Here is a 72089-nt window from a genome sequence, read left to right as displayed (position 1 = left end):
ATACAAGCCCACAGTTCAGGTAAGGGGTTGAAATGATAACGGATCTCAGTGTCCTGGTGGACATCAGGACGGCCACAAGACACCAGTGTGTCCTGGTGGCCAAGAAGGCTAATGGTATCCTGGGCTGCATTAAAAAGAGCATGGCCAGCAAGTCAAGGGAGGTGATCCTCCCCCTCTTCTCTGCCTTGGTCAGGCCACATTTAGAATACTGTGTCCAGCTCTGGGCTCCTCAGTTTAAAAAAGACAGGGATCTCGTGGAAGTCCTGTGGAAGGCCACAAAGGTGATTAAGGGCCTGGAGCATCTCCCGAATGAGGAAAGGCGGAGTAAGCTGGGTCTATTCAGCCTGGGCAAAAGAAGACTGAGGGGGAATCTGATAAATGTTTATAAATATCTAAAGGGAGGTAGGAGGCAAATGGATGAGGATAGGCTCTTCTCAGTGATGTGTAGCAATAGGACAAGGAGCAATGGCCTAAAACTTGAACTTAGGAAGGGTTCACACTAAAGGCAGCCATCTTCACATAGCCTCAAAGTGAAATTTGGCTGGCAATCCAATATGGCAGTAGATTGGAAAGGAAGCTTTGACCAGACCGTAGATGCTGCACACAGCTCGCTGGAGAATCTCAGAAGCATCAATGGTAGGCAGAAATGCTCCAGTTGTCTCACAGTAAGTTGGACGGTCTGAAAGGGACAATCAAATGTAATTCAGTCATCTTTATTGCTTCTCAGAAGCTGGTATTTAATGCCCGAGTTTAAAGGAATTAGAGAGGAGTCAGTCTTCCTGTTTGGCACAAGCGTTGTATTGAGTTGTTTCAGTCACCATGAAGTTTTACTTAGATACAAGCATTCCCCTACAAAAAAGCATGAAAGTCTGTGACACTGCAATACAAATGATGGTTGAGAACAAATAAAATCAGAAGCCTTTAACCATTCCTTCACTAGCTGGTGATGACTGAAAATCAAAAAGCAGAGCAGTGACAAATTCTATTAGAAAATCATCAGAAAGGAGCTCAGTTCATATTAACACCCTTAGGGTCTTTGCTAATGCACATGTATTTGTAGGTAAGAATAATGTCCAAGCACTCAGTAAATGCTCATGGTGTTAACAATAATGAAATTCAGTTTAAAAAAATGTACTGCGCCTGGATTTGGAGTAAATTTATTCTTCTTGTTTTTACATAATCTTTAAAAGTTTTAAGCCTTGATGTAGTCATGAAACAGATCTAGCTTTATACGGTTTAGGTCAGCGATAATATGCTATAAAATTCAAGCAGATTACAAATAATCTACTATGTGAAAGAAGTTAAGTTTCTCATTTTTCTTCAAGGCTATAGTAAGTAAGCAAAAGTTATGTGACATCTTGTATCTAAATTTCTGAATCACAGTCAATAATCCTATTGTCATGTTAGAAGTAGAATTAAATTTACCAAATTATTAAGAAAAGAAAAAAAATGCATGGTTAGATATACTTAACAGTGGCTAATATAATTAAGACTGTAATAGATTTCATTACAAAAAAATGACAGGAAATAGGGAAGTACAACAAACACTGAACAAAGGGTAATGCATAGATCAGTCTGGAGCTCCCCAGAGATAAGTTACCAAGTCGAGTGAAGATTGGCACATCATGAAATTAGTTCCAAAGTGTTTTCTAGAAGCCTTTGTTTCTCTGCCTTGAAATTGCTTTGCAGTCCTTTCTAGTTGTAAAACTTCAGTCAACCATTCAGAGATCAGAAATATCCTTGTTAAGTGTGCAAGCGTAGACTACTGAAAGTGAGTGGCAAACCAGATAATTTTCAGGATGAAAAACAGCCACAGAAGTGTCTAACAAGCAATTTACTTCCAAACAAAGGTGCTTGTGGGAAAAAGTCTTTGCTGACTACTCTTGTGATTCTTTTTCCATGTTTTCTGGAACATAACTAACTGAGTATAGAAAACAGGAAAGTAGAATGAGACCATCAAGCCTTCACTTAAGACCATGTAATATGTCCAGGCAGGTTGCTCAGGCAGTAGCAGACATGCAGAATATGATAAAAGAGGGCACTGTGATAATGGAAGGAGGGAAGAGAGAAAGGAAAGAAGGGAGGAAAGGGCAGGTGAGCTCCTGATTGTAAGGACGGAACACATAAACATGCCACTGAATCTGAAACTCTTGGTTATTCCAGAATGAAATGTAAAAAGTCCAAACAAGCATTTTGAGCTACAGATAATGAGAAGTTAAGCAGAAGTTAGTTAAATAGAATACAGTAGGAAAGTGGCCTTACTTTTACTATTGGCTTCTTCAACAGCACTCAACGAATTTTGTAATTTTTGCTAAATTTAGAAAAATAACTCTGAAATCATAGAATTTCAGATTTTGAAACATTAACGTAAAAAATGAAAATTGTTAGATTATAGTCAGATAGTACAGAAGAAATTCTAAAAGAGTTCATAACTTCCTTCTTTTGTGCAGGTAATATCCTGAATAACCAAGAAGAGGCCAGGTCAATGTGAAAATCTACTGGAGGAATCTTAGATAGCAATTACAGGGAGATGCTTAGTAACCTTTGTCAAATAACTTCACAGAATCACAGAAAATCCCAAGTTGGAAAGGACCCATAAGGCTCATCCAGTCCAACTCCTGGCTCCACACAGAGCCACCTGAAAATCAGACCATATGTCTGAGGGCATTGTCTATATGCTTTTTGAATTCTGGCAAGCTTGATGCCATGACCACTTCACTGGGGAGCCTGTTCCAGTGCCTGACCACCACTGAAGAACCTTTTCCTGATATCCAATCTGAACCTCCCCTGTCACAGCTTAATGACATTATGAATGTATAAATTTACAAATTTCCACACAGTGGAAGTCTCTTTCTTCCCTATCCCACAGAGAATGGACATTACAATGTATACACAGTGCTTAGATGTATGACATGACAGAGATTTCAGCTATGCTGGGAAAAAGAGGAGCAGTAGGCACATTTGGAGCGTTCAGCTAGAGTCAAGCCAAAACAATATCACAAGCTACACACTGATGGTATTTTCCTGATGGAAGAGAAAACAAAACAAATGCAACAGTTCCTATCACTTTGCTAGCATTGCAAATTTCAACAATCTACAGTATGGATGAAGAGACAACAGGAACACTCTATAGGTAACTTACATAAGATCAATGGCTGTTCTTGCTGTAAATCAAGAAGAATGGATTCCAACCAATACCCAGTGAGGCATGTACTTTTCTACTGAACACTAACTGTAAAAGATTATCTACTAACTGTAAAAAATTATCTACACATATGAGAGGTTAAAAGTTGAGAAATTTTATCTACACTGCAAAGTTATACATATGAGCTATGTATGTAACAAATTGGAAGTCTTGAAGACATACAAGTACAAAGAGGAAGAGCAGCCCTTATTGGATTAAATATGGACTTATTCATTCTTCTCAGAAAAGACAAGAAAGGGAGAAAGAAACTGCTTTGAGAACTAGTTTGAGAACATCTTTGAGATGATAGGGAAGCTAGTCAGCATAGTAAAGAATTGAGATGAAAGTATGCAACCATTATATGATTCTTTGCAACATGAAAAATCCTTTTGCCTTAAAATGGAGGCTTAGAGAAGTTCCTGGATAGGCAAGTCATGCTCAGAATCATACTGGGAGTGACAGAAGTAAGACTGTTAATATATTTGATGAACTTTCAATACTCAAAAGCACTGAAAATGTGAAAAGACAAGTTTTCCATTACCTAAAAAAGCAGAAACATTGGGCCTACAACTGAAGCCAAATATCTTCCATTCTAGATGCCCCAGCAGGATTCTGGCAGGAGCCCCTCAAAGTACAAAGCATGTGTTTACACATGTTCAACAGACACTTGGGAAACACAATTTCTTCAGGCAGTGATTTGGTCTGTTTAGTATTCCAGGTATTTTATTCCAAGTACTGAGGAGAAATAGAAGAACATGACCAGGGTCCTCAGGCATCTTTAGAAACTAGAGTTGACACTGTTGGAATAAAAATTTTAAAAAGTAACAAATATCAATTATTTGCAGTGTAAAAAAGGGTTAGGAGAAATATTAAAGCAGTAAGACGCTAATACATATCTCAGGGTGGTCAAAAAAAAACAACACGAAGCCTGCTCCAACAGACCAGGAAGTCACAGAGAGATTTCTTGGACCAGCGTAGTGTGTAGGAAAGTTTGCAACTAGATTTTTACTTAAAGTTGCCACTGTAGACTGCAGGTGTGCAAATGTGACTGATAAATGAACTTCAGCAACAGAAAAAGACTCAGAGAAAACAGAGAAGGTGATGTTCTTGTGAAACTCATAAAGGAATGGAGGAAGTGGCCACTGACGGATGTCCAAAAGGCATGGACTGCAAACTCAACAGCTAGGAAAGCTGAAGGAGTTAATGAAAGAGGCTGGAGTCCTTGGAAACTATAACAGTAAATGCAAAAACAAGTTGTCCACAGATGCCTCAAGGAGGGTATCAGTAAGGCTTTCCTATAGCAGTGTGGTCAAAGTTGGAGACCAGTGGCTTATATGTCACACACACCAAGAAAAACAGAGTGTCAGCATGTTCAAATACAGAAGGCGGCTTTGGCCCTGGTCCACAAGTGTAAAATTTCACATCTTTATTTATGTGTGGCCAATGTTAGCTGAACTGACCATAAAACACTACCAACATTGCCAAAAGGGACCTGGTAACCTCTCATGTCATACAGTACACACATTTTTTTTTTTTTTAGGTACAAGATAATAATTTGAAGATTATAGGCAAATCTGGGAAATACTCTGGTTTCAGTGATATTTCAGAACATTAAACCAAAGGGCAGTGGAACAAAGTTTGGAGCTTGATCGCATATGTAATATCTGGTTTAAAGTAAAACAAAATGAAAACAAAAACATGGCAGCTCTCAGATTAAATGCAGACTCTTGAGTGCTAAAGCTACAGCTGTGGATACTCTTCAGACTACTTGTTGATAACACTAGGACAGCCCCCATCACATCAGTTTGAGGGTAAGATCTCATTCTGAGGTGAAATTTTGTTTGTGAGTTTGTTGAATCCCAGTGTACTACAGGAAAAAATAATCCATGCTGTCAAAACATATGAAAGATGAGACATTTCCCTTGGTAAAAGAATAATTGCTCTATGGGGAAAAGTAAGCATGTGTTTGTGTCATCTGCATTAACACTATGTACTTGTCCTGCATTACTATGCTAACCAACATAAGATGCACATAGTGTATGCTATTGCAATTTAAGCAGTTGTCAAATCTAATTTTATTTTACATGACATTGCTGGTGCAGTGTGGTCTGATCAATTAATGCCAGTTTGTGGCCACGACTTTAAGCAACTGTGAGTGAATTTTGAATTTGGGCATGAACTACTAATTGCTATTATTCACAGCACAAGAGATGGGTGGGAAATGGTGTAAAAATAAGAAGAATGCTTAGTCAGGCTCTGATCCACATTTAGCTCTGTTAAATTGCACATTGTCAGCATGGCTTGTCACTCTGATGTTTTACCGAGAAGAAAACTAAAACCAGGAATGGCCCAAACTGTTAGAAGATTATGTCAGAGATACTGTAGACTTTTCAAAGTGAAAAAATATGTGATAAGGCAAAAAAAAAAAAAAAAGAAAAGAAAAAAAGATTGGCTTCATGGTGTTGGAAACTGCCTCCACTTTGTGAAAGTGATGTGTTAATCCATGATGATATGAGGTCATCACCTGTGATGGACTGAGTTCTGTGGGAGGATGGTACTCAATTTATCCAGTTCCCAAAGAGATTCAGATAGAGAGCACTGAGCCTGGGGGAAGCTCAGATGGGCAACAACAGCAGCAAAGGCACAGTAGTCCCAAGATTTTTCGTCTCTAAAGCAAGACTTGAGCGTCTCCTGATATCATCGTTATTGTCAACATGATTACACTTGCAGTCATATTCAAGGCACCTTGTAGACTTACCTGACTACTCTTAATCAACTTAGCTAACAGATGGATTATGTTTATAACTATGCATTCTATTAATGATGGAGTTTAGGTCTTCTTCTTGACTTCCATCTGAGAAGGGAGGTCGTGGCATTGAGTGACACAAGGAAAAACTATGCTTTCCATACAGAGAGTCTTGGCTGTGCAGTAAAGAAATACCAGTTGCTGTCATGAACAGCTCAAGGGAATAGACCCAGAATAAAACTCTTGCATATAGCTCCAAGACTAGACAATGAATTAGGGAATTGGATGGAACCACGATGTGGCGGATGGCAATGACCACCAGCTAGATTTTGGAAATGGCTGCTGACATGACCATAGTGACCAACATTTGGGTGATATATGCACAGTGACATCAAGCACTAGGCCCTGGTAAATCCCAAGAAATTTGCTGTTACCAGACCCTTCATTACAGCACAGCAGTCACTGTGTGGCTTTGAAAAGACATCCCAGAGGAATGGAGGTACCTCTGAGGTGTGGTTAATTTCATGGTTCAGTGACATATGAACTGCAGCTTTAGAAAGATCGATAACTCTTTCATCATGAAACTTAGTGTTCTTGAGCCTTTTCAGGCACTAAAATAACTTTCTAAAAGTCTGTCACCCTCTGGCAGCTGCAGCCAAGATCCTTTCTGTATTCTTAGCTTATGTTTTATGTGGAGCTGCAGTGTACTGGAGCCTGGACTCTTGCTAGTGGGACTTGCCTTGATATTGCTTTGTACAAGGACTCCTGTCAACAACCACTCTGCTGATGTCTCACAAGTAGTGGGTTCAGCAGCAGTGAAGGCTGCAAGGAAGTCAACAGCAATATGAACCAGCGGGCTGGATGAGGCACTTGAGAGGTAAATGCTGGCGTGAGAAGCACAGCAGAGTGTGAGCATGAAAGCCGGGGAGAGAGAAGGTCAAAGTCTAGACGTTTGGGAGCAAAGTTTCACTTTGAACAGAGAAAGGGCCCTGGTGGCCTCTAAAATTACCATAAATGTCTGTTTACAGGAAGTGGTTGAACGGAACAGATCAAGTTAGGGCACCCGAGGGCCTTTAAAACTCAGAGAAATCCTGTGTTTATGAGGTAGATGGGAGTTGGTCAGAGCTGGGAATGTTGGAAAATTGTTGGTGAACAGACTGCCTTCAAACAACCAAAGCTCTGGGAAAGCAAGGCTCAGCTGACACATGCATTGCCCAGAGCAGCATCCACACCACAGGGCATATACAGTCCATGGTCAGCTTAATCTTCTTGAAAAAGCAATGGGAAAATATCCCCACAGGGGAAACCTTATATACACTCAAGAGGCTCATTCCTGCTGCAGTCCGTGCTCCCTGAGCTGTTGAGCTTGTTCTCTTGAGTGCCTGAACAGAAGTGATCTAATACTAAAGGTCTTAGCAAGTTGACTGACTCTTTGCTCTCTTTAACAATCATATGGCTAAATGAAACTGAGGAAAATAAAGGGGGGAGGGGAGGAGAAGAAAAGCAAAGCAGAAGAAAAATGGGGCTCCCAATTACTGGCACACACATCTCCACACAGACTAAGCAGCAAGGGTTCACAGTCAGCAAACTGCTCATTAGAGCCAAGGCATTAAGTCATTTCTCTAGGGAAGAATAAAACTGAACTCAGAGTCCAAGACTCTGCCAGAAAATGCAGGGGAGGGGGAGGGGAGGAGAAATCGCTGGGGGAAGAGAGTAAAAAGGAGGCATGAGAGAATAAATACTGAGAAGATAAAGTGAATGGATGGTGGGTAAGTCAGGAGAATGAGGGGTTGAGGGGCAGGGAAGGAAACGATGACAATCAGAAACGAGAACAACTGAGCTGTGGGACAGCGAAGGTGTTACAGTACCCAGTAATTTCTTGGAATGTGTTCTCTCTACACTGTGGAGCAAACAGTTAAGCAGGGAGTCATTTCTTCCCTGATGGATAAAACAGTAAGTGCTTAAGCAGCTTTGTGGCTACGGGGTCTGTCAGCGCTCTGGACCTCGCTTCAGCATTGCCTACTTACTTAGGCCTCCAAAGCCATGTCTCATTGCAACACAGCACCAAAGCTGCACACAGCCTTGATACAAGTGCTGTGGCTACAGCACCTAGGGACACAGATTGCATTTCTGGAAATGCTGGCTCCCTGTTGGTGGCTCAGTGCTCCAGACAGAAATCCTGCAGCACCAAATTCCCTGCTTTGCTTAGGCTATCTTTGTATTTTCAGTAGTTTTTCTATTGAATCATGTGAAGGGATAAGTTAGTAGAGAATTAGGCTTATAGTGCTTTGCCTTTTACTAGATCCTCCTTCTGGCAATCCCAAAGCATTCTTGGGAGGTGAAACAACCTAGCTGGCCAGCTATCATCATGACTGTGTTAAAGTTGGAACTACATGGATAGGTGATGTGTATCGCCCACCATCACCTAGCTATGCAATCAAAATTGGAGCCGTTACAAGACTTCTTGCCTTGCTGCAAGAAAAACTTTTGACCTGGAGTCAATGTGTGCATCAAGTGGGACCTGCAAAGCCCAAGTGGGTGGTGACATTATGTTCCCTGTGTCTCCTGGGGGATGCCCTCTGCACATATCTGAGAGGAATGGCAAACAGTAGATTTGCAGAGGCTGTGAATCAACTCAGAGATGCAGAGGATTTTATTCTTAGGAACCTGGCCAAGGGAAATGTTCTCTTCAAAGGGAACAGGCAGTATTTGATAGGCCTCACAATCCAGGAAGAAGTGTCTTCTTAGACTTTCTAAGCTTTCATCCCTTGAAGATTTTCAAAACACAGCTGGACAAGGCCCTGAGCAATGTGATCAAGCTTTGCCTCCAAGCTGCTGTGTACTCCAGAGAGCTGGCAAACCAGGCTGTGTGAGTGATCTGTGCATTAGGGCAAAGTCAGACAGTTGTGGCTCAGGTCACTGGTAAAGGTAATTTTTACTATCTTGCCTATTCAATGTTACAGCAGGTTAGCTCTGGCTCACATTATGCCAGCTGAGCTTTATTGTAAGTTTGATTGAAAGAACTGGGCATGATAATGCGTTCAGCTGCTTCACCTATGTTTCTCTGTCTGGGCAGCTGTGTCTGGCCGTATCTGTTACTCAAAAGAATTCTAAGAGGTTGTAGTTCCTGGGTGAGTGATTATGAATGGGGAAATCAGAGTTTGGTTAACCACAGTTAGGCTATTTAAAAATAGTTTGTCAGAGATTTCAAAAGGAACATAGTATTTTGCATTGTGCTTAACTTCTGATGAGCTCTGGCAGAGTCTGGGGTCTGAGTTTGCCTGAAGTTTGAACTTTATTCTTATGCTGAAGATGAATCATATTTAATACGTGTCTGGTAGTACAGCAAGACATTAAGCTGGTACAAATGTTTTAAATTAATCTTCTTTGGAAAATAGTGCTAAACAATGGTAATACTAACGAAGTAGTCCTTCTCTTCTGCTAAGAGAAATTTTTAACTTAAAAAAGTTATTAATGTTGCGTAGGATTTTCCATCTTCTGATCAGCCAGTCAATGGTTTTTGCCTGGGGTGGTTGTCAAGCTAACTGGCCTATAATTCACCAAGACACCACATTTACTCTTCAAACATTGGCACATCACTAACATTTTCCAGTTCACTGAAACTTCTCTGTCCTTCCAAGATACATTAAAAGTTACCATTGAATCCAGCAGTGGTGTTGACCCTGTGCTGAGGACCCTGGCCTTACTCCTGACTTACTCCTGTAAACTTCTGAGGAGTTATTATTTGCTCATGTACATTACAATAATTCCCAAACCACTGTAACCCAGACCCTAGGTACCAACCTTAAACACAACACAGGGGCCTCTGCTTTGTGTGTGTGTTCAGCCTTCCAGCTCATGTTGCAACCACCTCATGCGATCTCCATTTTTTCAGTACAAAATCATTACATGTAAGAAGGAAAGCAGGTTGAGGATAGGCAGCAAGACCCACTGAAGTCTCCCATGATTCAAAGAGAGAGAGATGCAATATACAAATCACATATTCTCCTTATCTCCCAAACACGGGATCAGCAGGATTGTTTCTGGAGGCTCTGGCCAGGAAAGCCAAATGACATGGGATCAGAAGAGGATCTTGCCAACCTCATTTTACTTCCAGGTTTAGGAAAGATTTGCAGGCAGAGTTAGGAAAAAAGAAACTAGTCTTCCTGACTCTTCTCCTGCAACAAACTAGAAAGAGAAGCAAATTCTGTACATTTTGTTCACTGGCACAAGCCACCCTTGCTTAGCATGGGCTAGGCTGCTCATCTGGGACCCTGCTAGGAGCTCAGAGACACACAGCACACATGAGGCAATGGAAAAGCAGCAGGCAGGGAGTAGAAATGGCTGAACTTCATTTTTCCAAAGGGAAGATCTTTGGTGCGCCACAGATTACACTGGAAATCAAACCCTACACCCCAGGATCCTGCAGCTGTCCCTCTCCCCTCTAATTTTAATCTGTCAGATTTCAGAGCTATAATTAACTGCAAGGCCTTAGTGATATACTATGTGAATATGTGTGTGTGTGCCCGGGCTCCCTCCCTGTAGTGGGCCTAATCCTCTACAGAAGATTGACAGGTTCACATGGAGAGGAACTTTTTAACTAATTCACTCCTAAACACTCCTTTTGCTCTCTGTCTTCTCTTTGCTGCCCTCTTCCCTCCAGGCTGCAAAGAGCATGGTGGGACCAGGGAGGTGGCAACATCTCATTTCCTGTTGTCCTGCAGCTGTGCTCTATCCCTGGCATCTCTCACTGCTCCCACAGTGCCTGTCAAAGCTGTCTGGGGAAAAAGGGACTCAGGGACAGTGAAGAGCTCTATGTTGAAATTCAGATGCTGAAGCAGAAGGAGGTATAGTTCATTTTTTCATCCTTTCTTTGACTCATTGCTGTCCAAGCTGCACTGTGGACAGCTCTGTCATCTTCTGAACGTGCCACCAGTGAGATGGAGCTCAGCAGTAGTGCATTTGCAAATATTTTTTGTTTTCTTTTTCTAGTTGTGATTAAAAAAACCAAAACTTTGGGGGAGACCTTTGTTGAAGTGTTCTCAGTATTTTGGTGCTTTGGTCCAGATGCATGGCAGTGCCTGCTGGTTTATTGCTGACCTTCACTCAGCACCCTTTTAGTGGGGTCCTTGCACTGAGCAAAGCCCCATCCGTGTCCAAAAACTCCTTTTTGTTAACCATGGTACAGATAAAAGGTGCTTACTGATATGCTCCTTTCTCTAGCTGAGACAGGCCTCTCGGAAACAAGCCTCTCAGTATTTTGGGGTGAGTCAAGTGATGTTGTATTACAGCTTTTTGGATATCAAGAGATCTGACTTGGCAGTGACTTACCAAAAGCTTAAAGTAGGCAAAGAGAAAAATTTCTAAAGACCAGACCACGTTGCTCTTGCTCATGTGAGGAGCTACATCTGAGGCAACACACTAATCTTCCACAGTCCTTATCTCAGCAATTCCATTCAATTCACTTGGTATTAAAGCACCAAGAGCAAAGGGGAGACCATGATTTGTTATAAAAAAGAAAACAGATTTTTTTTATAAAACCTCATTGATTTTCAAATTAAAGTGTCCACAGAAATCATAGGAATTCACAACTACTACTGCATCTTTGTTGCATGAAAGAATAAACAATGCTTATATGGAACTGGCATTGTTGAAGTTGATGTATGTGCTAACAGGAGAGTCTAGTTCATAAGGGAACTCTTTTAGTGGGAAGGAAAGACTTTGGAGAAGTCACTTGTCCAAGTGCATGGCAACACATAGCCACAGAGTCTGACAGCCCTAACCATAGGTTCCTACAGACTGCAAAATCTGCTAGGCATTTCAGTCCAATTTCATTGGTGGAAGAATGAGGCACAGTTGAGTACATCTGTAACAATATTTGAATTTCAGTTGGTTTTATTAGTACTATGCTTAACTGCTGGTGCTGCTGTAGCATGGGTCGTTCTCGATTTATATTTTTTCTTTTTTCTTTTTTGAACAAAAAAAAGCAGCAATTCTTTACTACTTTCAGTTAACAACATATAAGTACATTTTTACTGAATCAGGATGATTACTTGCGTGGGTTGCTTGATTTTAAATTCCACCTTTGTCTACACCAGTATTACATACAATTGGGCCAGTGCCACAGAAAGTAACTGGTGCACTAGCCACCACAGAATGAGATAAAAAGGAGCTGGGGGAGAATTCAGATTTTTTTTTTATTTCTGGCATGATTTGGCATAATGATCCAGAGGATCATTAAGTAAGTACAAAAACTATTGTGCTCCTTTCAAATGAAGGCTGCCTACCGCTGGAAAGTCAGTGGAATTAACTTGATCTCTCTGGCAAGGCAACAAAACATAAGACTTTTTCTGTGTGTGATTGTTTTAATTTAAATGAATCATATGTATGCCTAATCCAATCTAATCTATCTGAGTTCTTGTATCTCATTAATCACGGACTTGTATTAGCACCTTGGACTGTCATCCCCGTCACTGCAGAAGGCTGCTGAGACCACCATCTAATCACAAGCATTCTGTTGACTTGTCACTGGATTTTGTGCAAGCAGCAAAATGCCAAAGAAGCCAAAATCATTCCCCATTACAACATTATTGGAATTAGAAGAATGATACAGACAACAGTCGATGTAAGCTAATGGTCTCAAACAAAAGTGGCCAGTTGAGAAGGGCATTTTGCATTCTAAATATTGGTTTAGATTGCATGTTTTCAAACATTTTTATTAAAAACTGAAAGAAGTCAAATTAATAAAAAACAAGCAGTGAAATAGTCTAGGGCATATAGGGATGTACTATGTTCTATTTCATAGGTAACTGTCTTCCCTTAAAGAGAGCTGAACAGTACAACAGTGTAGAACTTCTCAAAAGGTGAGTTTTTATTAGCCCCAGGTATAAGCTCTGTTATCCCAACTGTTGAACCGAATGGTTCAGGGCACTTTTTTCAGAGAGTTAAATTTGATAAAGCCAGCGTGCATGCCAGGTTCCAACTAAAGCAGGTATAATGACTCCAGTCAACATTAACTCCCTCAGTTGCTGCTGTTATTTTTCACTCTCTGGCCTCAACTGCTTGGGAATATTAAGCTGCCAGTAACTACTACCCAGAGATGGATTCACTTCAGAGGTACATGAAGATCTAGTCATTTTTAGATATGTTTATTTACCCCAAACTCCAAGATAAACTACTTCAGATCTTTCAATTGTGAATCTTTGTATCATGTACCTTTTTCAAAATCTTTGCTTCTCTGTTCAGAGCTGCAACACACGCGATTCTCTCAGGTCCAGTACTGGGAACGTGAGACAGTTGGATCAGTCATTGCAGGTCAGTTGTGAAGAGTTTACAGTCTGAGGAATGTGTGGACAAAGCATCCATTGAATGACTTCAGACAAGAAAGAAGTTGATGGAAATCCCAGACTGTCTGGAGAGAATTGAGAAATAGAAATATTTTTTGGAATTAATTAGTGTGGCTATCTTTAATCACAAAAAGAGCATGAAGGCATGGGTCTGTACAAGGCGAAAAAGCATATAGCACATTACCTTAAACTATGTCTGAGCAGTTGACTGCATTTATAATCTTGATGTGGACCACCAAAAATCAAATTAGGAATATACAAATACAGGAACCACTTAAACCTCACAGAAAATCAAAGCTACTTGTCATTCAGTGTAACACTGTGTTTTGACTTGAAATATTTAAACAATATTCTTACTAAAGCTGGTAGTCAGTGTAGAGTATATACTTTAGAAAGAATTTTCTTAAAATTTATAGGCAGGAGTTTCAGGTCAGTTGGCTATACTGTCTGTGCTGGGATATATTCACTACAAGAACTACAGTTTGGGATGTGCAGGTCACAGGTATATCTTGCAGGTACAGCTATTAAGCTGCATGCTAAAGGTCACTTTCAATTTGACTTTGAAAAGTACTTTCATGAAGTATAGATGTGTACGGCCTCTTAAAACAGGGAAGGGTTAAGCTGTTCCCTTGAACCTACTTCTGATATTCGTACGGGGCTCAAAACGCCAGCTTGCTGATTGATGGGTTCACATGGGGCGACCTTCACGTTAGCAACGCGACTGTGGTTGCTAGGTAAACACAGGCAGATGGATCCAGCTCCAGTGATTTTCAGCAGTGACGGATGGCAAAGGTATTTCTGATCCATATCACACCGTGCAGATCCCATGAAAATGACTTGGCACAGGGCAGAAAGTATTAGATTCGGGTGACAAATAATTACCTGACATCAGCTGAGGTTTCTTTAGAAAGGTTATGCTGCAAATAACTGGCATTTACATAACTTTGTTTTCATAAAGTGGTAGAAAGTCACAAGCATACTGTTTATTTATTTGAAAAAATGTAACCTAGCCAGAGACTGATAAATACAGCTCCTTGGGAATGTGTGTACAAGTTTCCTAGTAATTGTATTGCAACACTTCTTAGGGCTTGGGGTGTTTCTGAAGGGTTTTCATTTGTTTATTTAAAGCATGAATACTTTTATTTGCTGTTATTTTACTTTTCAAGTGGAAAGAATTTGCATTCAGGTGACAGTTACTGAGATTCACTGTGATTTCATGAGCTGTCGCTTTTCAAGGACTTAAATCCAAAGGTTTTGACTTTTATTCTTCCTTCTCTTTTCCTGGGCCCAGCGCTTTGGCAGTAAAAGTAGCATTTTAAATAGGTGTATGCCCAATAGATACTGAACTTCAGTTTTCAAGCGGTATCTTAATTGTGTTGAGAAGGCTATAAATGCTTTATAGCACTCTTTTGTAGATAGGTGTCTCTTACTCACAATAATGCCCTCAAAATGTGTCATGTGAGAGTATGTGTTTTCCTGTGATGAGTTAAAATGACTGTTTGCACCTCCTGTGCTGCGTGCTACCACTTCTGCCAGGATAATCCGGTCTGGTTGTATCTGCTAGGACATCAATAACAAGGCTAGAAGTTGGTATGTGTCATCTCCCCAAGATGGAGTGTCTTGTTTCTGTGTCTGTGTTGTGCTGTAAAGCTTCTGTCACTATTTAAACCTTCTTCACTAGAGATGGCAAAATTTCAGAGTGGCCCAAAGTTCTTCCCTTGTCTTTACAATGAAGTTATTCTCCTGCTTTACAATGCAAAGGAGCACAAATGAGTACAAGTGATGAGTGTAATGTAAGTTTCTGGAACAGCTGAGGGAAAAAGGACTTGGCACAGTGCTCTACTTGTGAGCAAAGAAGCCATGTTTCAATTTCTTCATCCTTCTGGAATGGGTTAATGCCTCTGTAGGCTTTTAATCAGACTTATTTTCTTATTAAAAACTCTACACAAGCTGTTAAGGTTGCACATAGTTCCTGTAATCATGTTTACAGGCTTTTTTTCTTAGATGTTTCTTATAATTTATTATAATTATTAGATATTATATATTATTATAATTTATTATCTCACCTTTTTCCCCTCTATTTCTCTCACGTCATTAGTCCCAAGTTTTTCCTTTCTCATTCCTGCCTTTCTTTCCCTTCTTCCCGTCTTCCTTTCTTCCTTTCTCTCTACTTCTCCCTTCCTTTTTTTTCTCCACTTTCCTTCTTACTGCCCTTCATTCTCTCTTTCTTTTTTATCGTTTTCACCATGGCAGGCTAAAAAAAAGAGTTTCATTCTGAAGGTTACTTCATATGGGGCCATTCTCATCTGCAAAATCCATGCTATGCTGCCAAGAGTGTAAAGTACTTTTGCCCTCTTGCCTAGGGGACAGACAGCACTGTAGAGATGAGGTAAATGACTGTGGTTCTCACTACGTGTCTTTTTCTCTGTTATTATAGGATTTATTAAAACTGGGATCTGGGACCCTGAACATTAATATGGTGTTCTTCAGTGTGTATCAGTAGGTAAGCTGGTCTTTCCAGGACTGGCTGATCCTTTATTTCAGGTCAATCCAGAATACAGTTTTTATTGGTTGGGTCTGAAGTCTTTGACCTCACTCCTGGGTCATGGTCTGATAATAACTTCTGTAGACTTTTGGCTAATGGTGCCAGTGCATAGAGGCTATAAATAATTTAGAAAGGCCTTTAGCTCACCTGAAATTGTCTTCATTTTCTCTCAGCAGACAGCAGACGCGTTCAACTGCAGCACACCAAGACCTCCCACACTGGCTTCCTGCAGACGTCAAAGTTGACAAAAGAATTTCGACATGAAGCTCTGCAGGGAGAAGTGGTGTCACTCTTCCCTGCACAGTAGGACACTTGGAGCAGTGGTGTGCTTTCAAGATGGATGTCATTCTCAGAGAGCTCCCCAGACAGCCAAGATGCACGGCGCCCTTTCTCTAGGCTCACTGGAGGATATTCATAATGGGCGGATGAAGTGTGAGGCTTATTTTTATTAGTTTTATCTATATTGCTAGCATTATTTCTTTTAAAATGGCAAGCTGAAGACTGAGACATATTTATTGAGGCCTGCAGGCTTTAACAATGAATTCTTTAATATAGTCCCAGGGTACTGTGTGCATCCAAGAATAAGCCCTAGTGTTTGGAAAGACCAAATCAAACATAGATTTTATTCTGTTTAAAGCTGTCTTTTGAGAATGAATGATGGTAGCTACCTAGGGCTGTGTTGCGCTCTGGTTTCACAGAGCTGTTTGAAATCTGAAAAATTCAGATGAGTTTCGTTTAGCGTCATCTAGTCCGAATAATCAGAAAAGCAGTGTGATGCTGGAGGGTAGTCATAAGCAAAATGGATCCAGCTGTCAACACAGTGGAGAGACCTCTAATTTTGTGGGCATTAAGCTAAAGGCCAAAGCTGGTGACTGACTCAGCGGTGCACATGGTTGGTTCCCCATGTCTGGGTCTGAAGGAGGGTGTGGTGGCTCTGGGACTCCACTTGGAACCATGGCAGCCAACCCAACAGAGCCAGCGTGGTCTGTGCCAGTGCTGTGCTGTGGAACCAGAGCAGAGTGCAGGTACCTCTCAAGCCTGAGACGTGAGGCTTTGTAGAGTCTCGTGCTGCAGCTATCAAGGCTCTATCATGTGCTGTGCCTCCCACAGAAAACCTAAACTCAGCTTGAGTTTATTGTCATCTGCAATGCTCTGTCACCCTTGACCTGCTCAACAGCTAGTGTGTAGCATACATGGACTGCCCATCTTTCCCCTTTATACTGTGGCCCATGTTCATGTTGGCGGGAGACAGCAGTGTGCCCTGCCTTGGCAACTGCTCTACGTGGCTGTGTCATTTACTGGTCCTTTCCATTGCAGAGAGACTCCATCACTTTCCAGGTAAGAAACAGTATAAAATAAGGCTGTCTATGTAAATAAATGGGCTGTGTATTTGGGGCTTAAAATATCAAGGATTCCACATTGTTAGTAAACAGTAGCATACAAATTATGACACCAAAAATCAAGATGTAAAGGTGACACCATTATTTAGATCAGAGTGGGCCACAACTATCTGGTGCCACAAGCCAGAATGAACCAACAATTACATCCTAGTATCAAAATCCCTGCTTTTAAAACACTGAAGTAATGCTCAGATTCATCAGCGTGTAGAAACATTCCACAAAACTGTTGGAAGATGTGAGTTTTCAGTCAATTCTATGTTTTCTTGTGGCTTTTTCTTTCCAATCAAATGCCAATTAAATAATAGAACTTATGGAAGATAGAAAAGTCCTTGCCTTTCAAAATCAGTGTAGATATATTTCCCCAGGCTGGATGTGGCTCTGGGAAGCCTGGTCTAGTGGTTGGCAACCCTCCCCGCAGGAGGGGGGTTGAAACTAGATGATCATTATGGTCCTTTTCAACCCAGGCCATTCTATGATTCTATGATTCTATGATATTTTCCTTGCTTTTACCATTATATAACATTTTAGGCAAATTCACAGCAAGACTACCTACTCTGTTAAAAACACAATATATTGTAACAAATATCACTTCATACTGTAAAAAAATGAAAGAATTTCAAGAAACTCATCTGACTCACATAAAATTATTTTTGCTCCTTTTAATGAAAATAAACCATTATATTTATACCCTTTGCTTCTATTCAGTTTCCAGGCAACCAGTTGTTAGTAACCTCAAGCTAAATGTTGCTGGGTCAGGTACTGCTTAGTCACTTGGGGTATTTTAGATACTAGTTGTAGGTTCATTCTGTCTTGCTTTAGCAAAACCTTTGTGCTTTAGTAAAAATAATTAGAGCCACATTTCCTAGCAAATCCTAGTTTGACTGTTCTTTTTCTTTTCCCTTGTTGTATCCGTCATTATTTCATACAGCTTTCATGGAGCCTGGAGCCATCAGCCAGAAGCTGTGAGTGGCAGCTGGCTTTTCATGTACCAATGATACTTTTGTCTAAGGTCGATGTTGCTCTAAAGAGTTCCTTGCACTTATTGTTTTTGATTTCTTCACAAATTTAATTGAGAACCACATGATGTGAAGAGGCTTAATGGTTTCAGTGGAGAACTATGTAAATTCTGAACGTGACCATGTATGACTGACTTTCTCCTTTCAGTCATTAGAGGTGGGATACAGCTGACCCATTGTGGGCATCTTCCTCCAAGTTAGATGTCCGAATGCACAGCCTCCCTTTACAGAGTGCTAGTTACCTCACTGTAATGCCGCCATCTAAAATGAGTGAAACAGACCGTGTCCTAAAATAGTTTATTTCCCTCTATGATTGTAAAGAGCTCCCTGGGTGAGGGAAGACATCTGCAATTAGATATGGTGAATCCCACCCTAACAATTTGATTCAACTGCCTTTGAGTTTAGCTCCAGGTGGTGACACTGGGGACTCCAAAAGCATTTGCTGTGGAAGATATGGCAGAGTAGGCAAAGAGGCAGGTGTGGGACACTCAGACAGAGGTAAAGAAATATCACTGAATTTTCTGCCAGGAAAGACTACTGCAGCAGGCTAGCAGTGTTGTGAACATCTGTGGCTCTGAGACAGCTGACTCAATGAGATAGCCTCCCCTAAGCAGGCAGATGGGGGCTGAGACCTAAATCATGACCATGCTGGGAATAACATGGGTGCTGCTGGAGATAGAACAAAAATACAAACTAATTTTATCACCCTGACAGATTTTATCCAGTGAGTTTCCTTAAAACCACAGTCTCCTTTCAACAACTCGACTTTCCAGCTGGGAGATACAAAGGCTTGAGCCTTTCTGTCTCCCAGGGATTTCCCTTGTGCTGTATTTGATCTTTTCTTCACTCACTTCCTCAAAACTCCAAACAATCACATTAGTGGCTATCCATATGACATATTTTAATTCAGCTTGCAACCACTTCACGGTATGGTTAGCACTAATCATGGCCTGTGCTTGCCACAACAGAGTGGGTTCTCAGAAGTCCAAGTGGCCACTTGACATGCTATCTGCCGTGCGCATGCTTGCAATATTGCTCCAAACATGGTTAATAGTTGGCTAATAAGGGAGGAAATCCACAACAGTTTGTTTCTCCTATTGGTCTCAGAAGGCACGTGACTACCTTCCAATTAATGAATCTATATCCTGTCCTTTTTTCAAGGTACAAGCAGACTTTCCAATGTAGCCAATGAATTAACCCCTTCTGGTCTGTCTTCTTCACTATACAGCAGGAAATACCAGAATGCTTTGCTCCTCTCTGGAGCAGCTAAGGAAACAGAAATGCAATTGCTTGTCCATTGCTCTCAAATCACCAGAGCCAGCTCTTCATTCTGCTTCCCAGAATGACCTGGCCCTCTGGTTCAGCAGTCATGTTCATGTCATGAAAAATGGTGTGGTTCAAGTATGGCACTCTTATCTCTTAAATAGCTTCTATGGCTATGATGATGAATGCTTTCATTCAGCCCTGCTCGTTCCACCCCTGAACAGAGACTGACAGTGAAAATAAAGGAGGAGTTAGCAGCTGCAGTGGCAATTTGATTTCTCAAACAGAGATTTCCACGTAACTTCGGAAAGGCTGAGATTCTCTAGGAGGCAGCATTCAATCACTGCTATGAGGAGCAGGAGCAGGAGTTATGTAGATGGTTTCTTAAGTCTCTTTTAATGTGCTCTGATCCCTGATAACTTCCTTCTCCCTTTAGCAGGAGGACATGACAGCACAGAGAAGAAAATTTCCATTGTTGAATTTCCCCAGAAAAGAGAATTTTACAGACTTTAAAATATTGCTTCTCCTTGAGCAACAATTTCTTATAAAGCTGGATGCTTTTAAACAGCTAAATAAAAAATTGTCTTTTGCTTCCTCCTCATCTTAGGAATAGACTGAATAAATTATGTCGATCAAGAAGACTGTCTTGCCTGTTAGAATTGATGCGTTCTTCAGAACTCTTCCTTGAATAGTAAGTGTCTGATAATGTGTAGCTGTTATTAAAAAGCAATGCTATCTGCTGGCCTAAGGGAGATGTTTAAAAAATGAAAAGAGAGTCAGATGTATGTAGCTCAGAGCTGGGTTTCCTGTGTGGTACACTGACATTTACATTTCAGCTACATTCAGCACTTCTTGTAAACTCCCTTTTCCTGGGCGTGGCTGGTTTTCCTTTCTTTTTATCTACCAGGCTGCAATGGAAAGAAGGGAACTGTTTGTTGCAGCGAGAGGGGTTTAGAGCTACCCAACCTCCAGGAAACAGGACACCCACAGTGTGGTGTTGTGCAGGGCAGCTTGTTCTCTGGTTTAATGATCAGGCTTTGCTTTAGATCTGGGAACTCCAACCCAGAACAACCATCTGTGTGTCTCAATATGGGGTGAAGATGAGACAGATGCTCTTGAATGTAACAGTAGTGCTGTCATTAGTCTTGTAGCGTGATCCATGTAGCATGGTCACTGGCTGGCTACAGCCAGGTCATTTACTCAGCTCTTCCTGTGGCTGACAGTCATCTGGACCGTACCCACACCACTGGCCTTATACAGAGTGACCCAAGGAAGCAAGGATGTCTGTCTGCTTTTCCACGGCATTGCCACACCTCGCCTCCTTGTGTGGTGCAGTAGAGCAGCCTGGACATGTTCTTTGTGTCTCTCAGGGCTGCAAGCATCCCCTGTACTGATGTCTTGTGTTGCTGGAGAAGCGCTCTGTCGGGAGAGATCAAAAGCCCTGACCTGATGCGCCTCAAGCTCTCTGAATCTTTCACACCTCCTCAAAGCCTTTTCTCTTGCTCAGATATCATTTTTATGAAGTTCCCTGTTATTTAATCTCAGCTCACAATGTTGTGGTTTAAATCATTCATCACCAATCTGTCCTGGCCATCCAGATCAATTACTTCCCCCCAGCTTAGACCATTCTTGCAAATTATTACCACCTCCTATAAATATGGCTGTGAGGCTGCAAAGTGTCAGTTCTCCCTGGAAATGATTTATTTAAATAAGAGTAGAAAGGAGATTTGAACTATTTTTAGGCTTCTTTCTGTGACACTGTACAAAGATTTGCTCACCATATTTTTGTGTTCAGCTATGCTGTCTCTGACTTTTGACCCAGTGGAAGAGGCAGCCACAGCTGTTCCGTCATTATGGCTCTCAGCAAATGGATTTCACTGTACAATTCTATTGTTATTCACTATTCATCTTGTATTCTTCAGTAAAACCAAGGAACTTCCTTCAGGGGGGACCTGGAATGGCCTCTGCAGATAACTACAATATCTAAATGCCACCGACAGTGAAGATTTTACAGTAAGTTTTCTATTCTCTTAAACTGAAGCAACATGGAAAAATCCACCTACCAGAAGAGACTGGTCCAAAGTGAAAGCTGAAAAATATTATTTGGACTGGGGAGGAACATTTGAGTTGAACATCTTATCAGTAAACTGCAACTTTTTGCAGGGCCAAACCTATTTTTAATGAAAAAGTTTTATCCAAAAGAAGAGTTTCTTCCAATCTGTAATGAGACTACCCTGGCCTAGAAAAGCCAAAAGTCACTTAGCTGAGGTAGTGACTTGTAAAGAAGTGGAGTAAGACTTTGGTGTTTGAGTCATACTTGACCTAGTCTTGAGCCTCTCACGTGCTATCACTTATTACCGGCTCTTCCATCTACTATCTGTCCTTTTGAAGGTAATTTTAAAAAGGTTTGAGGCATGTCCCAATGCAAAGAAAAACACAATATATTTTTTAAAAACAAAAATATTGATAAAGTGGAAAAGCAGTTTGTCTCTTGCTGTTGCCAATCACCAGCACAGAGGTGAAGTACAGACTGGTTCCTTATCTTTACAAGTGTACTCAAGGTGTCAGTAGCAAACTGATTTTGGTCACCTTATAGTTGACCATATATTACTTTTGCAATTTACTTCTTCAATTTAGTTTAGAACCCAGAAAATACAAGACTGATCTTTACCCTTCCTAGAAGTCAGCGAGACTTTTGCATGGACTGAAGAGAGCTAAATCACTGAAAACTGTAGGTCACCTTATTCTGGTGTCTCACCCTGCCACTGAGTCAAGGCACTGCACAAGAAGTTAAATACAAGAAGTCCCTGCAGGCTCTCTCCTGAATTCTAAAAATAAGACTTCTCTTGATATATTTCAGTACTAATTAAGTTTTTGCTATTCCTCCCACAGAGGGTTATCAACATAGTTTACAAAGTGTCATCTTTTAGCAACTGCTCAAGAGTTGGCTGTTTCCCATCTCGCCCCCTCTGACATATTTGCATGTTCCCTCTATACAAACACACAGATAAAACCCTCCCTGGTGTATCTAGAGTATTTTCAACCAAAGAGAAAGAAAATCCCTTGCCAAGTTGTTCAGTAGCTGGAAATGACTTGTCACGTCCACAGACAAGTAATTCTTTTTGTTTTTAAATGACTAACCACACTATGATTAATGGCTCACATAAATGGCTCAAAATAAGTCTGGCACAAATATAGGGGAGGAGTGTAAATGGGATAAGGACTGTACGGGTCTGCAGCAGGACATTGGTGTCATGAATGGCATAGCGGGCACAGAGGAAGGAAAAAATGTTTCATGCTATTTGTAGCTCAAAATTGCAGCAGCAGATGGTGATGCTGTCATCCAGCAAGGGCTCAGGACACCGAGAAAAGGCAACCTGCATTGTACAGACTTGTTCTCCTTAGATGCTGGAGTCTCTTGAGAAGGTTCACAGGGCCACATTGCCCCCGTATACTTAAAAGCTGGAAGTATCCTTGACTGAGTAGTGAAGCTGTATGTCCTAAACAATTTCTGCCCTATGTTTTACCATACAGTGCATTTTGCTAGTCCTCTTCCTGAGGCAGTATTTTCCGGCTTCTTTTGTCAGCTGTTATACTGTTTATCTTCAGCATATTTTCTACAGCAATACATTTGAATGGAATCAGCAAACATGCAATCTTGGCAAACAGGGAAAAGTGTTGTCCCATTGTGAGAAGTACAAACTCATAGCCAATACAATCTGTAGACAAGACAAAGTTGATGGTATCCTAAAAAGATGAGGTAGAGTGGGAACTCATTGAGACTACCAGCATAGACTAGATCACCTGGTAGGACAGGACCATTTAGGCAAAAGTAAGGTTGAATTAAACCAAATACAAAGGTTTGCATCTATCAACACAAACAGCAGTTTTCTCTGGGGATGGTGGGCATGCATCTTGGAAAGCAAAGACTCTGAAAAGGTCATGGGTGTGGATAACTGGGTACAGCAACAAGTCATTCCCTGTAACTGAATGAGCAAAATGAGAAACAGAAAATGAGCAGCCCAATTTGCTTATCAAGAAGCCACTCAGAGCTGCAAGCTGCCATGGCATTTGTAGGAAGAACATTTCAGATACAAATGGCTGCTTAGTGGAGCAGGGGATGAAGCAGATAGCTGGTGGTCAGAAACCTGAGGGAAGGCTGAAGATGACTCTCTCTGTTTGCCTCCAACAATGAACCTTCTGAGTATACATCTTCTAGCAGCTTTGCTGCTTGCAACCACAGTGGCACCAGCAATATCCCTTCCCACGGGCTTGAAGCAGGATCTGGCCAACAGAGGTGATGCAGCCATGGGCTCTCTTGCAGCTTGAGCCAAGTTACCACCACCAGTGCGTTTCTTATAGAAATGTTTCTTATAGAAATCGTGATGTAGTGGTGAAAGACCAACACCCTCCAAAAACCAGCAGTGTCACTGTGACATCCTTAATTTCTAAAGCTGCTTTGCCATTATTTTGTATCCAAAGCAGACTACAATTACTCATGGATCCTGAAATAAAAATAGAAGGCAATTTCATACTTTCCTCATGATGATACCTCACTAAAAACTGTGAGATGTTTTGATTTGTTGCTGTTCATATCTTTCTGCGTCAAATGGCTCAAATTCTGGGGGACAAGACTCTGCTTTGGGGCATAAATAGCAGCATGTTTTCCAGAAAACAAACAAACAAACAAAAGAAGCCACAAGAAATAATTTTGCTGGGAGCCCAAAATGAAGTAATTCACAGCTTGCTGTAAGTGAAGTGAAACCTTTCATAATGAACAATGATAATACGGAAGGTACACATTGGAGTTTGCCACCAATGCATAAACACTTTTATTTTCTGTCCCAGGAAAAAATAATCTAGTAAAATAGGAAGCCAGAAAACTGGGCAAAAGTAATTAGAAGTTTCCAAATTGCTAGGAGTATTATGGAATAATAATTAAGTAACAGAGGGCCTGGCAGTGCTATGCACACATCAAGGCAAGGGTGAACTGCACAGTCTTTTCCTCTACTTTCTCTTGTCCTTCTTCCCGACAAACTAAGAAAAATAACTTCCAGTGGGCTGAGCTTGTAATACATAGATTCATCTGTATAGGGATTAGAAAAAAAATGCTCTTTGACTTTCTCTGACCAACTTGCTACTTGGTTATTACACGTCAAACTGCAATTTATATATCACCAAGTGTATATTAAGCTATATTTAGCAGATTTGACTTATATTTCTTTATTTGTTACAGTATATATATATATACACATATTTATATAAATATATGGAAATTGAGTATGTATTATAAGAGGTCGTATATTTCCCATGAATATCTTTTTCTGAATGGAGATGCAGTCTTTAAGAACTCTGAATTTCCCCATGGCATTTTGCTCAAGATTTTTACTCCCCAATGGGAAAAAGAAAATGCTTTGCTTTGAATTTGCTCAGTCTAAATTGAAACACTGAATTAAAACATTTCATGATGGAGGAGCTCAGTTTTAATTTATGTCCATAAGAGTTACAATGTGCCTTGTGGACACTGTAATTTATAGACATCTTACTCCCATAATGCATCATAATTATCTCTCTCATTAAATTTTTGCAATGTACTCTGAGAGTCAAATGGCCACAAAACATCACAGGATGCTGGCTGGGAACTTTGTCAACTGAAAAGCATGATGTATCACCCTCATGAGGCACGGCAGCAGTTCCAAGGAGGACACAGTTATATTGAACCAAGTTGAAGCTAAACTTTTTCTGAGAAAGGACAAATTTGCTTTCAATAAAAATATTGCTGTTCCAACAATTTGTCCAGATGTGGGTTCAAAATAAATGTTGATATCAGGACTTTCTATAGAACAAAACATGTAAACGTTGACAAGTTTACTATCTAATAAGTCCTACCTTCAAGGGTTTAAATATTTTTTCCGCCTCTGTTACACAAGAGCATGCAATGTAGTTTCTGATTTGGTGCAACTACTAGCGACCTGCTGTCTAGGTAGAATTATTTGCCATGACTTGTGTCAGGAGCATGAAGGGAATCTGGTGAATTTCAGTCAGAGCATGAAACATTCCCATTTCCTCAAGGGCCTGAGAAATGGTAGATCAGATGTACTGAAGCACGTGAACAGATAGCTTATAAAATATGATTGTAATACTGTAAAAATATATAAATGATGTGTCATGAAAGTTAAGACTTCTATTTCAAAATATTAGGAAATTCAGAGCCATGATTTCTTTAATGAGTTCATGCCTGCTCGTTGCATTCTGCAATGGTCTTTAATATGTTACATTAGCGCAAAACACAGGACATAAAGCTTGAAAAATATTTACATTACAGCTCTGGATTAAACCTATTCAGGCATAGAAAAGTGACATATCTTGGGGTGATGCTGAAAGAAGGCAGAGACTATTATGAAGTGGGTACTCAGGTGATGGTGGAGCATATAGTTTGTTATGAACTGAGCATCAGAGTGCATGGCATGTGGCATTGCTGAAGAATCTTGACTCTGGTTGAAAGTGCATGGAACTACAAGAATCCAGTGTGCAGTTACTGAGGTTGGCCTTCAGCCAGGACATCATGGCTACGACCTTCTCTTTCATTAAAAGTGCTATGGCAGATTTAGGATAAGATTTTCCCAGCAGCTTCTGCCAAGCTCAGTGTTCCAGGCAGTAGAGCAAGAGAGAATGGGCAAAAGCAGCCAGTACCACTAAGAAAATAATAAGCATGAACACTATCTGCAAATAGTGTGTCAAATAATAGTGAAAGAGGAGAACAGTGTTTTGTTTGGGTTTGGGGGGACTTTTCACTTATTTGTTTTTTCATTAGGCTGTCAAAGGGCAGAAGGATTGTGTCACAAAACTATGAAGACCTGGATTTCATGCAACAGCAGACACAGAATTATGCACAATACCTGATTGCCCCTTGCAGAGGAAAATGCTCATATCCCAGGCTGAGAGTTCCTTAGTCCAGTATTTGTTCTTTGAGAGCAAAAATCCCTGAGGGAACAATCCTATTTACAGTGAACATGTAAATGAGACCTTTGTCAGCTCAATTGTCCCATTAAGTCTCCCTCAGAATTGCTGTGAAGCAGCAGGCCTATGTTTAGAAGGCCTTACAGGAGACTTGTTTTGCCAGCAGAAGTGGTGAGGTCTGCAGTATCAAAATTAGAGAACTCTGGATACTGCCCTCAGCTGTCCCTGAGACAGAGTTCTACCCATGTTACTCACAACCTTGACATAAAACACCAGCTGCCTTGCCCTTCTCTCTGAATATTGACCATGTGCTCTCCAAGGTCATGACAGCAATAGGTCTAAGAAAGTTGAAGTCAGTGCAGAGCCATACCTACTTCCTCTGCTGATGCTTCCAGGGCACCCCAGCTGAACACACTGCAGATAGGCCCTCTTTCAAACCTTTGCCCTTCATCTCAAATCCTTAGCTGGTCTGTGTCTCTGTTTAAAAAATTGTCTCGACAATGGCATTGATATCCAAAAAACATGAAAGGAAAATGCTGGAAAACCACTCTCAAAACACCGTCAGAGCAGAGAGGGATCGTGGAGTACAGGAAGCCAACAATTCAGTTGCGTATAACAGGATTAAGAGGAGCTCATTCTTTGCCCCTTTGTACAACATCACCTAAAAACAAACTGGAAAGAAGTTCTGTCCTTGAATCAGAAACAATTATACAGATAACTCCCTTCTCCTTCTCAAGTTACTACCACCCTGTAGCAGTCGTGGGATGAAATAGGTCTGCATTTTGCATTTTAATAGTCACTCTGTATTTTATAGACTTGGAAATGTCAGAAAAGAACACCCGCTGCATAGATCTTTTTTTTTCACATGTCACACTTTGTTCATGAACTCACACCAACTGGCTCCATGTGTTGCTGTATTTGGCATCTCCACAGTGGAGGAGGAATCTCCCTTCAGTCCTCTCCCAGGAGGTGACCTCCATTCTCGAGAAACACAGGGATTAGCTGAGCCAGTAGAGCATGTGCATAATGCTGCTGCAGAGAATGGAAAGTGCTGCATGTCTTCAGTGGAGTCTTGTTACATGCACAGAACTGACAACTGCAAAAAGAAAGGAAGAGGCTGAGAGAGCATGAGGGGGACTGCAGCTTGTGGTGATGGCTTGTGAACATCACCTTCACAGTTAAAAAAGACACTGCACTTACTGCTTGACTCTCAAAGAATTCCACAGATATTCCATCTGCTCTGCAATTTTGGGTGGTTGTTATGGAAAAGGCCATTCTAAAGAATGCTTTCAGTAACTCCAACTTAACCAGTGTTTGAAAAACAGAGTGTTAAAAATACAGACTTTCTTACTGGTTCAGTTGAGTGTTGGAATCTGCTACACTTTTTGAAAGGGAGCATCCTATCTTCTCTACATCTGGTTATTAAGGCTGTGTCTCAAGGACCATCTGGAGTGTCTCCTGTTGCAGACACTGGTACTGCAACAGCAACAGGAATTATATTTTCTGATCTTTCAGTCTGAAAAGCAATCTTAACCGAAATTAGCAAATAGACCCCTGAGTGTTACTGAGGATGGATGAGAAGACAGCCTGGATACTTACACAGTTGGTGATACGTATAAAAGACTTAAGAAAAACAGTTTACTTATCTGTAACTGCTTTTCATAATCAGGCTAGTAAAAAGATTTATTCAAATTAAAGGAAGTAAATTATTATATTTTGATTGGCTGGCATACAGAATTGGTCTCCCAGATTTATGGATAGTGTCTTAGCAGGGAATGAGAAAAGAGGAGAGGTAAAGGACAATTAGTAATAACTCTTCATTAAGGCTGAAATATTAATAAGGCATGCAGAATATCTTGATGATATATGTAGTTTATATAGATGCACACACACACGCAAGTTAATTAGCACATATGGAAGATACATATCTTGTACAAAACACAAAACCAGTAACATTTCAGACAGTCAGATTGTTTTAACAAATGTAAGAAATCCAATGCAGATTACCTTACTGAATATTTGTGATTTTAGTACCAAATATCCACAAGCCGTCAGATGATTGTAAGTAAAATGTAAATAAAAAATAAATAAAATATTGTCCTTGATTAAGGAAAGATGAAACATAGACCATTTTTTATGTGCTAAACATGGATCTCTCAGAATGTAGAGTTTCCTTGGAAAATGTTTAACTCTGTAGCTGTGATTTTGCACAAGAAATATCATCAAGAGAAGAAACTCAGTCAGACCAGTCATGACCATCATATCAGGCACCAAAATGTAGAGAGCTCCAAAACCTAAAAACAATATATTCCTCTGAAAAGGAGCCAAAAGTCTGTGCAATTCCTGGAGCACAGAACTTGGAAAGTAGCCCAAAATAAGATCTATTGCTTTAAGGTACTGTATGGGTAGATGTGGCACAGTCTGACAGTGGCTGAGTTAAACAGTAACTGTGAAAGTTTAAATATCTTGAAGTCAGAAGATCTTGTTAACTTGCATTCAAGACATTTTAAAGTGGATTGTGGACCACTCTGAGATACGGGATTTAATTTCTCAAGTTTTGAGGAACTGGAATAATTCCAGTGAAATATTAAGAAGCTAGTCTGCTGACATTTTAAAGTGATGAGTAGCCTAACAGGGAAGGTACAGGTCAGTTAGGGTGATACTGATACTGGGAAAAATAACAGTGGTACACAACCAATAAATAGTTGAAGTACAGAAATTTAGTGAGTGTTAGTCAATGAAGTTTCATGGAACATGGATTCTAATAAAATAGTGTCACATTGTTCACTGGAAAGATTGTGATCTTGGCTGCCAAAACTAATCTTGTTAATGTAGAATTCAATTTCTACAAAATGTAATTTAAAGGTATTTTGCATTCTGGTTAAAAACTAGGATTGTGCCAAGATAATATAGTGCATATTAAACAAATTAGAAGTCAGCTAAATGAATGAAAACTGTTTGCTAATGGGGAATCTTCAGTGAAGGGGTATGTGTTTCTGTTCAGTTCCCATGGAGGTCTGATTTTAGTCCTGCACTGCTGAATATTTTTGCTGATGATTAAAGCAAGTATAAAAAGAGTTTCTAATTAAGTTATCTGATCACACAGGATTTATGACATGGTAAATGAGGTGAGAGCATGTGATGGATGTAAAGAAAATGGGGTTAATCATTAGGCTGAAAGCAGTTGAACATATGTGTGAATGCATCCAAATCCACAGCACAGTAACACATATAAGAACAAAAAAGTGCAGATGATGTTAACAAGATGGGAGATCCCATTCACAAAAAAAAAAAAAAAAAAAAAAAAAAGCTGTGGAAAGGATATTGAAAGTGTGATTGAGAAATGTGACCAGTTAAAAAGATTTGTTGCACCTGGGGTAATGCACACAGGGAGGCCACAGAAGAGGCAATGGGGAAACGGGTGCTTTGGTCCTCATGAGAAACAGGTTGGGCACTGCAATACCAAGAGGAATGCACATGATGGGGCACGGAAGCTGGGAAGCCCTGCAGTTGTAGTGGGACTGTTTCAGGGAGTATTTTAGAGTTACAGCTCTGAGGAAGCCACTAAGATCAGAAACTTCCTGTGGTGTACAAGGTCACCCAGAAATGTCGTATCCCTGAAAGAAACTCATAAACTGGCTGGCTTCCTCTTGGTAGGCTTTCAAAAGCACTCTGCTGAGGTTAATTGGGAAGGCTCCCTTGAGGCTTTCTCAGTGATCACACTCAATGATCACAGCACCAGACAATTTCAGCCTCGTTATTTCTCTAAGAAGAAAGTAGCCTTTGGATGTAATTCATTCTTGAACTGAAAATCCTGGGGAAGGAAAGGGCAGCATGAGTTAAGTGAGACATTGATTAGGTGGGATGGCCATAAAGGCTTTGCTTTTGCTTCAGATAACGTCAGCATGGATTGGATCTCAGCAACTGACAGACCTATATGAAATATATAATGGCTTCTATAAATCTGTGAAGTAGTGAGATGATGATTCAAAGTGTCACCTTCTAGACACCTTGCTCATCCTGGTGGTAGGCACTAACGGGCCAAAAATAAACAGGCAGGCAAAATATTTGGAAAGACTTTAGAGAATTTTTTGTTCTTGTATGTGAATCTCTGTCTCCTTACCTATCTCAGAGTACTTAAAGACCTTTAGGCCTGGTGTTAGTTTCGTGTTGGAGTACTAATGCGGAGTAGGCATCAGATTTACAGAACAGAAAGATTCCTTTCTAAACTGAAATCACCCTATACTGTGCCTATAAGTTCAGTCATTGCTTTGGCTAGCAAGAAACCTGGTATCCTCTTCGTATTGGCTCCACAAATCTTTATTTTGCTCAAGGTCAGAAGGGCTCCTAGGGTCCTTCCATGAATTCAGATGTTGAAGACTGGGAGAAGCAACCAAGAAAAGCTAGTTACCTCAAGGAGGCTGGCTGAAGGAGTATGTGTGCCATTCTGCAGACAGTTGTAGTGTTCACCGCTCATCAAGTTTAAGCATTTTATGGGGGGTAGGGATCAGATACAGCTGTGGATGGGCTGGCAGCTAGTGGGAAGAATGCAAATCTTCATTTTATTTCTGCCTGCAATTCTCTCTGCCCTTTCATGGGTTTGGACTACGTGTTCTTGATATTGGGAGACAAAGGAAAATTTCAACATAGTGCATACTGTCATCTTGAAAAGGAACTGGGGCTTGTGTAAAGGCCCTCAGTTCTACCAATCCCATCCCTGCACGCAGAGTGGCCTGTGGCACTGGCCTTCCAGGTGCCTCATGAAGACTGTCTACGCTCTGGGGCTTTCTTTGGTGACAAAGATGTCTCCAGGTAGTGATGTGGGGAAAGGTTGCTGTTGCTCATCAAGCCCGTTGAGTGCCAGGAGTGGGTGTGCAGGGCAGTCTAATTATTTTGCCAAGTATTTTATCTGGAATTGCGATCTGTACCAGTGTTGAGTGTATGAAATAAGCTGACTCTAACCAAAATGCAGTTATGGAAGTGTTAGTGCTAGATCTTGAGGATGCAACCAACCTGAATTGAAACCTTCATGAAGACCAGCCTTCATCCTATCACATACTACATAAAACACAACTGTAAGGCAGATATGTTCAGCTCCGATTTCACTAGAAGGCTGAGTTTAATGTCCTACAGGATCTTTATTTACAAAGAATATACTGAAACCCAAACACAGTGCTGACAAGCTTCAAGTTTCCGGTGGGATCTTCTGTTGTTATGGGCTGTTAGGAAGGAAGAGGAGATGATCTTTGACTGATAATTTGGCATGAAGGGCCACATTTTGACAGTGATCTTGACCTGCCCTTGAAACTTGCACCTGCTGTTCTCCAAGCATGGTATTGCTGGGGGAGGGTAGAGAATTATACTTTTCCATTGCTCTAATTTGATTTTGCAGGCTGAGATACAGCCAGGCTCTTAATACAGGTCAGTGACAAGTCCATAAACATACACACTATGTAGCTTGTCTCAGACAAGCTGACAGCGTTTGAATTGTACAGAATTTGGACTTGTGATTTCAAAGTAGATCATACTCCACATATGCTGAACAGCAGGTGGGCAAGTAAAAATTCACAAGCCATCTTCAAAATGTCTCCCAACATTTGCATTTCATTCTGTCAAAGGAACAAGGTGAAAATTTGGTGGTAATGACATGGCTGGCACAACAGCAAATCCAAATCTGTCAGGATAGTTTGTATTGTATGCTGCTAGCCTGGGCTGTAGCTGCATAGATGGAACTGGCCAGGTAACGAACACCTCCAGGTAAATTCTGGGAAAGGGCTTGTGTCACATGACAAAAAAGCTTGTAAGAATGACAGACTTCCACAAGTGTGATGAGACCAAATTTGCTCAGTGTAGAAAGGAGAAATGTCAGAGTGAAAATGATAATAAAAGTAAAGGATATCTGTGAATTTCAGTGGCAGCATCAGATTAAAAGGTAAACCCCAGGAGATTTTTTTTAAGTTGTTTAGAACGAGTCCGTAGTGGTCACTAACAATTGAGGACTGTGTCAATATTTAAATGAGATTCAAAAGTAGCTGAATGTTTACATGGTAAATGAAAATGATTAAGTTACTGTGGAAAATAATCTTAAAACAAATGGTATGAACCAATTCACTTCTGCTGGAATAAGCTAGGAAGGAGCTTTCCCTGTTGTTCCATGTACACAGGTATGCACAGTTTCTTCTGAAGACATGAGTATGGAGAGAAGAGAGCAAGATACCTTTCACTGCTGTTTGATCAGGCATGGCAATTGTCATATTCCTCCAGAAATAAATGGGGGATAGACGTTTTTAACATGTAATGCCCAAATGAAATTATATGGAATCCTCAAAATACTTTTTCTGAAGTCATATTTTGCAAATAAGCAGAATTCTAGATTATTCTGCTTTAACCATGTTGATGGAGGTGTCATCATACTAAATTCCCACCCAAAACTTCCAAAAATTCAGCATGATCCACATGACTTATATCTATCATTCCATGCTAAACTTTACAACCTTCTTGTCTTTCACAGCATTTCTTATCAGCCTCTTTGTGGCATATCTTCAGATGTTGATATTGCTGAATTAATACTTCCTACAGGCCTCAGGGCCTTCCCTGAGATTAGAGTACTTATTTTTCCAAAACACACACAAGTGATTCCAACATCTCATCAAATAGTCAGCTACCCCTTGTATTTATAATAAATAACAAAACCTTTTTTGTAAAGCAATCTTGTCATATAAACAGTAGGTAAAAAGACAAGTACATGCCCTAATAGTTTGGAAATGCCTATGAAAGTAGCATTAAATTTCTAGATTCAGATTGGGCAACACAAAGAAATTCAAGATATGTTAAGGACAAAAGTCCATACCTGGAGAAGATTTACAAAAGTCTACTGCTTTTAGATATTGTTCATCAGTACATCAATATGAAAATGTTCGTCATTGGAAAGAAGTGATGATAGACGCATCTTTCAGGTACACATTTCTTTCTCTTTCTCTGTAGACATCTCTGCCAACAGACAAATTTCTCATTAGGATTAAAGGTATCTAGTTCTCTTAGCCGTCAGAGACCACTAAAAACTCTTGAGTGATTTAAATATATTTCATGCTGCATACCGGTACAATGTCTGCTTAATTCTGTGCTCTTATAAAGCCTGTTGACCATCCACATTCTCTGGAGGCCCAGGATGATGTGAAAATACATGTGAGCATCTTTTCTGAGTAGCTTGCCAGTCCAAGCATAAAGATTGAACCAATTTAAGAAGCTGCTAATGCTTACACACACCTGTATACTATATCCAAGTTCAGATGATGTCTTTGAGCAAACCATTTATCAGAGATGCCATTATCAAGCCTGGAGTGATGGGTGTCTCTAAGGCAGAAAATCTGACAAGTTATGGCACTATTATTGTAGACTCACAGACTCTGCAGAGTGATGCCTTTGAAAATATTAAACCAAGATTGTCAGGAGTGCTAAAAGAGCCAAGTAACAAAATACACTAAACCAGCTCAACAGTTGATGGGGTGACAGATCAGACTATCCCATGCTCGGTTGTGCCCAACAGAATTGTTAACAAGTTGAGTATGTTGATATTTGCAAAATAAATAAAATAAATTATGAAAATAAGTTATGATGAACATACCTTTATTATTGTAAGCAAGTGAACAATGTGAATGTACACATGTAACAGTGATACGTAATGCAGAGTGTAACTAGATTTGCATTTTCTTGATACAAAATGGATTTTAGAAGGATTTCTTGTGTGTAATGTTACTGGATGTGAGAAAGGAGAAAGCAAACATGTCAAGGGGTCTTCTTCTGTGAGGTGGAATAAGCCAGAAAGCCTCCTGAAAGTGCTCCTATGTTCAGGCAACAGGCAATAGAAAGGAAGAGAAAACTAAATTTATGAGTAGAAAGGAAGTGGCTTAACGTGAGATACATTTTAATGTAGGTTACTTTGCCAAGCCTAGCAACAGTTTCAGAACAGATTTGGAAGAAAACTGAAACATATTTGTAACTAACATATTTATCTAGGGTTCCTGTCCCTTTTCTCAGCTCTGTTTAGGCATCATAGACTGGAGCTGACATTCAATGGACGGTCGAAACTGGGGAGGAAAAACTATTTGAAAGCATGAAGAACTAATATCATTTATGACCAAGGAAGTACTCGTATATGTCATGTGCTCCTGATCAAAATGGCAAGTATGTGTGTTTCTAAGATCTGTACTCTCTGAATGTATCCAGTGTCAGACAATACAAAAGAATAGAGGAGCAGAAGAACGAAGGTTCACTTTCATTCCTATCAGTTTTAGCTCAGTATGACCCAATATGTTACCCCTTGGTTTCATGCGCGGACCAATATCTTCGGGTTTCTTATGGATCTGGACAACTTTTCCTGTGATTGTGTTGATTCCAGTATGGCAGCATTGGAGTCACACCTAGTTATCAGGCCCTTGTACCTGTCAGTTTCGAGAAGCATGTGGCTTACAGAGGAGAGAGGAAGAGTGGTATTTCTTGCTGATGGTTCTACAGCATGAAAGACATTTCTCCTCAGAAGACCAACTTGTTGAATTATCTATTTTCAGCATTGTGAGGTAAGGAAGAATGGAACAGGATGGTATACCCTAGATTGACCCTGAGAATTTAATACTGCATATGGCAAGAACGGCATTTCTTTGCTTAACAGTCCATACAAGCTACACTTCATCTTGTACTTGCATAGGTGAGTTTGCTTCATGGCATCTGCATGACAGCAGCCAATAGTCTGAAAAAAAAATGTTGTGACATTGTGTTGTGTTATCTGATCTGATTTGAGTAGCCTGCATCCAATGAAAAGACCAGAGAATAAACAGTAAATGTACAGTGGTGCACTTTCTGTCATCCCATGTAAATATCTTCTCCCTCTTTTTTGCCTTCTAGTTGCATAGAGACATTGAAAATCTCTCAAGCACCTGAAGCTTGCTCAGTGAGGACAGTAAAGCAGTGCGACAGGCTCCCCAGAGAAGCTGTACAGCACAGATGGAGCAAGCCCTGAGCAATCTGTTTTGATCTCATAGCTGACTCTGCTTTGAGCAGGGTCCTGGGCTGGCTACCTCCTCTGGATTGTCAGGATCCTATGATTCCAAATCATGGTCACATCTATATCAAGGCATCCAAGTTTGCCAAATCCTTTCCAACTCCTGGCATCCGGACACTCTGAATATGAGCCAATTGCATGTCTGGATGACAGATGGTATTCACCAACCCTTACCAGCCCAGTTTCCTTTAGAATTAGAGATATGTGCTCCAGCAGGTCTCCTTGTTTGAATAAGGCAGAGGCTGTAGGGACACTGGGATCTCTTTGGTGGAGAAGCATCCAAAATTGCTCAGTACATGCTAAAGTTCTTTAAAAAGGCCTTGTCACTGCAGTCACTGCTGTGCAGTGCTGTGCAGGGCACCGTTAACTCCACAACTGACTCAAGTAGAGGTGATTTCAGAATCACAGAATCACATTTGCTGAGACTGAGTCTGTTATTCTCGTACTTACCTCATCCCCTGGCAGCTCAGCCTGTAAGGGCACCTGGGGAGTAATGTTCATCGATTCACCAGCAGCAGTGTACCAGGAGCCCTTCTGTAAACACAACTGCTACCTGTGAATGCTTGTGAAAATTAGGAAGACCTCACATGTCATGCTGGAACAAACAATACTCTGTTCTTACATGCAGATGAAGCTCTTGGGTGTTCAAGGTTATCTCTAGCACACTTTCTTCTGCCTCTGAGCCCCCAACTCTTGCTACCTCCCATCCTCTGTCTGCTGAGCTCCAGTGCTTATGCACAAAGCTGCAGCCCATTTAAATCAATTCTGACACCCAACACCTCTCTGTTTTCTCAGCCTGCCTGCCCCAAATATTTCCCTCCAGCCTTGACAGAACGGGTATTCACTGGGCAGCTACAGAATAACAAGTTTCCATTTCTGAGACGGTTGTATGGGGAGCTTTGTGGTGTGGCAGCTGGCCAACGGGTGATCATTTTGCCAGGGGAACTCACTACTGGGTAGTTAATTTGACACGCAGAACAGAGTGGTTAGGCTCTCTCCAAAGTCCAGTCAGACACTTCTAGATTCTCAGTATTAAATTATACCTGACACGTAACTCCAAACTAATGGCAGTTGAGTGCAAACCTTGACTTCAGTGAGGCTGATCAGACCAGCAGCAGCTCATTTGCTGTGACACAATCAATTTTCCTTCTTAACAGACATATGTGAGTTGCACCATTAGGCTCTCCACATCTACATCAGTAAGCTGGAAGAAAAAAGATGAAGATACAGTAGTGACAAATAGTGATGATGAAACTATAAATATGAGGTTAGAAAGAGCAGAACTTATTGCAGTGTTAACAGTCCAGGCCTCTGAATTCACTCTTTTTCCAGGAACTGCAGAAAGTGTAGGAATAGGAACATCACTGCAGAGATATGTTCCTTCCTCACACATGCACTTTCTTCATTTCATTTAGGGCTTAGACTGAATAATCGTTATCACCACATGGTAGCTATCAGGGGCTAGATGACATGTTATAAAAGCCTAATGTAGCCAATGTGTATTAGAATCATAGCCAACACCTGAATTATTTGCCAGAACACTTTGAGATAGACTGTTTTGTGGTATTTGTATCACTGGCAAGAAGTAAAAGAAATCTGGAAAACATTTCTCAGAGAAAAAATCTATGAAGTGTCGCAGAGTCTAGAAGCAGATAGATGGTACTGAAATTCTGATTGCTTATTCAAATGGGTGTGGAGTTCAGGAGTTTTTGGGCTCTAAGATCAGTGATTCATACGTTCTGATTGTGTTAACAGTTGTACTGACCTGGTCCTTGTGTTCTCTGCAATTCACTGGCCACTCATCTTGCCCAAAGTCTGCACATCAGTGTTGCTGTTGCTCTAAATATGAAAACAGAAGGATTGTACCTGCTTTTCTCAGTCACTTGGAAATCAGGGGAAAACATTTAGACTATTCATAAGAACTGTATTATTTTGTTTCAGGTGGTGCTGACCCTACCTGTTTCAGTGTTGTTCCCAGATTATATGAAGGATCCCAAGGTCCAGGGGGAGCATTTGCTATCTGATCAGACATTTGTGGAGTGGGATGATAACTGGACTATGAACTGCTCTTCCTGAACAGTCCCTTGCGAATAGAGTTCTCCTGCTATTCATATACCTCTCTCACACTGAACTAATTGTGAGAGGTACTGTAACACCACTACTAGAGTACTGGGATGGCAAATGGAGAAAAAAGGTGATTCTACAAAAATGCAGTTTTAATCTGTAGTACCCGCTCACCAGGGAATACTGATATTTAAAGAAATTTTCCATTGCCATGGATTGATTACAAAACTATTGAGATTTTACATCACAGCAGAAGTATTGAGATGTACTGACTGACCTTTCTGACATTTCTTACAAAGATGAAGTTTTTCAACAGATCCAAACTGTATCTGATTTATGAAACCATCTGGAATTGTTCCACTCTTGGGCTAGTTCAACTTTGTTTCTTTTTCCAAGTCCCCAGGAGCTGTGACAGATCTCTGGAGACTCTCTGTGTCTGCTGCATCCTCTATGACAAGGAATGAGGTTGAGCCTCTTCTTGCTCTGCCATGATTCTCCCAGGCTTTTTCATCTGTGGTCAGATAACTTTCAATAAGAAATATAACGTTTCAATTTGTGCTTGATAAAAAAGGGTTGAATATAATTTCATATTTTTCCCTTAATTTTTACCCACTTCTTTAGAAATGTACAGTAGAAGATTGCATCTTCACATCTTTTGAGTGGGAAAAAAAAATGGACTACAGGAGAATTACAAAGATGTGCTTTTACAAATATGCAATGAATCTGTGAAAGTGGAAATGGAAGTAATTTCTAATCCAACTGCTAGAAATGCCATGTGGCAGAATGTCTGAAGAAAAGAGAGAGGCAGGTGCCTAAAACCCAAGGGTAAGGATGATGTTAAGGCTGGTGGTGCATCTGAACATGCTCCAGGCAGGAAATACATGCATTTTACTGGAAAAGTCCCAAGTGCCATGCTGAGAATTCCCACCAGTCAGAACGCTTTTGATCCCACAGAGCACACACAATTTGGCCACAGGGTTCCCAGTGATTTTGAATATTTTGTTGTCATCTCCAAGAAATGTGATCCTTGAAGTCTTCAGGCTTGTACAGCCACATTTATAGCAGAGCTCATGAGGAGTACCAGTGAGGTCCACCAGATGAACCTACCTTATTCTATACCATCCTATCTTAAGATGAGAATTAAATGCCTGTGCTGGAGGAAATGGCACTTTTGACTAGCAGAGGAAACATTAGTGCTGTGTCTTAACAGGACTGCAAAATGAAAGGTCAGAAAATCCAGGAGCCTGCATCCTAAATGACTCTGCAAGTGCCAGATTGGTTCCCTACTAGGTGCTAAGTGAACAAGGAAATCTACATTAAGGTCACACCAAATGGGAGCTGAAGAGTTGAGTAGTGCCGTGCTGACATGGCCCTTACCCTGTGTGGCTGTAGGCATTTGACACCTACTTCTAAAGTTCTTGTTCCAAGCACGTTCACAGATCACCCTTCTGAGAGGTTACTTTGTCACAGGCAAATACAAGGGGACTTGGTACCAAAGGGAAGATCTTTGTTAGAATCAGAAAATCATAGAATATCCTGAGTTGGAAGGGACCCACAAAGACTGAGTCCAACTTCTGGCTCCACACAGCACCACCAAATACTCAAACCCTATGTCTGAGTGTGGTGTCCAAATGCTCCTTGAACTCCAGCAGCTCGGGGCCGTGCCCACTGCCCTGGGCAGCCTGTTCCATGCCCACCGCCCTCTGGGGCAGAACCTGTCCCTAACCCCCAACCTGACCCTACTCTGACACAGCTCCATGCCGTTCCCTCAAATCCTGTCACTGTCACCAGAGAGCAGAACTCAGGGCTGCTCTTCCACTCCCCTTGTGAGGAGCTGCAGCCGCCATGAGGCCTTCCCTCAGCCTCCTCTGCTCTGGGCTGAGCAAACCATGGGACCTGAGCCAGTCCTCATAGATTTTGCCCTCCAGACCCTTCCCCATCTTTGTAGCCCTCCTTTGGATGCTCTCTCACAATTTTATGTCCTTCTTATATTGTGACACCCAAAGCTGCACCGAGTGCTCAAGGTGAGGCCACACAGCACAGAGCAGAGTGAGATAACCCCTCCTCTGGCCCGGCTGGCAGTGCTAGGCCTGATGCACCCCAGGGTACACTTAGCCCTTTGGGCTGCCAGGGCACACTGCTGACTCAGATTCAACTTGCCATCAGCCAGAACCCCCACATCCCATTCAATGGGGCTGCTTTTCTGCCTCTTGTTCTCCAGTCTGTACATATGTCCAGGGCTGCCACATCTGAGGTGCAGAATCCAGCACTTGCTCATGTTCAACTTCATGCAGATGGTGATTGACCAGACCTCTGATTCATCAAGTTTTCTCTGCAAGATTTCTCTATCCCTGAGGGAGTCAACAGCTTCTCCCTGTTTAGTATCATCTACAAACTTTCTTAGTATACCTTCAAGTCCTGTATCCATGTCATCAATGAAAATATCACAGAGAAATGTTCCTAAAATGGAGAGTCCTGCAGAACCCACTAATGACCAGCCACTGGTGGTTGGTAACCCCATTTACTATAACCCTTTCAGCTCAATCCATCAGCCAATTGCTCATCCATTACACTATGTTTTTGTCTAGCCATATGCTGGCCATTTTGTGCAGAAAGGTACTATGAGAAACAGTATCAAAAACTTTACTGAAATCCAAGAAAATTGCAGCCACTGGCTTCCCTTGGTCAACTACATGGGTAACTGTGTCATAAAAGGAAATTAAGCTTTTTAAACAGGACTTTACCCTTGTGAATCTGTTTTGGTGATGACCAATGACTCCATTGTCTTTGAGGTTTTTTTCATTAACTCTCAGAATAATCTTCTCCATATTTTTGCCACGCACTGAAGTGGGACAGCCAGACCAGTAATTATCAGGGTCTTCTTTCTTGCCCTTTTGGAAAACTGCCAGCCTTCAGTTGACTGGGACATCTCCAGATTCCCAAGATCACTGACAAATAATTGAGAGAGGTCTCAAGATGCTATCAGGCAGTTCTTTGAGTACTGTGTGATAAACCTTTTAATTCCCTACAACATGCACAATTCAGTCAGATTGTGGACCACAGAGATTACCTGGTGTCGGTATGGCTGTGGAAGCCCTGTGCATTTTCAGAATAAAGTGCTCTTAATGAATGATTTTTGGAGCTTTCTCAATGTTTCCTATTACATCATGACCTACCACTTTCCTTTTACACCCAGTTAGTTTAATCTGAACATTACTGTTTGCACCTTAACGTCCATCAGTCTCTTATCCACAGGGAAAGAGTACAGAACATGCATCTGAGTAAAACACCAACAGTGGCTGATGCCATAAATCAGAAGGATTTTAGAATCTGATGACAAACCAAATTCCTATCAGAACAGAGTGGAGCTGACTCCTCCCAAACTGTCATTGAAGCTGGGCCATAAAAATCACAGCTGTCACCAAAGCATGCTGGGCCTCTGGGGGACATGCCATCCTGGGGACTCATCTGCTATGTCCACGGCCAAATTCCAAGCCCTCAGGCACATTCCACTTGACATTTTGTCACATCTCTTACTGGTGCATCTGTTCAGGAGCATTAACTCTTCCTAAATCACTTTATTCTTTTTTTTGCTCAGTAAAAATCCAAGGGTATGGGAGATGTAGAAGTCTGAGCTGGGGACTGCAGCAGGAAACAGAGCCCATATGTTTAAGAATGGGCTGTGGACAGCCTTGTAGGTAACTAATCCTGTAGACCATATTGTTATTGTTACCTGTGTTCACATAATTTTTTTTAAAATATTTTAACTTACATTTATACATTCAAAATGGTAGAAAATGTTCCTAGCCATGTCCTCTTGAGTTTTAGCCACAGACAGAGATCTGTTTCCAAAGGAGAGGAGTAAATGTCTAGTTGGTCTATGATGGTTAGGGTTGTCCTGAGATGACTGTGCACTCAGTAGCAGTGTGAACTCGTAAAGACATTGAGGCACTTTTCTGCAACCAGTTGTTAGGTCCAGGCTATAAGATACCATCATGTACGTGAGTGAAAGGAATATTTATGTGTTCCACCTGTTTATGAGATAATAAGCAAGCTGGGCTATACCAATCCTAGGGCAGTCCTTATACCTAGGATGGATGAAGTTTTATAATGTGGACACTCAAATTCATAGTTACAACCTGTACAGTGAGGGAAGCAGAGGCAAAACTGTATATCCAGACATGAGAGACTGTGATGTGTACTCCAAAGTCACCGCTGATTTAGAAACATGAAATTTGAATGTATGAGGGCTAAACATCTAACTAGTTTCACTAAGGATAGAGAATGACAGACATCTGTCTGAGAGGAACCTGGGAAACATTTGCTGGACTTCTCATGTTCTATTGACAAAACTTCTGAGAGTTTCTAAAAACAATAATTGGTAATTTCCTTACACACGGTATGCTGCATCTGGTGTGAGATAACTCGGTACCAACTCTTTAACAGGACAAGAAGGTAGTAACTAATCTAAAGGTCATTGGTTGCCTGAACACCAGTGACTGCAAAAGTGTATTTGTATGTGTGAAAAACATCACATGAAACAATAATGAAATTTGTCATGTGAAACTCCAATTCCAATTTTAACTATTCCTGATTAGAAAACTTGGAATATCTTAGCTAATGTTCGGAATCCTTTGTGAATCTCTTACTGGGTCAATGTTCACAGTCCATGTGCATCCATAATATATTACAATGTTGGGCATGAATGGAAATACAGCTGAGTGGAAATCAGACTGGTTAAAAAGGCTATCTGGAAGCAGTGATTAAACAACAAGATGTCATATGAAAGATGTGGAAGTAGCTGGTGATTAATATAATTTATAAATTAAAAATGTGTGACTGAAAAGTCAAAGTAGTTTTTAAAATAAAAGTGACCAGTGGCTTTAAAGAGAATATATAAAATTGCATTAGGAAAAAAGAAAAGACAGCCTTGGTTAACACAGGTAGTTTAAACAGAAAAATTGGAAAGCTGAAGGTCTTTAGCTCCCATTGTTTTTCAGTTCTACAGAGAAAAAAAAGGCAGTGGATAGGTTTTATTGTATATGGTGCTATAGATGGAATAAAAGTTTGCCAACTGTAGCAAAGGAGAGTGCAAGACAGAACTTTACTTAAATTAAATATTAAAGATCCTTGAAGTAGCTTAGGAGCTTTCTGAGTCATATACTTCTCACAAATCTTGGCATTCTGGGATAATTTAGAAGTGATGGAGGATTCTTACTTTCTCTCCAGTGACTAACAAAGACACTGTGGGGAAATCTTGAGACTGAAATGCCAGTTCAGTTTCCAGCAAGAGAGCACACAGTTTGGAAAGCAGTGACTCAGAGAAAGTCAGATGCATCAAAGCTCTCTACAGAAAAAAATAACTCCCTTTGCATTCAGCATTCTGCAAAACCTTTTGCTTCTGCGCAACTCTTTATATGAGTAACAGCTCAAAGCAAATATGGTACATCAGAATTTTCCTTAGTTCATTGAAGTTATCCTAAGGGAGGTTTCCTTCAGTGTTGAGCTGACCAGACACATTATGGTATTCTTTCTGGCTATTGAGGAAGGAAAATTTTCTTGCTTTGCATTTTTATAAGGCCTGAGAAATGACCTAGAGCCAAAGATATCCCTTTGAGTGGGAACCGATCTCTCCTCTGAAGCATTTCTGCTTTAGATGCCTTGTGATATCTTGTGTTTTGCTGAAGGTCACTACCTCAACTTAAGGTGCAAATGGGACTTTGGCAAGATCACAGTGGCATAAAATTCTTCTGCAGTACAGAGTGCACGTTGTTTGCAGGGCTGTTGGTTGTGTGCATGGATCACTTCCTTGCTACTGCAGAAATATCAGCACGGGTGTTATCTGAGGCTGTACCTAGACTTTGGCTTTGGTCAGACTAAGGTTGTGTGACTTAATGTAAAAGTAGCTGGGCAACATGTACCACATCAGTGATAAAGAGAAGGTCTCTGCAGCCTGGTGGCTCCATCTTTCCTGTGAATCTCTGAAAATGCTTTCAAGGGTAGCTCAAGAATGTTTTAAACAATTACTAAAATTTAACATTTTAAGGCCCACAAACCAGGTATACGTAAGCAGAGAGCTTAAAAGAGATTTGTTGAAGAGATATTCCAGTTGATATTTCATATGTTCTGGAACAGAGACAGCTCAAGATGACTGTAAAAAAGCTAGTTGTTGTCCTTTTGTTCAAGAGGATAAATGGGATTGCTCAAACAAACGCAGGCGCATTAGCCTGGAATCATTCCCAGGGAAAATTATGGAAAGATTTGTATGAGACGTGACTGGTAAAGAATTAAAGGATACTGATGCAATTAAAGACCATTAGTACAGTAATATGGAAAGAAGATTCCATTAGAAAAATTAAGATCTCTTTTTAGAGAGTGATTACAGTGTGACTGATAGAAGTATTTCTGGTGGCTAAAGCACTTCATTTTGTGCAGCAACATTCATATGTAAGTTTCAGCTTGTACCAACAGGCCATGCCTGTTGTTGGAGAATTTTCCACTGAACGAATTTTTAACAGAGAACAATTATATAGATACATTTTTAATAGGATTTTGTTTTCTCTTTTTTTTTTTTTTTTTTTTGTGTGTGTGTGTGTGTGTGTGTGTGTTTGAGGAATTGAAAACATCTGTTTTGGTTTTGGTCTCTATTGAAATATTTCACTTTGCTAAACTAGAGAAAAGCTGCAATTGCCCATGATAATTCAAAGTCTCATTGGAAATGTAGATGTAATATGCTCATGTATTTTTCTATCCATCCCATGGGAAAATCTTTCATGGGCTCATGAAAGCTTTTGCATCTCCACAAAACATTCTTGTGTCACTGTTAGACTGACACAGCTCTGACTAAAACCTTATTCTTAGTGAGGAAACTGTAAGGAGTCATAGGTCTTACCTACACAATTTTAAGTCCTTCAGTCTGCAGCCAATTCACACTGACTGTGATACACTCTGTAAGGCCTTTGGAGTTAGAACAGAAAATCTAAGCAGAGCATCATCAGCTTTGAATGCTCCAGACCTCTAAAGTTGGACCCTAAACCAGCCTTTACCAAATGGAAATGAGGAAGATAGTGCTTACTGGAATCTTTTTCCCCCAGAGCATCTTATCAGCTAAGCCTCCTGCTGCAAAGGTCTCCTCTGAAAGCAGTAGGTCCATGCCAGAAATGCAAAAGTGAGACTAATTGCACTATTACTCTAGGTTATGACAGCAGTGCCCAATGCTTCAGATGACTTATAACACTCTCTTTGCTCACACCACAACTTTGTGATGGCTCAGGTAGCCTCTGCCCTGCTTTGCTTTTTAGGGTTCACTTCCTGGTGGCACACGTATAGGTTAGACCACTATAGTCCTACAAAGTGTGGTGGGAGGAGGTCAGTGTTTGCACTTTGGTCTTTAATTCCTTTATGTTTTGTTGTTGTCAAGAGTAAAAATAGAGTGTAATGGTCTTCATTTCCCTTCCTCCTCATTACAACCATTGTCCCCTCCACAGTTCTCTCAGTCCTCTCCCTGCACTCTGTTATTCCTAGTGGTTATTTCTTCCTAGTTCTTTGAGGTTCCTCCTTCCTGACCCACCCTTCTCCTTTTTCTCTCTTGCCTTGGTTCTTTCAGTCTTCCTTCCTAATCACCTCTTGTCACCAGCCTCTCTACCTCACAGGCTCCCAGCTGGCAACTTTCCACATTCCTCATCTTTGCTTCTGATAGCTGTTGGATTTTAACTTCTTGGAAACAATCTCTTTTCTCCCATATCCTTTAACTCATTGCATCTGGAGGTTGGTGCTGACACAGCTGCATTCACAGAAGAGACCTTTAGAAAGTTGCCCACTCCCATGGCTCTCACAGCTGCTACTCTGCTTCCCACCTCCAGGCTGAAGGGTGTTTTGTTTCTTCTTGTGATGTAGGATGGGGGTACATTGAATTTTGCTTCAATTGTACTTAGTGGCTGCTCCTGAACTGCTCCAATCCAAAATGAAAGAAAACAAAATTTGCAACCTTTTTCCTACAAAAGAAATTAAAGAAGTCACATGCATGTGATAGTGAAGAACCATCACAGAAAGGGATTAAATGTTACACAGTAAATATTGACAGATAATATACAGCAAATATGTATCACACTCTTGCTTTTGCATTCTCATCCTCTCATCATTTTTCGATCTCAGCAGCCAGCTCTGTTTCTGCTTTCTTCCATCTGGCAGCTCTCAGAATAATCTCACCCACCTGTTAAATGAGAGAACGTCAAGTTAAATTTACAGCAAGGCCTGGAAACAGGATGCTACAGAGAAGTATTTTAATTAAAAACCTCTAATTGAATGCATGCTTCCTTGTGAAAAGGGAGGTGCCAAGAAGGGCCTTGATGTCACCACCTCTACCCCTGTTTCCCAAAAAAGGGAGACAATTGAAACCAGCTCTCAAGGTGGAAAGAGGAAAGGGCATTTCCAGGGAGTTTTCCAGGGTCACCCTTGCAACGATATTAGATGGCTCATGGGAGATTTCCCTTTACGAGAATCAGAGCAGAAGATGTTACAACAGCTCTACTTCTTCTGGTCAGGCACTTTGCAGAGTAACAAGATACCACATATTAAAGGATGGGGAATATCTCTATGAAACCTGGACTCTGGATAGAAATCTGACAAATATAAAGCCTCACTCTGATGTGGAGGTTACCATGGTGTGAGTTCTCCTGGGAATGATTCACAGTCAGCTTAGTTAGGCAAACAAGTGGGATTTTAAGACTCATTTTGTGGCAATTGCTGGAATGGAGAGCAACTGGCTGGAGAGCAGCATTTTCATAGGGAGAGATGGAAATTGATAGCAAGAGATAAAAATCTAGGATTCCCAATGGGAGAGTCTGGACGACTATGTCTGGATGGGGAGACAGTGGACTCTCATCCGGACACGTTGTCAGCCTGGGATCAGCTGCAGGATATTAAATGCAGTGTTAATATGTTAAACTGCAATTGTCCAGTAACCACACAGCACTTGGAGAGGCCAATAACAGAGCAGGTATGTTCAAACAAATAAGAGTGGGAGTCAAGAGGAAGTATTTGGGGTGAAGAGGGAATTAACAAGTGCTGTAGAATTGCGTCACACAATGTAACTCTAACTCTTCTAAATACTATGCAAATCCACTGACACTATATACTTCCTGTAACCATGACACCTCTAGCTTTTCTTTCCTTGTTATACAGTAGTTAACTGTTATGAAAAGGGAGTTACAGAGAACGAAATGCACAGTACATGCCTCTATCTAAAGACACGGCAGTACTAGTAACAATTCACAACATTCTGCAGTATTTACAGGTTTTTCCACTAGGCTGCCCACAACACTCGGAGGGGAAGTTTGGCACCACTGCATTCCTGTGCCTCCGTGCTGGTAAAGGTCACTTCCCAGGAGCCTCAGGTCACACAGGAGAAAAGATCCCGGCGCCCTCAGGTGTTTGCCAGCCCTCCTTCCTTGACAACAGAGAATCCTTTCATAAAACACATTCATTTTATGTTTTGATATTTTAATGCTTCATTGGACTATTTAGAAATAGGAAAATCTTACATCCCCTCTTGAGAAATCTGGCAGGCATGTTTGGCTCATGCTGGGAAAGCAAAACCATTGGCAAACCCTCCAGTCTTTGCTAAAATTTAAAATGGAGAGTCCGAGTGTTAAACACATTTTTAACACCCTTTGGGAATGCTATGGCATCAAGCATAAAAGACTGAAGACCTAGGGAAGGGTAAATGTTCTTTTTTTTCACAGAACATTCTGGGGTACAAGAGTGACTTCCAGACCAACAGTAGGTAAGTCAGGTTTTTAGGGTAATGGGGAATAGAGATGCCAACACTTGTCCACTTTACCTATATTCGTGTTAAATGGATATTAATCTTAGTTGCAGCTTTAAGGAAGTGTTGTTCAGACTAGGAGCACAGTAGCTGTTCACATACCAGCACCAGTGCTTGCCTATTATCCATCAGTTTACATCGCCAAATGTGCTCTGGAGAATGCTTGAGCATTGACTTGTGGATTGACAGCAGAGTTAATGGACCAGGAGTGCAGGACTATTGAAGCAAATGTGGGGATGTAGAAAACAGGGATGGGGGTAGAGAGAAGCTCTTAGGATGATTTGGAAAAGAACTACTGATAGTTTACTCTGTCAGGCAGAGCTCAAAATATTTGTGTACATAGAGCAGAATGCAAGATAATGGAAATCGCTCATGAAACACTTAACAAGGTTTTTAACGATACACCTTGAGAATATGCTCCACTGTATGCAGAACAATTCCACACAAAAAATGTGCACAAAAATGGAGAGGCTGAAGGTTTCCACAGAAACATTGCCCTATAGCTGCATTACTCAAAGTGAATTTGCAAAAAGTGTCAAAAGAGTCTGGAAGTGGGATTCAGATCCTCAGCTGATGAAAACGTTTCTGTAGTTGGCAAAATCTGTGTTTTGTTTCCTGCTAAAATGTCTCAGAAGAGTGCAGACACACAAGAAAAAGTTGATTCTGCCTAAAATCCTTTAAGTATTCTACAGCACTAAGTGTGTTCAGCCATAGACTTAATTCAGACCATATGAACCTCCACAGTAATTTTCAAGCAATCAGAAGGTAACAGCTCCAGATCAAGAGACAGAAAAATACAGCTAGTGCCACACTACAAGCCTTGCACAGTATACTCATACGGAGTGCCAGGAATATCTGTTTCTGCCCAGTTGTTATCAGGCTGTTAAGCTGATATATAAAAGACAGTGAGAAGTGTTGTCACTTGCAGCAGGGATCAACAAGGCTGACAGAGCTCCAAAGCTGCAGCTGTAAATGGAAGAGTCAGTGTCATTTTAAAGGAAGTTTTAGAAGCAGAATAGAAGTCAGGAAAGAAAGAAAAATGCAGAGGCTGATGTAGATCAAGGCTGAAAGAAACCTCCCCACCATCACTTAGTCTCTCCTTAAAGCTCATGGTGGGGAAAAGCTAAATGTGACCAGTAACAGAGACTGTTCAGTAAATATTCAACTGGAGCAAGGAGCACCCAGCTGAGGCAAATTGCAAAGTGAGGTGAGCTAGGTAATGCGTGCTTGTTTTGGGTCTCCCATTGAAGCTCAGCCCTATGCTGCAGTAGTATGGCAGTGAAAGGGGTTCCAGTTGGTAGATGCCTGTAAGAAACAAGCCTAGCCAGCATGTGGTGTTGCTATCTGGCTGCTTTCCTGTGGCTTTTGGCAGGCTCAGTAACTGCAGCTAGCATCTGAGAAAGTCATGAAGACTGGGCTTGCCATTCACTTCTAGAAGTTGTCATTCCAGGTTGGGTGTGAAGCCAAGCTGTATGGCCAGAGCCCCGTGTGGTTGCAAGGGGCTGGCCCTGTCTTTTGTCAGCTTGCCTCTCTTCCTTGGAGACACAGTTCCAATTTTGAATGATGTGAACTGGTACGTCTCACTGCTCCACTGACCATGAAGGAAAATGTTAATCACACATATTTGTTACAAAGAAAAGACTCTACAGTTCAAACCACTCAAATTAGTAGCATTGGTACTGGCACACTGTGGAGCTTAAGGCATGTCTGAGTCATCACTATCAGCTAAACGAACATAATATTTTTGTGAAGGAGTGCTGTATTTTGCAAGCACCAAGGCTTTTAATGGAAGAACCCATCTCGAGTGTGAGTGTGTCTCTGGGAATATCATACGATCTGCTAAATCAAGATTTGGGAGTTCCAGAAGCTAAAAAAAGACAGCTCTGGCAATCACCCACAATGTGAATTATCTGTGTGACATCACTGAAGGGCCTGTTTGAAGATGAAAGTCCCCAGCCTACATTCAATGGCAACTTCCTGTGTGCTCACTGCTAGAGTGCTTGAATGCTTTGGGATGCTTGAGGTCTAGACAGTACACGAGTTTCCACAGCTTAGCAACTGCTTGCCCATTTCCAGAACTGTGTGGGACTTCCAAAGAGTGTGCTGGGCTGTCACTTCCACTGCCAATCAGTCAAGCAAAGTATTTGTCCTCACTTCTAGTTAAGTGTTATTCAGATAAGGCTTGGTGTGCTCTGAGAAATACATTCAAACACGGTGAGGATCTTTTCCCAGAAATCCCTTCTTGGAAGCTCCATATGCACTGCCTGTCCCAAAACTCTGCTAGAACTTATCTACTCTGAGCCGTGCAGGGAGCTGTGTGGGCCAACAGCTATTCAGGGGAGGACAAGAAACATCCCACCCCAGGCATTACAATTCCAAAAGTCAATAACATCCCTTTGACCCCTTTTCCAAATCCCCTTTGCACTGATGTTGGATTAAACGTCATGTAACTAACACACGGTTTTCGTTGCTTTCACCTATTTCTTCATTTCCATGTCCAAAGGGAAAATTTCCCAGCTCCTGACATGTATGTGGTTGTTTTCAGTTCAAAATACAGCTGTCAATCCCACATAAAACATAGGCTCCATTTCCTGCTCTTTCATTCCCTGGAGATGGAGGAACTGCTGCTTGGTCTCTGCTTTCCCTCCTCTCCTACCACATCCCTCCCTACCTCTTTAAAGCTATTCCTTTTTTTTTTTTCACAAACTTCCTTACAGCTATACTCTCCTCCTCTCCTCTGCAGCCCTTTGCCTTTCATATCCTCACTCTGAACCACTCTGCCCCATTCTTGCCTTACCTCACATTTCTCTGGACTCCCTCAAGCTCACTCATACCCTATGCATTGCTTTTGGCCTCCTCTTCCCTTGTGCACCCTGGGCTCTCTCTTCAGCATCCTCAAGCTCTGACTGTAGCTAACAGCTCCAGGTACTACTCTCACTTACCTCCCTGCTCCCTAATTCCCTGCCTGGATTTCTAAGAAATGGCCCCTTTCCTCTGCCTTTTCAGACTCATTTTCCTCTGTCTATAAGCAGCCTGCCAACTTCTTGGAGGCTTTCATTTCCAGGAGCATCCAGCTGGTGGAAGACTATCGCTGTCTTGGCAGAGGACCAGCTCAGTACAAAGTTACCAGGAGTGATTGCTTGGTTGGTTGAGAGCCCAAAAGAAAATGCTGAAAGATAAAGTTATTCTGAATAATGTGGATTTGTGTCAGCAAATCCTGTGGGAAAAAATATCAATATCAGATAATTCGAAACTTGTTAGACATGGTTAGAGGATATATCCTCTTTCTTGCTCCTTTCCTGGGCTCCTCACTTTCTCCTGTGGGTTATTCATCTTTTCCTTTGTCCCTGATGACTTCTGGTTTCCTTTTTCTACCATTTTTTCTCCTCTTGTGTTTGGGTTACAATGAGGAGTAAATTAACTGAAAATAAAGTTAAAAAAAATGCATCTCAAAAAATACCCTCAAGACAATCATAAGCATAGAAAAATCTGACCTTGAAATGCCTGTAAAAATCATGGAGAAGAACTCAAAACCAACTGCATGTGAAACTGCAAACAGGATAGAGGTAGGGGGGAGCAAAAGGAAAATGCATGACAAATCCACATGAAGTGTCCCAGACAGCTTTTGTCTGCACAGAAATGGTTTTATGGGATTCTCTGCAGAAAAAAAAAAAAAAAGGAACAAAAAAATTAAGGACGTGAGTTCAAAAGATCAAGTTGCATTTTCATTGATCTCAGACTTGTAAGAGCTGGCCCATCAATCACAGTTGCTTAAAAATTCCTATTAATGGCCTTGAGTGCTGGGGCTGCCCATATGGTTCATCTTTGTAACATTTGGGCATCTCCTTGGGAGCAGTGTGAGATCTGTCAGTGTCAGAGCCTGACGCTCTGTGCTCATCCCCACATCCCCACAACTGCTGAAAGGAAAATGCTGTCACTACGGGCTTGAAGAGCTCCATATGATTCCAGACAAAATAAGAGCAGAGGAGGAGAAATGAATGAAGACCAGAGGATTTGACTTTCACAGATGCTGGGGACCACTCCAGACCAAGGTAAAAACTCACTGTGTATTCCAGGAGGTGTATGGGCGAGCTTCAAGTTAAGGTTGCCCAGAGAGGTTGTGGAGTCTCCCCCTTGGAGAACTCTAGAGCCACCTGGATGTTGCCTGGGCACCCTGTTCTGTATGTCCCTGCTGGAGCAGTGGGATTGGACCAGACGGACCCTGAGGTCCCTGCCAACCTCAGCCAGCTGTGATGGTGTGGAGGTGCTGAAAGATGTTGCACTGAAATAAGCACCTAATTTGCAGTTAAGGAGCTGAGTGGAACATGGCTAGTAGATACTTTCAGACTAGGAAGGAAAATCAAGAGAAGAATTCCCTACCATTATGCTGAATGATGTAATCAACACCATGGTAGGCTTCAGATCTTGCCATGTACAGCTTGAACTCTTCTTGTTCTGAGCAGCGAAGTCAGCATGGTGGCAAATCCCTGACTGGTGATTATCAGTGCTTTGTACATGTTTGTAAAGCTGTACTCCTCACTGGTAGCTAACTCACACTCAGGGGCAGCAGATGTTCTTTTACTGAGCTGAAGAAGCTGTCTGGCTGTGGGCTTTGGCATATGGGCATCCCTGTTGATATGGACAGAAGATTAGGAATGTGCTTGATGTGGAACATGTTTAAGCCTTTCTGCTATTTCAGAGGAGTATCCCATCAAGCCAAGCTGATTCCAAGCTGTTCGTGCCGTAAGTTTTCCTTGGAGACGATTCATATCCAAAGCCAAAATTCAACAAAAATATCATTCCTTCTAACAGGCGTATATTTCTCTTTATAGTAAGTTCTCCTTATTCCTTGCATTGGGGAAAGTGTCATGAGGAGGCAGTTCTGAACTGGATCTTCAACTCAAGTCTGTACTGGATTTATGAAGTAACAAAACAACTTAGAAATGTACACTGAAAATAATTGTCCTGTAGCCTGACTTTGGTAAGAGCATTCATTTTGCCTCTGGTGTCCCAGAAGTTGTGACAGAGCAAGTAGGAACCATCAGTGTGGCCAGGAGGTCCTTTGAGTTTCCACCATCTTTCTGTAGAGAAATCATAGAATAGTACAATGAGAACAGTTAGGGTTGGAAGGGACCTTTAAGATCATCTAGTTCCAACCCTCCTGCTATAGGCAGGGACACCTCCCACTAGACCAGGTTGCTCAAAGCCCCATCCAGCCTGGCCTTGAATGCTTCCATGGAGGGAGCATCCACAATCTCTCTGGGCAACCTGTTCCAGTGTCTCACCACCCTCACAGCAAAGAATTTCTTCCTAATACCTAGTCAAAATCTACCCTCTTCTGGTTTAAAGCCGTTTCTGCTTGTCCTGTCGGTACAGGACAAAATCTGCAGCAAGAGGAAAATATTCACAAATTGTACTGCTCTCACACACTCGATTTGCCTCAAATAGTTCACAGCTTGTTTAAAATAAAAGAAAATTGTCTGTAGTTAACCAAGGTCAATGCAGGGACAGAGAGAGCAGTCACTTCCACTGCAGATGGGTTGGGAGTCATGTGGGATGCAAAGCTCAGGTGCTGCTCACAGGGGTCCAGGGCTAAGCAAAGGCCCATCTCCTGAGGGGCAGGCGACAGTCTGTTACGCTGTAAGAAAAGCAGTTTGCTGGAGAAGTAAGAACTGAGTTGAGATATCAGCGGGATTAGCCCTCTGTCCTCAGAGAGCCAGCCTGCTGCAGCAAAGTACTTGCAAGCACTTTGGATTAAGACTATTGAACAGAGACCTGGCTAGTGTTGAGTGTGCAGTGACTTTTTCCTACTTCTCATCCTTTGTACATGCATACACAGGCACAAGCAAGGTTTCTACAAGCTGAATGTCAGTGCATGTTCACTATTTCACACATTTTCATCTGGTTTCCTTTTGCTCAAATGCCTACTCATCAAAATTTTGAGTGGTCGAGAAAGGTAATCTGCATTCTGTGGACATCTGTTTCTTGCTGGTTCTACAAAGATTCTCTCTTTGTAGCTTCAAGTAACCACCCTGGTTATTTTCTCTTGTTCACTTCGAGCCTGCCTTCCCCGTGCTCATGGCAGCAACACTTTTTATGGTGGCTGCGGTAGGATCCCGGCAAGATGCCATAGTCCGTGTGATGAGAAGTAGTGACCTCATGAATTGGGGAGGGAAAAGAGGGGGCGAGACTGGATTTTTGGTTTTCTATGCTTAAATCCCATCAGGTTTTGTGTTTTCATTACAAATTCTTTCCAAAATACTGTATCTATTTTCCTTTAAGATACTATGACTGAAATGACTTTATGCTTTGCCTCCACTGATTATTTTTCTAAATAGAAAGAAGATATTTGTCTTCAAAAGCATTTTAAGCTCTTCCCCTCCAAAAAAAAAAAAAAAAAGAAAAACAGACTTAAAAAGGGACAAAATTGACCCAGAATTAAAGCAAAATAAAAATAGGAAGATGTGTGCTGTAGAAACAGGCAAGTCACAAAGGAGTTAAAGTTCTTCACGTGTGGCCAAATGAAATAAGACCTGGAGGGACACATGGTTCTCTCTCCAGCACCCCCTGGACTCTGAGATGTAGGCTTATGAAATGCCTGGGAGGCAAAATTGGCCCCCATTGTGTCTTATTTAACTTGGCTACTGAAGGGACTCACTTTTTTTTTTTTTTAATTTGGCTCTTCCTTCAGCTCTCACACCTTCCTTTAATGTAAATGCCCTTTATATTTCAAATATGCCTTTTCCCCAGCCCTCCATATCATATTGTTTGGACAACTGTATCTTTTTCTCTGTGCACCTACACAAGGCTGCTGGCACAAGACTGTTTATCGTTACACAGAGGGGGAGAAAAATCAAACTGAAGAGCCCTGTAGTTTCCAGGGGTGCATTTTCAGCTCTGTGTGCCAGTAAGGAGACTGCAGACCCAGATATTTGCACTGGCCAGCAGCAGCATGCTTTGGAGCAGCATGCATTTTCCTGCCTGTGCAGCCCACAGCCTTTACAGGCTCAGCTGGAAAGTCTTTCACCATCACCGTGCCAGTTCCAGGCCAAGTGTTGTAGAAGCACATCCATCCATGTCACTGCAGGCTCTGTTTCAATGACTACTGAGTCAGGAAACATCATAGCTTGCAGAACTGTCCATGTCTGGTGACTGCATGGAGTACAGAATTTCTTACTGTTTGAGGCCACCAAAACAGTACTCGAAGAAGGGCTTCTGCTGCTACACCTTTTCAGGGATTGAACACCAGCAGCCAATAACATTTTTCTTTCTGTTTTTGCTGAGAAGGAGAGGAAAAAAAAAAAAAAAAACAGAAGAAAATCTGAAAGGCCAGGAAATGGAAATGAATGGCTGGACACTTTGGGATTGCTACAGGCGGCTCTGGTTCATTGAGCTTTGCTGAGCTGCCACTTTGCTGTCCTGGGAGATACATTAGAAGATGATATTTAGAAATCATAAATAATCTCACTATATTGCAGCTGCTAGCATTCTGGGAAACATGGATAAAAGTAGTAGAGAACTGAATTAAAGAGTCCCCCAATGGAACAATTGTGGCAACAGCTGAAGGGAGAAAAAACATAGATATTATGGATGAATTAACCTAGAGAATTTTTTAGGTTTGGATTCGATCTCAATTGCATCTCAGCTGCTCTGAGAAATTGTGAACTTCTCACTTTCCTCCTATGGGCAACTCATGGATACTCTATGTTGTTTCTTCTGCTGTAGAACTGTTGGACTTAGAAATGGAAAACAGCATGAGCTACAGCCCACCCAGGACTGCTCCTGCACTACTTTCCTGAACTTCAGAGTTGTGACTGTTCCACAGATAAATTCAGCTAGTCAAGCTACTTTACTTGACATTGCCCCTTGAATTTCCCTTCTCTTACTATGTCTTCTCTTCACATAATGTTGTGTATGATAAAAGCTAAATCATTGCTGAAACTCAGTGTCGAGGGCTGTCCAACTGCTCTGAACATAGGTCATACATTGATTTGTACATGGCTATGGCCCCATCAGTTGAGATATGACTGACAGACCACAGATAGATCATTACAGATAACACACTGAAGAAGAAAATATGCATAAGAGTGAGTTGGCCATAGATAAGTAGTTTTAATGTGCTGAATTCTATCTCTATTAAGAGCTTTATTTTAATATTCATTCTTCCATGCCACTACAATTGAAAACTTGAAAGCAACAGCCAGAGATGTTCTCAACGCCTTTTTTTTTTCTGTAAATAGCGATGACCATCTTTTTCAGATCTGAAATTTCCTTTCTCCCATGACATTTTTCAGATGTCCACAGATCCAAAAACCAACCACTTCTTTCTTTCTGTACTGTCTTGGGTTTTGAACTCATAGACTGGTATGCATTAACATCAGTGCTTAGTTTTATTAATAAGATGTTTTACAAACTCTTCATAATTTTCTAAAATTTTGGTTTTTAAAAATCATTTAGTCCTCTCAATGAATTCAAAGAGTCAGTGGTGATTTCTTTCCACTGTGTTAATGTATTTTTTCTCTTAGAAAGCTTTTTGCGTATATTTATTTTCTCGTGTATTTTCAAAAAATCCCTTCTTATTTACTTTTATTCCCTATATTCTTTTTGTTTCCTTTCCTTTCTTCCTCCCTCCCTTCCTTCCCTCCCTTCTTTCCCTTCCTTCCTTTTCTTCCTTCATTCCTTCTTTCTTTTTCTTGTGAATGACAGTGTTTAGCAATTAGCTCATGTTGTCTGATATGTTTAGGTACTACAGACAGTGTATCAATACAACAAATTTAATAAATCAACTTTTCTTTTTTTTTTTTTTAATTGAGTGAATGTTCCCTTTCAAAGGCTGAGTTTTTTGTTGATATGATTTTTATCTTTGTGGTCAGAAACTAAAACATCACCAGACCAGTTTCTTTGGACTATTTCAAATTCTCCATTCAGGGAGGAGGGCAGTTTATTATGTGTTATCTGCACGTATCTGAGCTATCCACTGATCATCTTTCCAGACCCTGTGTTGTATCCTTTGCTATGTGTTCATGGCCAATTCTTTCTCATTTTGAATTTATTTTTCATTTCTATGTAGACTTCTTCAGACTAACTTAACCTCCTTTTGAAAAATATTTTCTTTATTTTTTTTACCTTCTCTCTGTTCAACAAACTTTTTGTTGGATTTTTTTAATTTGGTCTTTTGTACAGTTTGAGACTGCTCCCCATTTCATAATGTTCACAGAGCTAGAAGTTAGAATAGTAGTGCTACATGTAGGAACTGATTTGAGAAAACTGAGTGCAAAACTGCATAAAACTCATGCTCCAAAATGTATGTCTCCAACTATTCTGGGCAGAACCACCTGCATGCAAGGAATGATTAACATTGAACTTCCCCTTCATCTTCTGGCTTCCCTTTGGACAGGTTTTTTATACCTTTCAGGAGTTACAGATACTGAGGCATGAGAATCATGCTTAGTTACCCAACAGAAATCTTAGATGACTTTGCTGCACACAATCTTTTCCTTCCTCATTTTGTGTAGTTGCTTTTAAAGCTCCTCTTCTTCTTGTGTCAGAAGAAGATAAAAGTCACAGAGTACTGTAGTCTTGTTACCACCCTCCCATTACTGTATCTCAGGTTTTTTGCTAAGTCATCAGTGCTGGGATCTTGGTGAAAGTAACAAGTTTCTCTGTGTTTACCGGTTTCACTGTTGTTGATCATGTCTCTGGCAATCAGTATAGGTCATTATTTGAATCCTTGCTCTTGTATTCCTCTGGTGCTTTTACATACACACATCTGCATTCATAATTTCTTCATACTTCCATAGCAACATAATATAAACCATGGAATACAGTGCTGGCCCAGGTTTGGATGGTGTTGGCAGGCTATACTTACGTTTATGCTGGGTTAATTGGACCACAGCTTGTTCCAGCCTTAGTGGGAGAGGCAGATGCAGGTAATTACATCAGGTTTGCAATCACTAGAGTGAATTATTTATTTAAGACATCGAATTGGCTGCAGTTTTTCTTTGTGCATGTTTCTGGGCTAGTTACACCATCTGAAAGTCTAATGGTATTAATGTTCAATTACCAGAATGCACATTAAGGGAAATACTATAGAACAGCTCAGGTAGAAAAGGAACTGGAGTCCACGTCACTCCCCTCTGCCATCCTGATTCTCACAGAAGAAATACTGGGAAGGCAATGAGTGTTGCAGTATGTTGTGAGGGCAGTTGTTGATATAGTCTGGAAAGGAAAACCCACCCCAGGCACAGGTGCCTTCACTAAGTACATATGAAGGCAGACTTGGCTGAATCAGCACTATGCTCCTCATCACCTTAAGAGGAAGGCTGATGCTCTCTGCTCACAGTCCCAGCTAAGCCAGTTCTGGGTCTCTGCAGTATTGCTGAGTCCAGTCAGTTGGAAATAATGTCATGAGGTGCGCACGGTGCCAGCTGCTAAAAGGGAGACATGAACTGTCCTGTCTGTGAACGTGTACAAGAGGAGCACGCAGAAGTCACTCTATGTATATCAGCAGAGAAGCTGAATGGCAGAGCTTCCAAAACACTCTGCAAATTTAGAACATTGCTGGGATAAGAACAGCATCTGTAGGGACTTCAACCAGTGTAAAATTACACAGGCTCCTAATCCTTCTCCCCCACAGCATACAACAAGTTCCATATTGAGTTAGAAAAAAAGACTAGCTCAGAGCTCCAGGGATAGACTGTTGCACAATTAGCCCTGCTGTGGAGGTTTATTGAATCAACTGATGCTGACTGCTATCCAATACAGTAGCCACGCTCATCACTGGGCTGTCGCAGCACAACAGCAATTGCATGCAACAATGTGAGCTGTAATTTTTTTGTCCAGTTGCCCATCCAGGCAGACCAGAGTTGTTGGGGATTACTGTCATGGACAGAATCTAATATTTAAAGAGGTGTGCTCCATATACCACTCCCATTGTCTGTGATCATATTATTTTTCTGGGTTAATAAACAGTTACTGACATGAAAAAGCAACACTTGAAAAGAGTTTCAAGGTCCTTGGCTGTCTTCTATACGTTTTCCTATATAGTAATTACAGGCAAATTACAAGGAGCAGTCAGGAAACTGAGTGAGCTACTTCCCCAGCAAAAGTTTTGTGGACCAACAGTGGGCTACATAAACTCCTCCGCAGCAGAACAAGAGATGTACCTCTAATGGTCTTAGAAATGGTCCTGTCAACGAACTCAAAATGCAGTCTCAGTGACATCGCAAAAAGACCTGGCCAAAAGACCTGGTCCTGCAGACTGATTCTCTAAAGAAGAAAAAAAGGCTGATGGAGACAGATGTTCTTTGGGTGGGAGCTGGCATATTTATAGTAAATTATCCTTTGACCACACCGGCACTCTCTTCACAAAGTTCTGTCACGCTCTTAAAGCTGTGTTCCTGGTGCTTGACTAGCATATCATTGGCATGCTCAGGCATCTCTCTGCCTAGCCCTTGGGTGCACTTTCATGTTGTTCTTTTGTTTAGAATGATGTCCAACATGCAATGTCCAGCACAACTCATCTGCTGACACAGGCACAGGTTCTAACATACAACCTGTGTTCTAGGTGAATGTTCCTAACTGTGCTGAGAAAAAAAGCTAAACTTTTATTTTATTTTATTTTATTTTATTTTATTTTATTTTATTTTATTTTATTTTATTTTATTTTATTTTATTTTATTTTATTTTTGTGGCAAATGTCTGTCTGTCAACCCTCACCTACATCAGTAAAGCTTCAACCAGTATGCAGTAAATCAACTACACTAGCACATAACCCACCATGATTTTTGCTGTGGTATATTTAATATAATGTCACAGAGCACGTATCTTAATCTGTTTTATTGTCTGTGCTCTAAGTATTTTGCTTTAGTACACAGCATTCATGTCCTCCAAGAACACTATGTTGCACTGAGTGCAATGTTCTGATATCACTGAGCTGCACCGACTGTGCACACAGTAATATTTATGACCTCAGCCTGTCAGTGTATAAAGAAACGAAGCTAAATAAATTTTCAAGGCTTGCTGACAAATCTGCTCAGATTATTTTTGCTCCTATCATCTTCATTTGTGTAATAGTTTGAAAGGTTTACATTTGGAAGAGCCTCTACTGCAAGATGAGAGATCTCCTATTATGGATATTTCCACTACTTTTCCTGGCATTTGGATTGGTCTTTTAAAAAAGGACTCTTCATACAAGAGGTACATGACATTTCGTCTTTTAATTCTGCAGCATCCAGCTGGGAGATGCAGAGCTTTCTGCGCTGTAAGCCAGAAGCCTGGCTTAGAGCAAATGGGTGAGGCATGTTGGAATAAAGAGCTCTGGCTTCTGTGACACTTTCCTCTTGATAGATACTCTCTTGGCTAACATGAATGTGCCAAGTGGATCTAATGGGAGAGTGCATGCAGGATACCTGGCCTTGGTGTGGCTTTTCTGAATGTGATGATGTCGTGTGGCCTTCTCCACTCTGATAAAAAGAGTAAGGGCTTAGTCTCTCTCCCCTGTCTGATATAGGAACTTATGTCTTTGAGACAGTAACCACACTGTCAAAGCTACTTAAAGTTAGAAAAGGAGTTCAAGTTTTTGTGGTGAAATATGGAAGGAAGGAGAGGAACCACACAACTGAAGCTTCTCCCCCTGCTCACACTTGCTTTGCAAATCAAAGGCTCCTGATTGAGAGCACGTCCATGCCAGGAAGGCTGGCTAGCCCTGTGGTTATGGCAGCTATCCAAGGAGAGGGAGTTTTCCAGGTATGGCTGCTGAATTCTGCGTACTGTGACTCATGTCTCCCATGAGGCAAGCTGGTCCCACGTGGATGTCCCAAACTGGCCCTGGCGCATCTCTCACATTGCTTGGGCATTGCCTCTTTTTTGGAAAGCCTCAGTAAAATGTGGCAAACAGCTCAGAGCCTTCTGTCCCTACAGAGTCGATGGAGAGAGAAGAGCCTCTGCTGTACACAGGATATCTCTGTCACACATAAAATCACTTCAGATTCACTGCCCACTTAGTTTTTTAGGAGGTCACAAGTTCTTAAGCAGTCTGTCTGCTCAGGGGAGTGTTACACTGAGAGGATTTTACTGTACACTAACAGAACACTAATTTATTTTAACTTGCTTTTAAATGTACCTGTTATTTTTGATGCTACCTTCCTAACACTGCTCAACTTTACTTCCATCACTGACAACCAAGGAAAAGGTTTATTACATTTTTCCCATTTCAGTGTTAGCTTCTTTTTAATCCTCATAGAGAGTGAAACTTTCACACAAAGTCGCGTTTATGTTTGGACTTATAACTCTACATTATGGGACATGCAGGCCTTGCTCAGTTTTTTTGCTTATTCCATTTCAGTATTTTATGCAGAATTTTCTCATCTTGGATCAGCAAAACACTTATTTAAGTGTGTATTTATTGCTTATAAAGATTTAAATGGAATAAATAAGAAAAGCAGTATGATTTCTTTCCCTGGTATTCAAAAGGCTGCACCACACTGATGTATGCGAAAGTTTTTCAACAATAAGCTTATTAGGCTGAAAAGCAATGAATCTCATTGAGGCGACTCCACGCAGAGGCTGAAGAGGAAACTGGGCGCTCCACAGGTCTCTGTGCCTGGCCGAGGGGCAGCCATCCAATCTGGCAAGCAAAACGTCCCTGGGGAGCTGTCCTTGGAAAAGGCACCCCCTCACTTCCTCCTCCTTCAAAACTGGGGCAACTCTCAGGCCAGAGGCCCCAACTCCCAACACTACCATGTTTTGGTCACTGTGGGACACTGTTAGAATTTCATCACCATGGCCTCCTGCTGTCCTAAGCCACTTCTGACACTGAGCATTCCATCCTGTAAGCTTACCATTAGCCAGAAAGTTTGGAACTCCAGAATTATCCTGTGGGCTCACATGGCACATCTAATTCCTGGTAATTCTTCTTTTGACAGTCAAGGCTCATATGAGCCCTTCCTTTCCATTTCTCACCCTCATCCCTCCTAAAGACCTGTGATCTCTTCTTCACTGTGTCCTGAGGAAGAGGAGTGGGCAGTGAGTGGAGTCTTCTCAGCTGCTCCCACTTGGGAGAGGGGAGGAGCATAGTGGAGGGGATGCAAGTTCCATGAGGCCTTGAGGAGATATCAAAGAAGATACAGAGGCAGCTGCTCCTCTGGAGAAGCAGAAGACTTTTGTTCTGACAGGAAGATATGCTGAATTTTGATATGAACTTGGGTTACTTTATTATTCTAGAATTTCATGAAAATACCCTAGATCACTTTGCTTAAAAATGCTGAGGGACCAAGATCTCTCCTGTCAGAAGCTTGCTGTCTGTCCCACAGCCAGAAAACAGCAGGCATATTTTCTGGGAATAGACCATGAATAGTAGAGCAGGGTATACTAATATGTGAGCTCAGACATGAATGACAGACCATCATTGCACTTCTGCATTAATGTTTGTAAATAAACAAGACATCACAGGGAGAAACCCAACAGATACAAAAATATTTCTGATGGCAGCTGCGTGCATGCAAATTCTCTGCTGTCTTTTGTAAATGGCCTTTTCCTAGCATCCAAGCAAATGTCCAAATCCCACCTCTGCTCAAAAGGGGTTGGTGGGGAAAAGCATTATTTCTGCACGAGAAAGGGAATAGTTGCATTAACTTTGCTGCTGCAGAAGAGATGGGATTGCTGTGGCTGTCTTGGGTGCAAGATAAGAGTGGCTCTTGTCTGGCCTTAGTAGGATCCTGAAAGCAAATGCCACATGAGGCCAGCTTCTTTTGGCCCCTGCTGTTCAAACAAGTCATGAAGCTGAGACCTCCACCCTGCCTGAGGCCATCTCCTTCCTGCACTGCCTGGAGCAGTGTTGAGGAGATAACTACAGGGCCACAAGTGCTTATTGCATGAATTTGGATAAATCCTTTATTACTTCTCCTTTCCTTCCTCTCTCCTTTCTTCCCCAAGTTTTAACAGCATTAATTAGGACAGTGCCAATGGGAAGTGGAAGACTTCCTAACATCATCTTAACATAGGCCAAGTGCTGTTACTTTGATGTCAGAAATGCATAAAAGAGTAGTATCCCAGGGTTAAAAAGTTTCACAAGATTAAGTAAACTTTCTGAAACACTGCTCTGAGAATTATATAGAACAGCCTAATACTTGCGGAGTTTACACTTCTCTCTCCTCTGGTGCAGCTCTGCCATAGGAACTAAGCACTCGGAGCTGTGTCAGAGGAGAGTCAGGTTTGGGATTAGGAAAAGGGTGTTTACCAAAGGGTGGCTGGGGCCTAGAACAGGCAAGGGGCAGTGGGCATGGCACTGGGTCTGTTGAAGTGTTTGGACAATGCTCTCAGACATAGGGTTTAAATTTTAGGTGGTCCTGTGTGGAGCCAGGAGTTGGATTCCATGATTCTTGTGGGTCCCTTCCACCTTGAGATATTCTCTGATTCTATGACTCTATGTGTGGCAGCAGTTAATCAGGCAACATTTCTCCCAGTCTCCCCCTAAAGTCTCAAAGAAGTGAGAGTGAATAAAGAAGGGTGGCAGGTGCTACATCCTGTCATGTCATAGATGAATAACTCTCCTTCATGCCACAAGCCAAGATTGTGTGTGTTTCTGGGACCTCATCTCCAAACAGACACTGAAAATAGAGAAAAAGTTGCACTGGAAAAGCTTTTCTGAAAATCTGAAGCGTGTCTTGGTGTCCTGGCTGTGAAACAGAGAAATTCCTGATCTGCGTGTGTGTATCATTCATTATCTTTATGCTTTCCTGGTCGGGAATTGCATTACTTAATGGAAGTGGCCAGCAGAAGGAAATACCATTTTATACTACTGTTAACCTACACAAATTGTTGCCACAGGATTGAGTCAAACCTGAACTCGATTCCATCATCATTGATAAAGATGTTGAAGAGCACTGGTCCCAAGACTGAGCCTTGGGGGACACCACTCGTGACCAGCCTCCACCCTGACATAGAACCATTAATCACAACCCTTTGGCTGCATCCAGCCAACCAGTTCTTAATCCATCGAACAGTCCGTCCTTCAAATCCATACCTCTCCAATTTGGAGAGAAGGATGTGGTGAGGGACCCTGTCAAAGGCTTTAGAGAAGTCCAGGTAGATTACATCCATCGCCCTTCTCCCATCCACCGATGCTGTCACTCCATTATAAAAGGCCACCAGATTGGTGAAAAGCTTCTTGACTTTGAGAGTGACAGAGCACTGGAACAGGCTGCCCAGAGAGGTTGTGGAGTCTCCTTTTCTGGAGACATTAAAAACTCATGTGGACTCTTTCTTCTGCAACCTATTGTAGGGAGCCTGCTTCAGCAGAGGTTGGACTAGATGATCTCCAGAGGTCCCTTCCAGTCCCCATGATTCTGTGATTCAGTGACATGCAGTGCAAATGAAAAACTGACAAATACCTCAAAATGATACTTTAAAATGAAATAAAACTTATACTATTGTCTGTAACTATTATTCGTATATATTAACTGTGAAAAATGGCTCTGAAGAACTTTTTATTAGACTTCAACAATCAAAATAACAATTCTAGCAGTCCATAAGACACAATTCCTGTGAAAGCAGACATCTAATAAATCCCAAGTAATTAACAGAATTTCTACTGTAAATAGTGCTCCCTGGGAATGTTTACACATTACTTAAGCTGATAGACCACTTGAGAGAGTTGTTCATATTACAAGAAATCTGACTGTGATCCATATTGGGGGTTTAATTCATATTAAACATCAAGAATTTATTTAAGTCTTCCTGGGAAACAAATTTCCAGGCTGGTAGTTGCAGAATAGTGTTTGTAACTGCTAACACTCCTCTTGAGTGATCTGTCCCAACACAAATCCATGCAGATGCTTGCATTCTTTTTAAACACTGTACCTGGACTTCACCTTGACTTCATATTTTCATTTCCTCTGTAGTGAAAGCATGCATGGCAGTACTTTGAAAACTTATGTCTCTAGAAAACTACTAAGGAAGCCTCACAGACAAAAAATAAAAATAAAAATAAAAATAAAAAACACAAAAGGAACAATTGCAAAGATTTATTTAGCGCATTCTGTGCTTGGCACTTAGAAACAGAGTTCCGTGCATAGGGCAAATCTTTATACACCTTTTTCTTCATACATATTTTACATACCATTTTTATTGCCCTCTTTTATATTCATAATATTGACTCCCCCACTAGGCATATAAATACATTTATCTACAACACCTCACAACAAATCTCAATAATATCTGTATTCTGTTACTTGGTATTTGCATTTTCACACAACTTAAATGCATAGCTTGCACCAAGCTACAATTGTTTTCTTACTTTAAAGGACTTGAAGAAGAAAAAAAAAAAACAGAAGAAAATAAAACATAAAAGAAAGTTGGTTAAACAGAGATCCCATGGCAGGCAGGAGGTTGGAGAATACTCGACCTCATTGTTACTGAAATGCTATTGGTTTTCTATGGCAATTCTTACATGCAAGGTGAGGGAGGCCGGTTGTTCTGCAGTGCAGTGCTCTCATTTCTCATTGTTCTTCCCCATGAGTTCAGTCTGGAGAGTTTCCTCCCATTGAGTTGAGTGCTACAGGATGTATGTTCCCCACAGAGGCTTTTGTTCTTTTGGTTTGAGTACATCCCTTTAGGTAATGTCAGTAAGAGCTGATCTCCTTCTCCCCCTGTGCATCTTTTCAAAGATGCTTGTGTGAAGCTTCCAACCCTGCTCATGTCTGAGACACACTTATGAGTTAATAATTTTTCTCTCTCATCTCTGTCTACAGACTGAGTACTGATAGGCTTGACCCTCAAAAAGAAAACACTGGTTAGGCAGAGCTGCAGTGAAAATACAGAAACCTCTTTAGGAAGAGAAGCTCCAACACAGCAGTGCCATTCCTGTGCTACAGTAGAAGGGGCCACAGGTCACTGATGGCTTCAGAAACAGGCTGAGCCGCTTCAGCAGCGAGGGACAGTTCAGGAAGGGGAAAGCCTTTAAAGCTTTGGCACATCATGGGCAGTACAGCTTCAGGACAAAGTCTTGGGAGACTGCCTTTCTTCAACACCCAGAGAAGATGGCACAAGGAAACAGCTCCCTCAACACCAAGAGCTCACACTAGCTGAGAGTTAATGCATAAACTGTATATTTGGTTTCTTCACTCCAGCTTCTTATTAAAGTCCTGCCCTTCTCTCTGCAATGTCCAGAAGGAGCAGACACTCCATGCCAGGTCCAGAGGCCCTGGATTTCAACAAGCTGCAATGGCTGTCAGTGAAGGTTTTCCACGAGGTTCGGTGGCGCATACCTAGATGGTCTGTGTTCTAATTTATCATGACAATACTAGTTCCTCTATAAGTTTGAAGGGAAAAGGGTACTAGGATGGGTTTATCCATGGAAACAATGAAGGTCCAATTGCCTTCCATGACAAGGAGAGGCATTGCTGGTTAGACCATGTGCACAGACATCTGTGAGGAGGAGCCCTGAACAGCACCATACTGTCTGTTGTCACAGGCATTGGCTGTCTGCTGGTTGCCAGCGGGAGGACTGATCATGTGCATACCATGATCCATCCCTGTGGAAAGGTATTGCCTCTCTCCAAAGGCCCCGCTGGATGGGGAAGAGCAGAGTAAAGTGCTTTGGGAAGTGGTGAGTTTCTCTGGGCTTGCTGCTAGCCTTGGAGAAGCAGGGAAATTGTATCCATAGAGGTTGTAGGGATTGTGCAGGGAGAAGGCATTGTAGGAGCTCTGCTGCATGTGGCTGCCACCAAACATGTGTGAAGAAGAAGAACTGGATGCAGGGTTGCTTGCTTGCATGACATACTGAAACTGGGAGCTGGGGAAGGACCCTAGCTGGCTGCTGTAGGCCTCCATCTTGCTGTTGCTGGGCAGAGAAGAAGGAGTTGGCATTCCTGAGATCAAAGATGGAGTCCTCTGAGGCATGAAGCTTTCGGAGGGCTGTGAGGCAGAAGCAGTGCCACTCTGCAGCCGGTTGTAGCCACTGTCGCCCAGCCCTGGGTAGCTCTGCAGGGCAGCCATGTTGCTTCTGGCACATGGAGGATAGTCAGACAGGTTGAGGTTGCAAAGCTGACTCTCCCGGCAACCAACATTGAAAGTGTTGGGGGCCAGATGGAAGGCTGGAGGGGAGCAGGATGGAGAGAGAAGGTGAGAGGAAGCAGAGGGTGATGGAGTCCCTGTGCTGGAGGTTGTTGGGGAGGTGCCTGTGCTGCCTCCTGCAAAACAAAACACATGGGAGGATGTTCAGAGCCTGGAATCACATGTACGAAACAAGACAGTCTCATTAAGAAACAGCTTAGTTTAATAAAGAAACAAGGGTGGTAAAATGGCCGCTGGAAAACTTAGTCCCTCTTGGCAAGGGCCTTCACTTTATTAATAGCATCCCTTGGTCTTTTCTGCTGCTGTTTTTTATTGTGATTTTGTTTTTCAGTGGAGGTTTTCTTCCCTTTTGAAATAGGAAAGGGAAGCAAGCATGCCACAGAGCATTACAGAGTGGAGGAAAATCTGCAAGGAAGCTTGGCTCCATCATTCAAGAAATATGCTTTTCCTCCTGTCCTGGACTCCAGGAAGACCACTAGTCAGTAATCTGTATGGCCCTGCTGCAAACATGCTTTATCATCCACTCTAGGGGCTTGTGGCAGGAAGTGGCTGAAAACATGTCGGACTTCTGCACTGTTCAACAGCTTTCTTAGACGGCTCGTGGTGCAGTGGTGCTGATTTAAGCCAGAAGTAACACTGAAATGAATGGACAGAATTTTGAGCTACAGTCTGTTCCACAAAGCTGACAAAGGGGATATGTTAAGATTTTTACTCATGTGTTTTAACTTTAAAAAGGATTCCATATGTTGCATCACGGATGTTAACAAAATATTGATATTTATGCATGTCAGTAGTATCAATATGTAATACATTATTTATGTTACAAATGATACAGTCAGTCATCTTGCACAGCAGGGATAGTCACGTGTTCTGACCCAGGGAAAAGAGTACTACATAATACCACCAAGAACAGTAACTAACTGAAGGTATGGGATACGAAGAAGCTGATGACACAATTCTGAGTTTGAGAAGAGATAATTATTGTCAAGATTATAAGATAGAGAAAACTTCTTTGGTCAAACAAACCTTTGGTTCTCCACTTAATGGAATGCTGATTTCTAGTGTGAAACATTTAATTTTTTCAATTTTTTTTTTTTGGTTGAACGGGTCTCTTTGCATGAGTTTCCATTTCTGTGTTAGAGAGCAAATGCTAAAGATTCTTATAAAAGGAGCAAAGAGATGCTGGTGAAGTGAGTGGACTAGTGAATCAGTGGAATCAGGGAAACTAGGACGACAGCTGGTAAGGCAGCATTTTGGAAAGGCTCTAAGATGACAGGTGAGACACTAAGGGAATGGAGAAGAGGGTGGTAGAGTGGGCGACTGAAATTTAACCAAGGCAGAGATTGCACATTAATAGTCCAAAGTAAGGGACAGCTTTATCTTGCGTTGTCTTGTGGAAACAAAAACCAGAAGGGTTTTAAGAACAGTCTAGGCCTGCTACTAAAAGGAGAAAGACTGAATAAAAGAGATGGGGTGATGGCTGAGGTAATTAAGAGAGGCACTAGAAAGCAGTCACATTATGTCTGATTCTTCCTAACCCATCTAGTATTAAACAGAGTAGGATATTAGGGTAAAAATGGAGCTTTGAGAAATTAATGTTTTTTGTTGTTTTTTGTTGTTGTTGTTTGCTTGTTTGTTTTTTGAAACAAAAGCCAGAAACAAGAAGAAAAGCAGCCTTGGATAAGCACAGCCTGAATTGGCTGCAATGACCCAGGCAAAATCAAGAAAACTTATGTTTCTATGATGCTAAGTCGAAGTAGTCATTCCCATTACCAGCCACGGGAACGAATGCTTATTGCTAAGCCACAGACTCTTGTCATTTATTCTGAAGACTAAAAGAGAAACACTGCATCAAATCTATTAGAATTAATGTGAAATTTTCAAATTCCAAATAATATCGTGGATTCTCTATATTTCCTTATTGATAACACTGAAATGCTCAAGCCTGCTAGTGTACTGTAGCTCCAATGTTCAAATACCTTTTGTGTGAGTTTATAATTATGTATTGTTTACAGAAAATACAATTCCCTGCTTTGTTTAAAGTCTCTGACAGACAATCTCCAGCTAATTTTTTGTCATAGGTTAAGAAGGTATATCCTTTCTCCCTGTCTTTCTGTTACAGGTTGTCAAAACTGCAATAGGGCCAGCAGAAGAAAGTGAGTCCTCCTGCACAAACAGTTTCATTAAAGTTGAGTTTAAACTCAGGTATACCAGTATAGATACATATTTTCCTGTTATGCTGGCCCTACAGTAAAGAGGGTAACCCCTGACAGAGAGGGCAGGCAGACAGCTGAGTTCATACATCATCAATTATCTGTCAAAATACAGAGGTCACAGAACCACAAACCTAATACAGCACAGAAATGTATTTAACCCAGAGATAATCATGCACTTAGACTTGATTCTTTGCACCACATATTTCATGAACAAACTTTGGAGTGTGACTAATTTGTTGACAGTGTCTGGAGAATAAGTAAAAATACATATTTTTAATGATCTACTTGAAATATAATACGCAGAATATATGATTAACTAAAATGTCTCCATTTCAGTCTGCCTTTATCTCTTAGTTCACCTGAGAAAACTATACAGGAGAGGAGCACACACCAATTACCTTGAGCATTAGATTTTAAATATCTGTAAATAATATTAAGGGAGACTATGATCCTAAGGTACGCATAACCAAGGATTTGGCTACACAGCAGAAGTAATATGGATCCCTGATTAATAAATTCAAGGATTAGTTAATGGTTCCCAAACTGGAACTCTGAATTGCATGTTCCAGGTTACCCCAAGGAGGTACTACAGCAATTCTGCTTTTAATTGTCGCTATTTGCAGGCCAACAGAATAAAACTCTGAAGTGACAAAACAGTAATTATGAAACACTCAAGGTAAAAAAGGTCTTTTCCTTTATCTCCGTAATTTTAACATGATAAGGAAATAAATACCAGATATGATGACTTCCTTTCAAGAAAGCTTTGCTGCAAATGTCAACCCTTAAGGACAAGATATGCCAAACTTCTACTGCAACAGAGGATAGCGCAGAATACTGAAGTTTCTGATCACTTGCAGAATAATCTTTACACCCCTTATGGAATGGAAAACACTACCATGCAAGGCTCATCTCAGCTCATCTTCTTTAGAATTCAAACAGCTCTACTCTGCTCTCAATGATAATTCTGATTCATATTTTCTGGAAGCACAAAGTATGGGCAAAATGCAACCTGGGCTTTTGTGAAGTTATAGCTTGGACTGTAGTTGTTATGAAGTCAGACAAATATGCATAGAGATGGCAGCAAGCCCAGATAATATATCCACACCACACTGCAGTCTCAGATGTACAGATGTGTATGTCATTTTAATGGAAGGCGTGGACATAAACCAATCTAGTTAAACTGATACACAAGGCTATGCTTAGGAATGGATTAAGTAAACTGAAACCATATTTAGGCAAGAAAAAAATGAATCTGAATAATTCTCCTCCGTTTCTTTTCTCTACCCACTATTGCCCCTGGAAATAACTGCCTGCGCCAACAACATTTACCATTAATGCCACGGTACTCCTCTCCTCCACACTTACCATGATTCTAAAGTGGTTAATTACCATTGTGTCTGGTCTTCAGACCATTTCTGGCCCTGCGTACATCGTGTCCAGAGTATAATCAAGCCCTGGTACCATCCTGAAAGGAGCCTGCTCTTTGTCTGGGCATACAAGTGATAATAAAGTTGACTTCGAAGGGACAGAACCACTTCTGAAAACAGGAGATGGAGAATGATCCTGTGCAAGAAAGGTCAAAATCTGCAAACTGGAATGAGAATTAAGAAATCATGGGTGAGGTGGGAAGATGGGAAGAAGACTAAAATTATGCTGGAAGAGAAACACCGTGGAGATGGTGGGATGTAAAAGCAAACCTTCTTTCCCACACCAGCGTTCCCTTCTCTTGTTAATGGAATGTAGAAATATGGGATCTTCACCATAATTGAATACCTATCTACAAGAATTAGGAAAGCACCTACAACTTCTCATCTGGATAAAATGAGAACTGTCATAAAAATTTTGTCTTAAGTAGCTCATGACCAGTCTTTCTTTCCTGTCACCTGCTTCCTTCTAAGCCTTAGTAATGGTACTGCATCTCCACATGTTCCAAGTAGACTCTTGCTTTTGCTTTTATGTACCCTGAGCTTGTGTTAAGGACAATTTCAAGGTAAACTGCAAACCCAAACATAACCAGTTCAAGAGTGTGATGTGCTTTACAAGGAGGGGCTATAGTGCTCCTGAAGCTCTCAGCATGCCAGGGTGTCCAAAAAGCAATGGGACCAGTTTTGCACATTGCAGGCCACATGTGGAACTTCTAACACTAACTAATGTGTAGTTGGAAAACACATCTGCCAGTAGCCAGTGTTAGCCAAGTGAGCCTTCTGGCAAGAGGGAGGTAAAGAGAAGAGTATCAGAGCCAAGGGAGTCTGAAACAGTTGTTCATGGAAAATCTTCTGGTATCTCTCTTATGAATGACATCACAGTAGCCAACTGACCCACAACTTATCTCAGTATTCTTTATCAGAAAGATGCATATAAATCACACTTTGGCCTCCACTGCAGCATATTTTCCTTGCTAATGTTTCCAGGCATCAATTGCTTCCATCACCTCCAGTTCTTCCATACGAACCTCTTGGTCCCTGAAGTCCTTATTTAATGCACAGGAAGAGAGCAAACACTAGCTGAAGCTGTAGTCAGCACAAGAATGTCTGAGCACCAAGGCCATGCCCTGTACAATAGCAGAGTCTCATCAGACAACTGCACAAAAGAGCATTGCTGATCATTCTCCTGGAGGAACCACAGCTCCTTCTCTATGATGTTGACATCTTCACCAGGCAATGAGCATGGGTCTGAGCTCCTGATGGTGCGAGAAAGGAGTTAATGCCACTCATAGTTCTCCTCATAATGCTTTGATTGAGCTAATAAGCCCTCTTGAGAAGCGATTTATATTCACTCCAGCACAGAGCCATGCTGATGCAGTTCTCCAGCTTTCCAAATTGAGCTGGCCGGGAGCTGGCATCTGTCTTGCCAGCACAGAACACAGACTTAGGTGCCTATCCATGCAGATGTACTCTTAGTTATTTCTGAAAGGTCTGGGCATGTATGCATACAGAAAGGGATTTTCTAAAGCATGGGAGAACCCAACCTTTCCCAGGTTTTCACAATATTCTGCTCTTGGACACAATAGTAAATTAATGTGATGGTATGCGTGCAGGAAAATGTATTAGAACAAAGAAGTAAAATTTCTTTCCCATTGTGTATTCTCATGAGAATATACCCTAAGTGTGGCGTAAGAAACTTATACTTCATCTTCCAAGTTACTGTACATTTGGTGGCTGAACAAAAATGGAATACTAGTCCAATGGTGGAAAACTAAGATGGTTATGAGGAAGGGATTGCACAGATTGCCAGGAGATCTGATTGATAATGAGACCAGATGGTGCCACTCTCATCACCTGCTCTCATGTTCTTGAAGATCCAGGCCTAGCACAAGCCTGGATCTATTCCTGCTTCAAGCAACACATGCCTCAGTTCTCATTGATGCCTACTTGCACCTCTAGGTGTTTAA

General features: G+C 41.3%; 1 protein-coding gene and 1 long non-coding RNA gene across 5 annotated transcripts in view; one reads left to right on the top strand and one right to left on the bottom strand.

Moving 5' to 3' along the window:
* On the top strand, positions 14002-37866 carry LOC110398905. Of its 4 annotated transcripts, none has more exons than XR_002438736.1 (7): positions 14002-14068; positions 15714-15779; positions 15998-17159; positions 20108-20191; positions 21423-21513; positions 34498-34644; positions 35028-37866. It is a non-coding gene; the product is annotated as an uncharacterized LOC110398905 (long non-coding RNA). The 4 variants fall into 4 exon arrangements; XR_002438747.1 differs by having other exon boundaries at positions 14027-14068; positions 15995-16253; XR_002438738.1 differs by lacking the exon at positions 15714-15779 and having other exon boundaries at positions 14010-14068.
* TBX15 (T-box 15) overlaps positions 65005-72089 on the bottom strand; it is an 89381-nt gene continuing 82296 nt past the window's right edge. Inside the window, exon 8 of the mRNA XM_021384721.1 lies at positions 65005-66598. Coding sequence (XP_021240396.1) covers positions 65814-66598 — 785 coding nt within the window. The 3' untranslated portion in view covers positions 65005-65813. The remainder of the gene's footprint in view (positions 66599-72089) is intronic.

Source organism: Numida meleagris, chromosome 1 (assembly GCF_002078875.1).
Source record: "Numida meleagris isolate 19003 breed g44 Domestic line chromosome 1, NumMel1.0, whole genome shotgun sequence".
NCBI classification, from domain to species: domain Eukaryota; kingdom Metazoa; phylum Chordata; class Aves; order Galliformes; family Numididae; genus Numida; species Numida meleagris.
Note: the sequence above shows the minus strand (reverse complement) of the source record. Positions and strands in the feature narration are given on the sequence as shown.